The 72,089-nt window shown below is 39.1% G+C and overlaps 1 long non-coding RNA gene and 1 pseudogene across 4 annotated transcripts; one reads left to right on the top strand and one right to left on the bottom strand.

Moving 5' to 3' along the window:
- Positions 1-34,596: 34,596 nt before the first annotated feature.
- Positions 34,597-42,717, bottom strand: LOC123596359 (annotated as a pseudogene).
- Positions 42,718-55,851: 13,134 nt separating this feature from the next.
- On the top strand, positions 55,852-66,896 carry LOC123590037. 4 transcript variants are annotated; one of them, XR_006708566.1, is made up of 4 exons: positions 55,852-56,394; positions 60,970-61,116; positions 61,237-61,406; positions 66,753-66,895. It is a non-coding gene; the product is annotated as an uncharacterized LOC123590037 (long non-coding RNA). The 4 variants fall into 4 exon arrangements; XR_006708564.1 differs by lacking the exon at positions 55,852-56,394 and having other exon boundaries at positions 59,347-61,116; positions 66,753-66,896; XR_006708570.1 differs by lacking the exons at positions 55,852-56,394; positions 66,753-66,895 and adding an exon at positions 65,000-65,954 and having other exon boundaries at positions 59,347-61,116.
- The last annotated feature ends 5,193 nt before the right edge of the window (positions 66,897-72,089 follow it).

Below are 72,089 nucleotides of genomic sequence, written 5' to 3'. Positions count from 1 at the left end.
TTGAGATGTTTGGAGGAGGGGCTTCAGTGGGACATTTAAATGAAGACCTCGGGGGCCCCTGGGTGGCTCAGGCGGTTAAACGTCCGACTCTTGATTTCAGCTCAGGTCATGATCTCATGGCTCGTGAGTTTAAGCCCCACATCCGGCTTTTGGCTCTCAGTGAAGAGTCTGCTTCAGATCCTCTGTTCCACCCTCTCTCTGCCCCTCCCCAGTTTAATGTTATCAATCTAGAACTTCTGATCCTGCAGAGAAAACCCTATGAGATATTGCATATGGTTCTCAGATTCCATTCACTTGAATACCCCGAAAACCTCTCTTGGATCCCTCACAAAGGGAAGGCGGCTGAACAGCAGCAAGACTTGTGTTTTAAGCTGTCTCCCTGTTTCTTTCCCGGAGAGTATTCATTCAGGGGAATAAATAGGAACGTCTCTGTCCAAGCCACCATATATCTCACCAAGTTACTGTAATATTTTCCTAACTGGTTTTCCCCACTTCTATCCTCGACTCTCCAGTTTATTCTCAACACAGTAGCCAAAGTGATCTATTAATACATCACTCCTTGGGGGCGCCTGGGTGCCTCAGTCGGTTAAGCGTCCGACTTCTGCTCAGGTCATGATCTCATGGTCTGTGGGTTCGAACCCTGTGTTGGGCTCTGGGCTGACAGTTCGGAGCCTGGAACCTGCTTCAGGTTCTGTGTCTCCCTCCCTCTCTTCTCCTCCCCCCCCCCTTGTGTTCTCTCTATCAAAAATAAATAAACATTTAAAAAAATTAAAAAAAAAGTCACTTCTCTGTTAAACCTCTTTAAGATCGTTCACCTACTTTCCCTCCCTGCCTTCCACTACCCCCTCCTCCATCTTTCTCACTCAATTTTCTTTTCTTTTCTTTTTTTTCAACGTTTATTTATTTTTGGGACAGAGAGAGACAGAGCATGAACGGGGGAGGTGCAGAGAGAGAGGCAGACACAGAATCGGAAACAGGCTCCAGGCTCTGAGCCATCAGCCCAGAGCCTGACGCGGGGCTCGAACTCACGGACCACGAGATCGTGACCTGGCTGAAGTCGGACGCTTAACCGACTGCGCCACCCAGGCGCCCCTCCTTTGCCTATTCTTTGTCTCCCTCCACTAGAATATAAGCTCTGTGAACTTTTTTGTCTGTGTTCACATTACTGTATTCCTGGTGCCTGAATGGTACTGGCACACAGTGTGCTCTGTGTGTGTGTGTGTGTGTGTGTGTAATAAATGAATGAGTATATAAAAATAAAGGATGACAGCTACCTTATACCTATATCACTTTTCTTAGAATATTTAGTTCCAGCCTAGAATTTAGCTAGAACCACATTTAGTTTTCACTTAAGTGCAAACATTTGCTCATGGTGTTTTCTTTTTATGTACCACAATATTCAGAATTTGAATTTTGTTTTTTTCCCAGCTGAAGAGAGCAATAGATTAAGTGCAAGTTTAGTAATTTCTAACTGTTCTCACCTTTTGGAAAAGAGTTACTCGTGCTAGAAAGTGAAAAACATTTAAGTTTTCCAGAAATATTCTCTTTGAGGAAATTTATGCTTTTATCTATTTATTTATTTGACATAGCATTTATTTATGTATTTATAGATTAAGTTTTTAAAAAATGCTTATTTATTTATTTGGAGGGGGGCAGGGACAGCGAGAGAAGGAGAGAGAATCCCAAGCAGGATCCATGCTGTCAGTGAGCAGCTGTATGTGGGGCTTGAGCCCATAAGCCCTGAGATGATGACCTGAGCTGAAACCAAGGATCAGCCACTTAACTGACTGAGCCACTCAGCCGCCCTTAGAAATAGCTTTTTTTTCTTAATTTTATTTTTTATTTGTAAAAAATTTACATCCAATTTAGTTAGCATATAGTGCAACAATGATTTCAGGAGTAGATTCCTTAGTGCCCCTTACCCATTTAGCCCATCCGCCCTCCCACAACCCCTGCAGTAACCCTCAGTTTGTTCTCCATATTTATGAGTCATAAGTTTTGTTCCCCTCCCTGTTTTTATATTATTTTTGTTTCCCTTCCCTTATGTTCATCTGTTTTGTCTCTTAAAGTCCTCATATGAGTGAAGTCATAGGATTTTTGTCTTTCTCTGACTCACTAATTTCACTTAGCATACCCTCCAGTTCCATCCACGTAGTTGCAAATGGCAAGATTTTGTTCTTTTTGATTGCCGAGTAATACTCCATTGTATATATATATACACCACATCTTCTTTATCCACTCATCCATCGATGGACGTTTAGGTTCTTTCCATACTTTGTCTACTGTTGATAGTGCTGCTATAAACACTGGGGTGCATGTGTCCCTTTGAAACAGCACACCTGTATCCCGTGGACAAATGCCTAGTAGTGCAATTGCTGGGTCGTAGGGTACTCCTATTTTTAGTTTTTTGAGAAACCTCCATACTGGTTCCCAGAGCGGCTACACCAGCTTGCATTCCCAGTAAATAGCTTTTAAATAGATCTTTGTGTGATCTACACATACAGTGAAAAGAAATCTTTGAGCAGCAAGACTTACTGTTAGGTTAGGGCAACTTTGACAGTTGAGGTGGGCAATTACATTTTTAACCCGATTTTTCATCTTGAACTTTTCAGATATTTGAGAAAACATTTGGGTCAGGTGGTCAATGCGTGCATATATTCCCTTTTTTCTTCTTTAACTTATGTCAGGAGGTAAGAAGAGAGTTTTCTTTGCAGAAACAAGATGCAGGGGGGTGTCAACAAATCTATCCTGCCACTTGTTTTTATAAAGTTGTATTGGGACACAGCCACACCCATTTGGTTATGTGCTGTCTATAGGTAATATCTATGCTATCTGGCTGTGTACAAAAAAGGTCTGTGGATCCCGGGGGCTCCTAAGTGGCTCAGTCAGTTAAGCGACCTACTCTTGTTTTTGGCTCAGGTCATGATCTCACGGCTTTTGTGGGTTCGAGCCCCACATCAGGCTCTGCGTGCTGACTGCATGCACAGCCTGCATGGGATTCTCTCTCTCCCTCTCCGCCCCTCCCCTGCTCGCACTCTGTCTCAAAATACATAAATATACTTAAAAAAAAAGATCTGTGGATCCCTTATTATGTTATAACCTATCCAGGTTGAGGAGGCCAGCCAAAAGGCAGGTAATCTTACAGAGGAGGATAAAACAAAGGTGTTAGGACAATCACAGAACAGCTACTCAGTTCTTAGTTAGTAAGTAATCATACATTTCCTCAATTAATACAACGGTTCAGTCCTATTATATTAGTTATAAATATAAATCTTCTAGGTAAAACCATGTATCTTCTTGATATATTAAAATCCAGAACTGTTTAATTTTGGATTGTTTTTCTCAAGTAATAGTGACACTCGCCCCTAACTCACAGTTCTTTCACAGTTTTTTTAGATCAAATGTTCTTCTGTAAGCAACACAGCTCTTTATAACACAAATTGCAGTCTGATTTGCCTGTTTTCTATGTGTCTTTTAACATATGATTGAAATTTGTTGCAAGTTATTGCAGTGATTAGTTTTAATGAAGTTATATCTCTTTTGACATTAACTACTTCACAATGAAATGTTGGGTACAGCATTAATGCTGTAGTCAATTTGGTCACCCAGTCAGGTTTTATAAAAAAAAGACTTGCGGGGCGCCTGGGTGGCTCAGTCGGTTAAGCGTTCGACTTCGGCTCGGGTCATGATCTCACAGTCCATGAGTTCGAGCCCCGCGTCGGGCTCTGTGCTGACAGCTCAGAGCCTGGAGCCTGCTTCAGATTCTGTGTCTCCCTCTCTCTCTGCCCCTCCCCCGTTCATGCTCTGTCTCTCTCTGTCTCAAAAATAAATAAACATTAAAAAAAAAAATAAAAAAAAAAAAGACTTGATTTTCTTAAAACACAGACAGCATCTCTGCATTTAATATTGTGTCTTATTTCTGATACATCCAGAGAGATTGTATGGAAATGCCCATTGAGATGTGTGATAAATAACACAATTAAGATGTGTCTAACATTTGAGAAGATTTCAGAATGTGTGATTTGCATTTGGGAATCTCCAGGAAGGCTCTACTCGGAAGGTTTATCATCTGCTTAAATTAATAAGGTTTGTGTAGTCGAGACAAGGTGTCAAATCAAGCTTTCCAATAATGGTTGGGAAATAAAAGGACACGTGACATATTTAGCATTAAATACAATTCTAGTGGTCTGAAAAAGTTAGGTGTCTTTGGAAACGTTATAATCCGATTAATTAAGGCCCTGTCGAAAACAGTAGACTTCTGCCTACAATATAGGCTTAAATACAGAGCCATAAAATCAGAAATAGAAAATACATCTGGCACTGCATTGTTGCAGTAAATTCGATCATTAAATCAAAAAGTAATAATAAAAAAAAAACTCCCACGTATGGAGTTTATGTGAGCCAGGCATTATTCGGTGCGCTTTCCAGGCATTATGTAATTTGTTTTTCACAACAACCTTCCTATGTCTATTTTGCTGATGAAGAAACTGGGGTTGCAGCAATTTCTCAAGAACATAGAGAGGACGTGATGGGGCTTGACTGATCCAGGTAATCTGTCTGATCCCGAAGTCTGGCTCTTAACCTCTGCAGTGGAGCACTGCTCTAGAGAGGTGTAATCTAGAGCAAGACTTAAATAGATTCTCTCATCTATTTTTATGGCCTGCCACTGGTTAAAAACATCATTCTTTCCAATCCTTCATGATTTCCTGAAGCCTTGAACCCTGCCTCCCTTACATTTGCATACTTAATTGCCTTTTAGAGAAGCTCCTCATAAGTGAAGTTACAAATCATTTCTTCAAAGCATTAGAGTTATCTTTCTCTTATTTACTCTTTCCCTAGGCTCCTAAATATGATATTGTAAATCTCACCTATCATCCATGCCTCAAAAGGTGCTTTCTCGTTAAAAAAGAAAAACAGAGAAATTCCAGTGTTGTTCCAGACAGCTGTATTATGTTGAGATGACATAGGTCTGGAAGGTGTTCATTCTACTGGACATTTCTGGAAACAAATATTTTAGCTTGATTTATGGTGCTGAAATAATTATTGTTATTTTAGGGATTCCACATACTTCCATTGGAAGAACATTTGGAAAGCATCTTCTGATTGTCTAGACACCATTCCCTGCTCCGAATTAGTTCAACTTAATTAAACCATGTGGTGTTTTGTGTCAATAAATAATGCTTGTAAACAGACGTGAAGGTGAAAAGTACAATTTAGCGGGACACGTTACTGATATGATGCCATCAGCCCAGATATGTCAAGTAGTCTATAAGCACATTCTTTGTACACTTTTATGTAGAGCCAATCATTGTGGTATCTCGACACGATCTGGATCGCACCCTCTCTCTTCATGATCGTGGGACATTTTAGGACTTTTGGGGAAGAACCTAAGTTGTTTCATGCTCATTCCCTTTGTCCCTCTCTTGGCGTTTGGGTTTGTCTGCTGAATGAGCCGAAAATTATGCAGTATCCACAAGCTGAAGAGTGTAGTCACATTGCCTGCTCGACATACATTTCAACATAAAATTTCCCCTTTAGCCTTCGGAAGGAGAAGGAGAAAAGAAGGTGCAATTTTGGGCGAGCAGTTAATAGGTTCAGCAAAGCTTGCTTAATTATTTCAATAATCAGTGAAGTATTGTTGACTAATTAAAGGTTTACCTCATTCCAGAGAAGAGTTGAGGGGATATACATGAATATGCAAAATAACATTAAAAGTATGCATGAGGAGGGGCACTTGGGCAGCTCAGTTGGTTAAGCATCTGACTTCTGCTCAGGTTATGATCTCATGGCTCCTGAGTTGGAGCCCATGTCGGGCTTGGGCTCTGTGTTGACAGCTTTGAGACTGAAGCCTGCTTCAGATTCTGTATCCCTGTCTCTGCCCCTCCCCCGCTTGTGCTCTGTCTCTTTCTCGAATATAAATAAACATTAAGACATTTTAAAAACACTTAAAAAAATTTCTTTTTACATTTATTTATTTATTTTTGAGGGACAGAGAGAGACAGAGCACAAGCGGGGGAGGGGCAGAGAGAAGGAGACACAGAATCAGAAGCAGGCTCCAGGCTCGGAGCTGTCAGTACAGAGCCCGACGCGGGGTCCGAACTCACAAACCGCCAGATCATGACCTGAGCTGAAGTCGGACGCTCAACCGGCTGAGCCACCCAGGCACCCCTAAAAAAATTTTTCTTTAATGTTTATTTTTGAGTGAGAGAAAGAGAGAGAGAGAAAGCTAGAGAGGGGGGAGGGGCAGAGAGAGAGAGTGAGACACAGAATCCAGCACAGAGAATCAGCACAGAGCCGGATGCCGGGCTCAAACCCTTGAACTGTGAGATCGTGACCTAGGCTGAAGTCGGACGCTTAACCCACTGTGCCACCCAGGTGCCCCACATTAAGAAATTTTTTAAAAGTATGCATGAGGAAATATAATGTGAAGGTCAGAGCCGGGGAGAATTGGAATAGAACAATTCACACCCACGTGAGTAAAGCCAAGTTCAATTTGGCTCTGAACTTCCAGTGACTAACATGGAAAGGGAAACATAATTGATAAAGTCTAAATTTAATTCACTGAAAAGAAACTATGCCAATATTGTGATTTTTGTTCCTATTATTTTGAGCATAAAAATCACGTGGGACAGGGCTTTTCTAAGTCCCATTGTGATGTGTTGGTCAATTTTAGGGAAGTGTATTGATTCTCTCCTGCTACAGATCATAACTCGATGTATTATTACGTTACCTCAAATGTCACCTAGAAGAAAAAAATGTCTCTCCAAATATAGTCAGTTTAAGCCTGGGCTATAATTAACTCACTTGGCAGAATCTGGCTATATCATTCTTTTTAGTTTTAATTTTTCTTCTTCTTTTTTTAAATGTTTATTCAGTTTTTGAGAGAGAGAGAGACAGAGCATGAGTGGGGGAGGGGCAGAGTGAGAGGGAGACACAGAATCCGAAGCAGGCTCCAGGCTCTGAGCTGTCAGCACAGAGCCTGATGCAGGGCTCAAACTCACGAACTATGAGATCGTGACCTGAGCCGAAGTCAGACGCTTAACTGACTGAGGCACCCAGGCACCCTTAGTTTTGATTTTTCTTTATTTTAGAGAAAGAGAGAGAGAGAGAGAGTGCACATGGGAGAGTGGCAGGAGAGAATCTTAAGCAGGTTCCACACTTCGCCTGATGTGGGGCTGAATCCCATGACTCTGGGATCATGACCCAAGCCGAAATCAAGAGTCGGATGCTTGACAGACTGAGCCATCCAGGTGCCCCATGGCTTGTTCATTCTTAGCTCAGCTATAAGGACCGACTACACTTGCTGTTTATTTATTATTTTAATGTTTTAAATGTTTATTTATTCTGAGAGAGAATGAGTGGGGTAGGGGCAGAGAGGTGGCCTCCAAAGCAGACTCTATGATGTCAGCACAGAGCCCAACATGGGGCTCGATCCCACAGACCATGAGATCGTGACCTGAGCCAAAACCAAGAGTTGGATGCTTAACTGACTGAGCCACCCAGGCACCCTCCGTTTGCTGTTTAGAACTACATAGAGAAACTCCTATCTTTCTGTGTTTCCCCCTGCATATTCCTGTTAGTAGGCCTTTATTCAGTATATGGCTTCTGCCTCAAATATGCCGGTTAGAAATTGCAAAAGGTATGTTATTTTACCCTGCTTGCAAGCTAATAAGTTAGCTGCCATAGTTTCACGACTCACAGCAAATAGCAGTAGCCAGGGCTTAGCATTTATTTATTTATTTATTTATTTCAACGTTTATTTATTTTTGGGACAGAGAGAGACAGAGCATGAACGGGGGAGGGGCAGAGAGAGAGGGAGACACAGAATCGGAAACAGGCTCCAGGCTCCGAGCCATCAGCCCAGAGCCCGACGCGGGGCTCGAACTCACGGACCGTGAGATCGTGACCTGGCTGAAGTCGGACGCTTAACCGACTGCGCCACCCAGGCGCCCCAGGGCTTAGCATTTATGTTGGTGTCCCGAGCGCCACTCCTGCAGGACCCCATAAAGAGTAGGTGATGCATACAAGCATGCTGGGTTGCATTACAAGAGAGGAACGCTTCGTCTGAAGGACCTGAATCTTTTAGTCATTTTGGTGGGGGTTAACAATGCCTGCTTCTTGGCCCTGGAGAAAGACATTATCTCTCTCTTCCAAGGTGGTTAGCTACACAAACATCCCTGAAAAGATAGTTTGGAACAGTGACAGTGCCTCTACTTGTAAGAAATGCAGAAATGTGACAGACCCATGAAGAATTGTTTCTCAACACTACCCTCGCTCTATTATAGCCTTTTTAATACTACCCATCCCTGAAAATCAACATTATAAGGGCTACCTATTTCAGCCTTCTTGGTTCCTACATTTTAGTGAAATGCTATCTCTCTTGAAACTCTCTTGGAACGTCCATTGTAATTGTAAACCCTACCAGGATTAAAAAAAAATGTTACTTTACTTTTGAGAGAGAGCAAGTCCACACGGAAGTGGGGGAGAGGCAGAGAAAGAGGGGACAGAGGCTCTGAAGCGGGCCCTGTGCTGACAGAAGAGAGCCTGATGTGGGGCTCGAGTTCAAGAGCGGTGAGATCATGACCTGAGCCAAAGTTAGATGCGTAACCTATTGAGCCACCCAAGCACCCCTCTTTCGTAATTTACCTAAGTTCTTAACTTTCTTTTTTAAGTTTATTTTGAGAGAGGGGGTGGATAGGGGCAGAGAGGTGGGGAGAGAGAATCCAAAGCAGGCTCTAGGCCATCAGCACAGAGCCTGACATGGGGCTTAAAGCTACAAACTGAGATCATGACCTGAGCCAAAACCAAGGGTTGGACGGTTAACCTGGTAAGTGACTGAGCCATCCAAGTGCACCCCCCACCAGGATTTAAAAAAAAATTTTTTTTTCAACGTTTATTTATTTTTGGGACAGAGAGAGACAGAGCATGAATGGGGGAGGGGCAGAGAGAGAGGGAGACACAGAATCGGAAACAGGCTCCAGGCTCTGAGCCATCAGCCCAGAGCCTGACGCGGGGCTCGAACTCACGGACCGCGAGATCGTGACCTGGCTGAAGTCCGACGCTTAACCGACTCTGCCACCCAGGCGCCCCATCCGCACCAGGATTTTTAAACGAACCTTCTAATATATACTTTCTTGTTTCTAATGGTTTCATACGAGTTAATAGTTTTTTTTCTCAAGGAAGTTCTAAGGTCTTAGAACGCAGAAACTACTTCTGGAGCTTATTTGGTATCCACTACAGTAATGAATATTATAGATGGTATTAGAGAATATATAGGAGGATGAGAAAAGGCAACAGTTAAAAAGGTTGTCCATGGTAACAAAATGATAAATAATTGCCTGTAATGTCCCATTTGTCTGCTTTAGTGACCAAAGAAACAGAATTCCTAGCTAAGAATCTGGAAGTTTTTATGATTTCATGGTTGTAGCAGGCCAGGATTCTAGAGCCAACTCTTGGCTTGATTTTACTGGAGTTTAATCTTGGTGTGTTAGTGAATTGTGTTGATTTATCTCTGATTAAACACAAGGGATGGAAGTAACTTTCATACACAAATCTGGCTGCTTTCATCCAAAAGGTCCTTGGATGAATAGGGCCATGCAATGTGCACAAGATAGGTGGCAGGAGGTAGCAGGGAATATTCTGAGATAGCATAATCCACATAGATACTGACTCATAAGGAACAAGTCCATATTTATTGAAAGCTAACTAGGTATCTGCTCTAGTGTGGCAGCCTGGCTTCTGGTCCAGAAGCAGAGAATAAGGCCAGCACATATATTTGGAATAATTTGACAGTCCAAGTAGTTTTCTTTTCTTTTCTTAAAAAAAATTTTTTTTAATGTTTATTTTGGAGAGAAAGAGAGGGAGAGAGAGAGGGAGACAGAGTGCGAGTGTGGGGGAGGGGCAGAGAGAGAGAGAGGGAGACACAGAATCGGAAGCAGGCTCCAGGCTCCGAGCTGTCAGCGCAGAGCCCGGCAAGGGGCTCGAACTCACAAATGGTGAGATCAGACCTGAGCCGAAGTTGGACGCTTAACCGACTGAGCCACCCAGGCGCCCCAAGTAGCTTCCCTTTTTTCTGCATAACTCTCTCTTTCTCTCTCCCTCTCTCTCTCTCTCTCTCTCAAAACAACAAGAACAGCATGCGTTTTAAAATGAAGATAAAAGGCTCCTTTACAGAACGTGACTTTATAGATGTGTGAGAAGCATCACAGTTCAGTGAAAAGCATAGACTTTGAGGCTCAGTTAAAATTTGGACTCTACCACTTATTTACTAAGGGAGTCAGGTTAAATTACACGTGTCTGATGAGTTATTTTAACAGGAACTGTGGAAAATAAAACCTACTTATTGGCATCTTTGAGAATTAAATGAGATCATGTATGTCAAGCGCCCAGTGGGGGGTCTGCCATATACATTTGGGCCCTGGAGCGATACTTTTCATTATTGCTGAACGACTGACTCATAACAATGATTCAAGGCTGGAAAACTGGGGAGGTGATTAAAGAAGAATTTAAAAAGCTAGGATTAGGGGAGGGATGAGTAGGTAGAACACAGAGGATCTTTAGGGCAATGAAATATTCCGTATGGAAAAATTTTTTAATGTTTACTTTTGAGAGAGAGAGGGAGAGAGAGAAAGTGCAAATGCTCCTGTGCACACCTGCGTGAGTTGGAGAGGGGAAAAGAAGAGAGGGGGACAGAGGATCCAAAGTGGGCTCTGTCGCGACAGCAGAGAGCCCGATGCGGGGCTTGAACTCACAAACCGTGAGATTATGACCTGAGCTGAAGCTGGATGCTTAACTGACTGAGCCACCCCAGGCCCTTGTATGGTAAATTTTAGTGGATACATGTAATCACACATTTTTTCAAACCTATAGAATGTAAAACACCACGAATGAATCCTAATGTAAACCATGGATCCTTTGGGTGTGAATCCTAATGTAAACTCTGGGTGATTATGATGTGTCAGTGTGGGTTCATCAGTTGTAACAAATGCAGCACTGTGGTGGGGGACGTTCATAGTGGGGGAGGCTATGCGTGTGTGGGGGCAGAGGGTAGATGGGAGATCTCTGCACCTTCTGTTCAGTTTTGCTGTGAACCTAAAACTGCCCTCAAAATAAGATCTCTTAGAGACATCCCCAAGCAGGAAATAACCTAAGGAAGGCTTTAGCTATCAGCTAAGGTACCCACCAGATCTCGGGAATGGAAGGAAAAAAGATGACTGCTCTTTGGTGGGTTGTCCTGATGAGTGAGGCGTTAAATTGAGAATTTCAATCTCCAGAGCCATGGAGAAACATTTTTAAATTTTGTAACCTTATGGATCTTTGTAAAAACTTCCATGCTAAAATAGACAACTTACATTATTGCCTGTGATGTACTTGAGAGGCTTTGTCTGAGTTTCAACTTGGCTTACCATATTTTTTTGCTTGCCTTCAGATATTCCCATTATAAAGTATAAAATAGAAATTATAACGTAGGGAGTAATAGCTTCTTTGTCAATTTGAAATAAAGTAATTGGTAGCTTTCCAAGATAGTCTGAAGGGGGCAAGTTACATTTGTGCGATCTAAATCCATTGGTTAAATGCACAGGGATTAACATCTGTTAAAAGAATTGGGCTTGGCATGCAGGTGTTTCAATATTTGCATTTAGTATGTGTTTCAGAAACAGCCTCTGAGAAAAACATTTATGTAACAATCTGGTGGTTTTATTGTTTAAATCTGTCAGGACAGTCATTTTGTTACTCAGACTTTGTGACCCTCTTGCAAGCTGTAAACTATTTAACGAAGTGAATATATTGAGAAAGATGACAGACTTTCAAACTTCGGGGGGAAAAGAGTATTATATGAGAAGAATCAGCTTTCCCCCTTGAGACTGCGCCTAATATGTGAACAGCAAAAACAATTACATTGGTGATTTCAGGAAGTCCAATAAATTCCGTCGCACAGTTCTACTTTTGAAATATTACATCACTCAGCAAAAGCTTAGGCTCATATATTAGCTGAAATGAACTAATCACGAATTAATTACCATCCGTTCAGTTTTGTGAATGGAGTGCAGAGGTAAGGCTCTGGAGTCCCTGCAGCCAGCGCCTTGAGGCTTAACGACGCCTGCAGTTTAGTCTCCCAGCGCCCGTATGTGGGGAGGGGCACTCCAAAGCTACTTATTTCATCAGTCCTGGTGATCCCCTCTCATGGCGGTGATTGACTTAATCATTCCATAATCCACATTGTTCAAATAAGTTGTGCTCTGGCTGTTTGTTTTGTAGGTAAAGTGGGGGAAATAAATGCGGCGTTTCTCCAGGGATTTGTGGCTTAAAATTAGAAAGAAAATAGAGCAATCAATGGGTTTCACACACTGCCAGATTATACCTCAAGCAAATTAAAACTGGGTAAAAGTTGAATTGTAGGTGACTTCAGCTTTATGAAATCCACACGTGGGTATGATAGCACATGATGGCTCACTTTGGCTTAATTACTTTTTTGTTTTTAATGTTTATTTATTTTGACACAGAGAGACAGAGCCTGAGCGGGGGAGGGGCAGAGAGAGAGGGAGGCACGGAATCTGAGGCAGGCTCCAGGCTCCCAGTTGTCAGCACAGGGCTCGAACTCACAGAGGCGGGGCTCCAATTCACAGAGTGCGAGATCATGACCTGAGCCGAAGTCAGACGCTCATCCGACGGAGCCACCCAGGAGCCCCAAGCTTGGTTAGTTTTTACGTGCCTTAAACGTCTTTAGGGTGCATGGATATCCAGTCAGACACAACGTTTCGTGCATAAATAGCAACTCGTTTTGAATGTTATATCTTGGGGCGCCTGGGTGGTGCAGTCGGTTAAGCGTCCGACTTCAGCCGGGTCACGATCTCGCGGTCCGGGAGTTCGAGCCCCGCGTCGGGCTCTGGGCTGATGGCTCAGAGCCTGGAGCCTGTTTCCGATTCTGTGTCTCCCTCTCTCTCTGCCCCTCCCCCGTTCATGCTCTGTCTCTCTCTGTCCCAAAAATAAATAAACGTTGAATGTTATATCTGCCCTGTGCTTTATTCTCACGCAGTTTCTTTGCGTTTTAATCTTCTAGATCCTACTTCAGGGTTATTTCAGGCCACTTTGGAAATTCACCCAGGAAGTTTCTGTTGGTGCGGATTTCATATACATTATGGCTTCAGGTAATTGATTCCAAGAGCAGCTGGGTGGGGTGGGGATGTGTATGTGGAATTGTATTCCGAATTTTCTTTGATAGCTTCTGGAATAGTCTGCACTGCTCCAGGGCTAAAACAGCCATCTACTGTATTTTCTTCGCTTATACTTCCCCCAATTGCTGTCGCCAGTCCCATAAATTCTATCTTATTCATATCTCTCCTTTGATGCTTTCCAGATTTGGGATTGCACGGACCAGCAAAATCTCCAGAAAGCTTTTTCAGGAACGTATATTGATGGTCAAAATTTGATTTAGTCAGTTATGGACATGAAACAAATACCTTTATCATTTAATAATTGAGAGTACCTTTTAACACCCAAAATTAAGAAAGGTCTAATGTATGAATGAAGAACAGTGCTTTAAACTGAGTCAATTTAACTTATGCAGAAGTCATTTCATTTATGTCATTTTTCTCATTCGGATGACAACTTTGCTGGATTGACATGTAGCAGGAGAATATAGAGAATTATTGACACATTTAAAGATGGCTTTGGGGCTCCTGGCTGGCTCGGTCAGAAGAGCATGCAACTTTTGATCTGGGGTTGTGAGGTCAAGCCCCACACTAGGTGTAGAGGTTGCTTAAGTAAATGAATAAATTAACATGAAAAAAATGACTGGCTTGGAATCAGGAGACCTGGGTTAGGGATCAGACACCACTCCATGTTAGCTATTGGATCCTCTCTGAACTTCCCCTCTGTGAAAAGGGAATGATAACCCTGGCCTGGGCTTTGTCATGAGGTAACTGTGAAATTCATGTGGAATAATGTGTACAAAAGTGTTTTTGAACCATAAAGCACAATGAAAATGAGGTGGTTTTAATGTAAATCTATGCAAGACTATTATGAGAATTCTAGAATCTCCTGCGACTGGGCTTAGCCTTAGGAATTATCTGAGGAATCACCCCACAGCCTTTCTGAGGAGTATTTGACCTCCCTTTTCAGTGGAGGAATCTCCTAAGAAGTCTCGAATCTCCTAAGACTGGGCTTAACCTTAGTTATTATCTGAGGGATCACCTCAGCCTTTCTGAGGAGCATTTGACCTCCATTTTCAGTGGCAACACAAGCCATCCATGGTCTTCCGATGGGTAAAGTATATGGTTTTTAAATGCAACTGGTTTAGATACTTTCCTGTAGCATCTGCCTATTGGTACAGGTTCCTCGAAGAAAGAAATGCTATTCTTTCGCCTCAGTGATGGCGCTTGAGAAAAGTAGAAGGATTTTCTTTTCTTTCCAGGCCCTAATTCCTTTAATCATTTCATGTACGGAAAAATTCCGAGTCTCCTTGTCGTCCTGTCCTGCTTCTCCCATCTCTCAGGGGAACTAAAGACGGACCACGGTATTGGTATTGGAGGTATGCTGTAGTGAGCATGAAGAGAGGTAAGGTTTCACATTCCCTATTTAACACATCGCACTGCTAGCAATGCACCTTAAGGTCTTGAGAGAGATTGCCTCTGGGAGATCTTCCCTGAACTTCTGGATGTTTTCTGTGTTGTCTCCTACGCTTCCCTCAGACTCCGTATGTTTCTGCCTTTGCTTTTAGTATGTTCTATATAATTATACGTTAATATACCTATATTTTCCAGTATGTATCTTCTTCAGAACAGGATAGATCTCTTTTTCATTTTTGTGCTCTTATTATACAGTAAAATCTTTTTTTAAATGTCTATTTACTTATTTTTGTGAGAGAGGGAGGACATGCACACATGCGAGGCAGGGACAGAGAGAGAGAGGGAGACAGATGCTGGGTTCGAACTCGTGAACCGTGAGATCATGACCTGAGCTAAAGTTGGACGCTTAACTGATGAGCCACCCAGGCACCCCAACCCGTAGATTAATAAGTATTGAGTTCAACTGAACATGAGTCTTTTTCTTGGCACCTGCATGATTCTGTTTATAAATATTAAACGGACAGCCCAAAGCTTCATGTCTTTTTTTATTGGGGTCCTTGTCACATATTTCCTATTTTTTAGTTGCTTACTTTTTCTGGTGTCAAGAGGAAAACCTTATAAAAAGTTAATTTTATCTTGTTAACTTGGCCCTGTACTCCAGTCTAGTAATTGAGTGCCAAGTCTGTTTTTTAATTTCTTGAATGATTTTAAATCCAGGTAATAAAGGAAGTCTCTTTTCTGTTTGTCACAGAGCCAGCCATTTTTTCTTCGCTGGATGAAATTGTTACCTGTTTTCTTGAGCATTCCTTAGAAATAGTTTACATACACACACACACACACACACACACACACAAATATATGTATCTTATTTTACAAGGTGCTTTTATTTGTTTTTTGTCCAGCTTAACTCAGAAATTATTCACAAATGAAGTCATATGTATTTAAAGTTTATAATGTGATGATATGATATACATATACATTGTGAAATGGTTACCAACATCAAGATAATTAACATATACATTGTCTCACGTGATTAACTCTCCCTTTTCTTTCTTTCTTTCTTTCTTTCTTTCTTTCTTTCTTTCTTTCTTTCTTCCCTCTTTCTTTTCTTCCTCTCTTTTCTTTCTTTCTTTCTTTCTTTCTTTCTTTCTTTCTTTCTTTCTTTCTTTCTTTCTTTTGTGGTGAAATCCCATAAGATCTACTCTCAGCAAATTTTAAGTATACTGTACCATATTATTAACTATAATCACCATGCTGTACATTATATTCTCCAAACTTATTCATTTTACAATTAGAAGTTTGTGTCCTTTGGCTTACAGCTCCCATTTTTCCCTCACCACAGCCCCTGGCAATCACCACCCTGTTTCTACAGCTCTCCTTTTTTGAAAAAGATTCCATATATCAGTGATACCATGCAGTCTTTGTCTTTCTCTGTCTGGTTTATTTCATTTAGCATAATGCCCTCCAAGTTTATCCACGTTGTCTTAAATGGCAAGAAGTCACTTTTATGGCTGAATAATATTCCATTATATATATACATATACACTACATTTTGTTTATTCATCTACTGATGGGCACTTAGGTTATTTCCATATTTTGGCTACTGTGAATAATGTTGCAGTGAACATGGGTGTGCATATGTCTCTTCAATAAAGTGCTTCTATTTCCTTTGGGTATATTTTCGAGAGTGGGATGATATGGTAATTCTATTTTTTAAATTTTTTTGAGGAATCTCTGTAGTGTTTTCCATAAGGGGAATTTACATTTCCAGCAACAGTGTACAAGCGTTCCCTTTTCTGCCTGCTTGCCAACATGTTATCTCTTGTCTTTTTGGTAATAGGTTTTTAGCCATGTGAGATGATATCTTATTGACATTTTGATTTTCATTTCCCTGATGATTAGTGATGTAGGCTGTCTTTTTCATGTACCTTTCACCATTTATATATCTTCTTTGGGAGAATATCTATTCAGATCTTTGATTATTTTTAATTGGATTTTTTTTTTTTGCTCTTGAGTTTTATGAGTTTCTTATATATATATTGGATATTTACCTCAGATATAGGGTTTGTAAAGAAACATTTTTTTTCCCATCCCATAGGCTGCCTTTTAAATTTATTGATTGTTTTCTTTGCTATAAAGGTTTTTAGTTTGATGTAGTTCTACCTGTTTATTTTAGCTTTTGTTGCCAAGACCAATGTCAAGGAACCTTTTCTCTGTGCTTTCTTCTAGGAATTTTACAGCCTTAGATCTTACATCTAAATCTTGAATCCATTTTGTAAATTTTGCGAGTTGTACAAAATAAAGGTCCAGTTTTATTCTTTGCATGTGGGATATCCAGTTTTCTCAACACCTTTTATTGATGAGACTATTCTTTCACCATTTTGTGTTCTTGGTGCCCTTGTCAAAGATTAGTTGACTGTCTACGTGTAGCTGTATGTTTGGGCTCTCTATTCTGCACCATTGGTTTATGTATGTGGTTTTATGCCAGTACCGTGCTGTTTTGATTACCATAACTTTGTAATATAGTGTGAAATCAGGAAATGTGATACCTCCAGCTTTGTTCTTTTTTAAGATTGTTTTGGCTATTTGTGGTCTTTTGTGGTTCCATACACATTTTAGAATCGTCTTTTTTTTTTAATTTCTGAGAAATGTGACATTAGAATTTTGATAACGATTGCAGTGACTCTATAGATGGCTTTGGATAGTATGAACAATTTTAATAAAATTAATTCATCCAATTCACAAGCAGGGGATATTTTCCATGTGTTTGTGTTCTTCAATTTCTTTTTATCAATGTCTTATAAATATTTTCAGTGAACAGGCTTTTTGCCACCTTGGTCAAATGTATTCTTAAGTATGTACTGTTTCTATGCTTCTATAAATGGAATTGCTTCTTAATTTCTCTTTCAGATAATTCATTTTTAGTGTACAGAAACATAACTGATTTCTGCATGTTGATTTTGTATCCTGAAACTTTACTAGATTTGTCTATTAGCTCTGACAGTTTTTTTGGTGGTCTTTTGGGTTTCCTATATAGAAGATCACATCACCTGAAGAGATCATTTTACTTCTTCTTTTTCATTTTGGATGCCGTTCATTTCTTTTCTTGTCTAATTGCTGTATTTAGGACTTCTAGTACTATGTTGAGTGGAAGTTATGGGAGTGGGCATCCTTGTATTTTTTCTGATCTTAGAAAATGGGCTTTTAACTTTTCACTATAATGCTATTATGAATAGCCTTTACTATTTTGATGTACATCCCATCTATACCTAATTTGTTGACACTTTTTATCATGAGAGGGGGTTGAATTTTGTCAAATGCTTTTTCTGCATCTATTGAGATGATCCTATGATTTTTATCCTTCATTTTGTTAATGTGATGTATCACATTCACTGATTTACGCATTTGAAATATTCCTGCATCTCAAGGATAAATCCCACTTGCTTACAGTGTATGATCCTCTTAATATGCTGAATTCTGTTTGCTAATATTTTGCATCTACGTTCATCAGGGCTTTTGGTCCATAATTCTCTTTTCTTATAGTGTCCTTGCCTGGTTTTGGTATCAGGATGATGTTGGCCTCATAAAATGCGTTTGGAAGTATTTCTTCCTCTTCAGTTTTTTGGAAGAGTTTGAAAAAGATTGTTATTAATTCTTCTTTAATATTTGGTAGAATTCTCCAGTGACACCATCTTGTCCTGGTCTTTTATTTGTTGGGAAATTCTCTATTACCAATTCAATCTCCTTACTTGTTTTAGGTCTGTTCAGATTTTCTATTTCTTCATGATTCAATGTTGGTAAGTTGTATGTCTGTAGTAATTTATCCATTTCTTCTAGGTTGTCCAAATTACTGGTATATAATTGTTCATAGTAGTCTCTTATGATCCATTGTATTTTTGTGGTATCAGTTGTAATGTCCCTCTTTCATTTATAATTTTCCTTATATGATTCATCTTTTTTTCTTAGTATAGCTAAAGTTTTGTCAATTTTATCTTTTCACAAAGCCAACTCCTAGCTTTGTTGTTATTTTCTATTGTTTTTCTAGCCTCTATTTCATTTATTTTTGCTCTAATCTTTATTATTTTCTTCCTTCTGCTATTATTCAGCTTTCTTTGTTCTTTTTTTCCCTTACTCCCTCGATGTATAATCTTAGGTTTATCTTAGATTGCTTATTTGAGATTTTTCTTCTTAAGAAGTTTTTTAATGCTTATTTATCTTGAGAGAGAGAGAGAGAGAACAAGCAGGGGAGGGGCAGAGAGAGGGAGATGGAGATCCCAAGCAGGCTGGGCACTGTCAGTGCAGATCCTGATGCAGGGCTTGAACCCATGAACTGCAAGATCATGACCTGAGCTGAAACCAAGAGTCGGATGCTTAACCAAATGAGCCACTCAGGTGCCCCTTTTCATTTTTTGAATTGAGGTGTAACTGACATATAATATTGTATTAGTTTCAGATATTCAGTATAATGATTCAGTATTTGTATACACTGTGAAATGACCACCACAGTGGGTCTGATTTCCACATCATCATATAAAGTACATTATATGCAATACAATATTGTTAAATATAGTCAAACATACTATATGTACAATACCCATGACTTATTTTATGACCTGAAGTTTGTACCTCTTGAGCTTCTCCTATTTGCCCACCTCATGACCCCTCTCCTCTCTGATAACCACCAGTTTATTTTCTACATTTATGAATTTTGTTTTAGATTCCAGATATAACTGAAATCATATGGCATTTGTCTTTCTGTGTCTGACTGATTTCACTTGGCGTATTACTCTCAAGGTCCATCCATGTTGTTGCAAATGGCGAGATATTATTTTTTTTTTTATGGCTGAGTAGTATGTGTATATCCCACATATTTATCCATTCATTCCTTTTATGGCTGAGTAGTACTCCATGGTATATATACATCCCACATATTCTTTATCCATTCATCCCTTTTGTTGTTTCTATTTCTTGACTCTTGTAAATAATGCTGCAATGAACACAAGAATGCATATATATGTTTTTGAATTAATGTTTTATTTTCTTTGGATAAATCCCCAGAAGTAGAATTGGTGGGTCATATGGTAGTTATATTTTTAGTTTTTTTTTGAAGAAAGTTCAGGCTGTTTTCCATAGTGACTGCACCAATTTGCATTCCCACCAACAGTGCATGAGAGTTCCTGTTTCTCTTCATCCTTGCCAACAGTTGTTTCTTGTCTTTTTGATAATAGTCGTTGTAACAGGTGTGAAGTGATATCTCATTGTGGTTTTGATTTGCATTTTCCTGATGAATAGTGATATTGAGCATCTTATTAGGAGTTGGCCATTTGTATGTCTTCATGGAAAATGTCTATTCAGATGCTCTGTCCATTTTTTAATTGGATTATTTGCACTCCTCTTCAATACTTTAGAAGAATTTGAAAAGAGTAGGGATTAAATCTTCTTTAATTGTTCTGTAGAATGAATCAGTGAAGCTGACTGATCCTGGACTTTTGTTTTTTGGGAGGTTTTTGATTATTGATTCAATTCCCTTGCTAGAAATCAGTATATTCTGATTTTCTATTTCTTTATGATTCAGTCTTAGAATATTTTGTTTCTAGGAATTTATCCGTTTCTTTCAGGTTTTCCAATTTGTTGGCATATAATTGTCCATGGTAGTCACTTATGATTTTTTGTATTTCTTTGGTATTTGTGGTATCTTCCCTTCTTTCATTTTTAATTTTATTTAATTTGAGCCCTCTTTCCTTTTTTCTTAGTGGGACTAGGTGAAGACTTATCCATTTTGTTTATCTTTTCAAATATCATGTTAGTTTCATTCATCTTTTCTATTGTCTTTTTAGTATGCGTTTCATTTATTTCCACTCTGATCTTTATTGTTTCCTTTTTCTGTTACCTATGGGCTTCATTTGTTCCTTTTTTTCCAGTTTCTTTAGCTGCAAAGTTAGATTTTTTGAGATTTTTCTTGTTTGTTGAAGTGGGCCTGTATCATTAAGAACTTCTCTCTTAGACTTGTTTTTTGCTGTATCCCATAGATTTTGGTATGTTGTATTTTCATTTGTCTCAAGGTACTTATTGATTTCTCCTTTGATTTCTTAATTGACCCATTTGTTGTTCAGTGGCACATTATTTGATCTCCACATATTTGTGATTTTTCCAGTTTTCTTTTTGTGTTTCCAGTTTCATGTTGTTATGGTCTGAAAAGGTGCTGACAGATTTTATTTAAAAAAAATTTTTTTTTAAAGTAAACATTTTTTTTAATGAGAGAGAGAGAGGGAGAGACAGAGAGCATAAGCAGGAGAGGGGCAGAGAAAGAGGGTGACACAGAATCTGAAGCAGGGTTCAGGCTCTGAGCTGTCAGCACAGACCCTGATGTGGGGCTCGAACTCACGGACTGTGAGATCCCGAAGTTGGACGCTTAACTGACTGAGCCACCCAGGCATCCTGGTGCTTGATAGATTTTAATCTTAAATTTGTTGGGATTTGTTTTGTGGCTTCACATATGATCTATCCTGGAGTATGATCCATGTGCACTTGAGAAGAATGTGTATTCTGCTTTTGGGTGAAATGTTCTGTATATATCAAGTTCATCTGGTCTAATGTATCATTTAAGTCTGATGTTTCCTTATTGATTTATTGTCTGTATAGTCTATCCACTTGTGTAAGTAGGGTATTAAGGTCTTCTACTATTATTGTATTGGTGTGGATTTCTCTCTTTAGGTATGTGAATATTTGCTTTATATATTTATTTGCCTCTATGTTGGGTGCATAAATATTTATAAATGTTATATGTTCTGGCTGTATTGACCCCTGTATCCTTATGTAATGCTCATCTTTGTCCTTTATTACCATCTTTGTTTTAAAGTCTAGTTGATTTAATATAAGTATAGCTACCCCACTTTCTTTTGGTTTGCCTGAAATATCTTTTCTCATCCCTTCACTTTCAGTCTGTGTGTGTCTTTACAAAGGAGGTGAGTCTTTTGTTCTTTTTTTCCCCATATAACCACTCCATGTCTTTGATTGGAGAATTTAGTCCATGTATATTTAAAATAATTATAAATTTGTAGGCATATATTTATTGCCAGATTTAATTATTCTTTTCTTGTCTGTTGAGATCGACCTGCATTGCTATGAGTTTCCTTCTTATAACTGCTTTTGATGCATTCCACAGATTTTAATGAGGCATTGACCAAAGTTCCTTTTTGTATTTTGCAAACTGTAGTGTTTTTAAAATTTCAATTTTTAATTATTCATTGTTCGTGTGTACAAATAAAATATTGTATTCTGAAACCTTGTTAAATTCACTTATTGGCTCTAGTTGTTGTTTTGTTTTTGAAATTCCTGAAGGATTTTCTATGTAGATAATCATTTTTCTGCAAATAGAGGCAACTTTTTCTTTTCCAGTTTGGAGACCTTTTATTTCTTTTATTTGCCTTATTGAACTGACTTAAACTTCCAGTACACTGCTGAATAGATATGGTAAGGGGGGCATCACTGCCTTTTTCCATGTGATAGGGAAAAAGCTTTCAGTCTTTCTCCATTAAGTATGATATTAGCTGTAAGTTTTCTGGAAAGCTGTAAGTTTTCAAGTTGAGGAAATTCTCTTTGAGTTCTTCTTTGCTAAGAGTTTTCAGCAGATATGCTTATTTAATATTTCTCAACTGCTCTTTATGAATTTGTTGAGATGGCAATATGATTTTTATTTTTTAGTCTGTTAATATGGTGAATTACATTTATTGATTTTTGAATGTTAAACCAAACCTTGCTTTCCTTGAAGCATTTTATGCTATTTTATGTATTATTGGATTTGATTTGCTAAAAACGTATTTAGAATTTTTGCATCTATGTGCATGTAGGATATTGGTCTCCTATAGGTAGGAGGATATAGGTCTCCTCTGTTATAATGTCTTTCTGGGTTTCATACCAGAGAACTTCTGACCTCATGCAATGAGTTGGAAAGCATTGCCTCCTGTTCAATTTTGTGGAAGAGTTTGTGTAGACTTGATACATTTTTTTTTTAAGTGCTTGATTGAATTCTTCAGTGAAACCATCTGAGCCTGAAGCTTTTGTTTATTTGTTTGTGAGAAGTCTTTAATTATAAATTCAATTTATTTAATAGGCTATTTAGCCTATCTATTTATTCTCGAGTAAATTTGGTAGTTTGTATCTTTAAAGAAATATGTCCATTTTATCTGAATTGTCAAATGTTGGCATAATGTTCTTAATATTTCCTTATTTTTCTTTAGTATCTGTAGGATATATAGTGATGTCATCTCTATCATTCCTGATATTGGTAACTTGTGTATTCTCCCTTTCCTTCTTCTCATTAGTCCAGCTAGCAATTTATCAATTTTATTTATCTTTTTAAAGAAGCAGCTTTTATTTTTATTAATCTTTTCTTTGATTTTCTATATTTTATTCCATTGATTTCTAGTTTGATTTTTTAAAATATTTCCTTATTTCCTCTCTTCTACTTTGGTATGTATTTGTCTTTTTGTTTCTACTTTTTTTTTTTTTTTTTTTAATTTTTTTTTCAACGTTTATTTATTTTTGGGACAGAGAGAGACAGAGCATGAACGGGGGAGGGGCAGAGAGAGAGGGAGACACAGAATCGGAAACAGGCTCCAGGCTCTGAGCCATCAGCCCAGAGCGTGACGCGGGGCTCGAACTCACGGACCGCGAGATCGTGACCTGGCTGAAGTCGGACGCTTAACCGACTGCGCCACCCAGGCGCCCCTCTACTTTTTTTTTTTTAAGATTTTATTTTAAGTAATTTCTAAAACCAACATGGGAATCAAATTCACAACCCTGAGATCAAGAATCTCATGCTCTAGCAACTGAGCCAGTCAGGTAGCCCTCTAGTTTGTTAACATAGAAGTTGAGTCATCGATCTGAGGTCTTCTCTGTTCTAAGATAGGTATTTGGTGTTATAAATTTGCTTCTAAATATTGCTTTAGCTGCATCTCACAAATTTTAAAGTGTTGTGTTTTTGATCCAGCATAATTATTAATTCCCTTTTTTTTTGACCCATGGTTTGTTTAAAAGCATGTTGCTTAGTTTCAATATAATTGAGAATTTTCCAGATAATTGATTTCTTATCTATTTTTATTGCGCCCAGAGTAAATACTTTGTATGGTTTGGATCATGGAGACATGTTTTGTGATCTAAAATATATACCTTGGAAAATGTTTCATGTGCACTTGAAGGAAATGTGTATTCTACTGTAGTATTGAATGGGTTGTTCTAAAAGTACCAGTTGAGGTCAAATTGTTTGGTAGTGTTCTTTAACTCTTCTATATCCTTACTCATTTTCTGTTTAATGATTGTATCGATTATTGAGATTGTTGAAATCTCTGAATATAATTGTGAATTTGTCCTTTTTTATTGCAGATGTATCAGTTTTTGTTTCATGTGTTTTGATGTTTTGTTATTATGTCCTCATTATGAATTGACCTTTCTATCTAAATAATGTATATCTTTGTTCCATGCTTTGAAATCTACTTTATCCTATATAATATAGGTGTCCCATCTTTTGATTTATTTTTTAAATGTTTATTTATTTTTGAGAGAGAGTGAGAGATCATGAGCAGGGGAAGGGCAGAGAGAGAAGGAGACAGAGAATCCCAAACAAGCTCTGTACTGTCAGTGCAGACCCCGACGGCGGGACTCGATCTCATGAATCGTGGGATCATGACCTGAGTCAAAATCAAGAACCAATCATTTAACTGACTGAGCTACCCAGGCACCCCCATCTTTTTTTTTTTTTTTTTTTTCATTTTTTTTTCCAACATTTTTATTTATTTTTTGGGACAGAGAGAGACAGAGCATGAATGGGGGAGGGGCAGAGAGAGAGGGAGACACAGAATCGGAAACAGGCTCCAGGCTCTGAGCCATCAGCCCAGAGCCCGACGCGGGGCTCGAACTCACGGACCGCGAGATCGTGACCTGGCTGAAGTCGGACGCTTAACCGACTGCGCCACCCAGGCGCCCACCCCCATCTTTTGATTTCTGTTCACATAGTACATCTTTTTTCATTCTTTTAATTTTAATCAATTTTTATTTATATATTTTTTTTGATAGGCAATATACAGAATTGAGTAGTTTGTTTTTTTAATCTGATCTAATCTGAGTATTTTGTTTCTTTTTTTTTTAATCTAATCAATCACTGTCTCTGACTCATGTGTGTAGAACGCTAACATTTAAAATTTTTTTTTTTAACGTTTATTTATTTTTGAGACAGAGAGAGACAGAGCATGAACGGGGGAGGGTCAGAGAGAGAGGGAGACACAGAATCGGAAACAGGCTCCAGGCTCTGAGCAGTCAGCACAGAGCCTGACGCGGGGCTTGAACTCACATACCGCGAGATCGTGACCTGAGCTGAAGTCGGACGCCCAACCGACTGAGCCACCCAGGTACCCCTAGAAACCTAACATTTTAATGAGACTATTAATATAGTGGAGTTTAAATCCTGGTATTTGCTTTCTATTTGTTCTATCTGTTCATTAGTCTCCTTTGTCATCTTTTTTTAAATGTTTTCTTCTGGATTTATTGAATATTTTATTGCTCCCTTTAATTCTTGTTGTTGATTTATTAGGTAGAACTCTTTGTTGTGTGATTTTAGTGGTTGCTTTGGTGTTTATAGTAAACATCTTTAAATTTATCATATTCTAACTTCTAGTGATGATATTATACTGCTTTACATACTATATAAAATCTTTATCACATTTTCTTCTCCCAGCCTTTCTGTCATTATTGTCATATATTTTTGATTTCAGCTTGGATCATGATCTCATGGCTCATGGCTTCAAGTTCAAGTGTGGAGTCCACATGGTATTCTCTCTCTCCCTCTCTCTCTGCCCACCCCCCACTTGTGGTTGCTCTTTCTCTCTCTCTCAAAATAAATAAACTTTAAAAAATATAAAGATACTTAACTAATAAGAAAAAAGTAATTAAAAAACACGTCATTGCCATTTTTGGTGCTCTTCGTTACTTTGTGTAGCTTATGATTTCCATCTGATATTTTTCTTTTGGCTGACAGACTTTCTGTATCAATTCCTGAATTTCAGCTGTGTTAGTGATGAATTCTTTCAGCTTTTGTATATTTGAAAAGTGTGTTTAGTTTACTGTTGTTTTGCTGAATAAAGGATTTGAGGTTGACAGTTTTTTTTTTCCCTTTCAGAACTTTAAATTTTTTTTTTTCCAACGTTTATTTATTTTTGCGACAGAGAGAGACAGAGCATGAATGGGGGAGGTGCAGAGAGAGAGGGAGACACAGAATCGGAAACAGGCTCCAGGCTCTGAGCCATCAGCCCAGAGCCCCGACGCGGGGCTCGAACTCACGGACCGCGAGATCGTGACCTGGCTGAAGTCGGACGCTTAACCGACTGTGCCACCCAGGCGCCCCCCCTTTCAGAACTTTAAAGATGTTTTTCCACTATCTTCTGGGTTGTCTTTTTCTGATGAGAAATCTGATGGCATCTTTATCTTAGTTTCTTTTTGTGTAATATATTTTTTCTCTGGCTACTTTCAAGACCTTCCTATCACAAAGATTTTAAGTTATTTGATCATGACATGTCTTGGATATGTGGGTTTATGTATTTCATTAAATATGAATTATATTATATTTTAATATATTTTGGCTTTTATGTCTTCAAATATTTGAATGTTCTAGTGATGGTATGGGATTTATATAAGTTGTATAAGATGAAAACTGATAAAATGGAAAAATCTTTCTAAAATTTGTTTCATACTTCTTGACTTTTATATTTCCATGAATAACATGATTATTTTTAGCCATCTATCTAGGCTCAAAGCCTTGGAATAATGTTTTATTCATTTCCCTCTATACTGTAATCGATCACCTATGTTTATTCATTTCCCTGTATACTGTAATCAATCACATATAGTTGTTACACCTATGTAATCAATCACCCTTTACTGAGCATCTAGTATTTGCCAAAAAAAACACTGTTATCATCTAAGTCTCACAATATCTTCTAAAGTAGGTATAAATGTTTCTATTTTCCCAGTGAGAACAAAGAAACTTAAAGAAGTTAAGCTGGTGACTCTGTCATTGAGTTTGTAAAGAGAAGAGCCAGAATTCGGGGCCAGGGTTATTTGTATCCTGAGGCCCTCCCCCCCCCCCCCCCTTTTATTTCTGGTGGAGTAAGCCATTTCTCTCAAGGGACAGTATTATTCTTCAGGGCGTTTCCCTCCTGAAGAAATTTTGTTACTATTTTTTAAGTTTCAGGAACACAGATTAGTTATAATCCTTGGTTCACAACATTTTCATCATCGGTCCATTCATGGCCACATTTTATTTTATTTTTTTTAAATATTTTTTAAGTAGGCTCCATGCCCAGGGTGGAACCAAATATGGGGCTTAAACTCACAACCCTTAGATCAAGACCTGAGCTGAGATCAAGAGTCAGAGGCTTAACTGACTGAGACACCCAGGTGCCCCCCACACTTTATTTATTTATTTGTTTGCTCTTCTGTTTTAAAATCATAATAATGACAATAATGAAGTGAACTACCACCCAACATGAAAGATAGGACCTTGCCAATAGCCTACATCTACTCACTGGCTCTTTTATTAATCTCCTTTCAATTCCTACTGATGCTACATGACTTACAAGTCTAGATAGCTCAGCTTTGAACTATTTAAATTGTGTCATAATTGACTCATATCCAGTTTTCCCCCTCAATCCATTCTAAACATCTCTTGATATTTGATTGATCTTAACATACAACTCTTTTCACATCATTATCTTACTCAAATTTTTCATTCTTTCCCCAGGATTTCTTAGATGGCCTTTCGAGACCTCTAAGATTTATTTGACTTCAATCTATACTAGTTATGTCTCACAGTGTTTTTGTACTCTGCATGCTTTAGATGAGTCAGAGTGTTCATGATTCTCAGACAATCCCCCCATATTTTTATCCTTGACACCTTAAGCTGTTCTCTTTGCTTGTAAGGCAGTCTCTGATTATTTAGTCATCTTTTTCATGAAGTTCTCCTTGATTCTCCCAACCAGAAGTAAACACCAAACTAACAAATCATTCATAGACTACGGTCTATCACGTGGTTCTTATTGCCTACTAATTCATGCTACAACAATTTGTATTCTTTTTTTTTTTTTTTATTTCCGTTGATGGATTGTAAGCTCCTAAGGAATGGGGATTATTTTAAATTTATTTTTGTATTTCTCATCAGCTCAGTCACTTACTGTGGTTTTTCCTTACTTGTGGGAAGGATGGATGTCCATTAACCTCAGGAGTTCAGCACCAACCAATTATTTCTGCCTTCCACTCTCAAAGCCTTTTTTCTTTTGCTTTTCCTGACTCACCACTTCTCCTGTCTGTGCATTGAATATACACTGTGGTGGTGGTGGAGGGTTAGTGGGGGTGGGAGGAGTAGAGATAAGGGAAGGAGGGAAGGAAATACCTGATACATAGAGCTATGTCATAGTCTCCAAGAGATGGATCTACAAGGAAGTGATGTAAGCTCATTGACAGGTGAGAATATGACAGTATCGCTTATTTCAAGGGTAAGGAGTGGCTGGAATGGAAATTAGATCAAGAGAAAGAAGGTGGGTGGGGGCTCCAATTTCATATCATGCCTCACGTGCTGTTTCTAGTGCATCCTAGGTGACTAGTCATTCTTACTACATTAAATAATAATACCTTGCCCTCGAATAGCACATGAGAATGTAATTCACATTATCCCTATTTTATAGATGAGGAAAATGGATTGATGCAATTTCTTTAACTATCATATTTACTGTTTAGGAAGTTAGTTGTACTCTTCTCCTAGCCTAAAAGAATGTAGGGACTTTTGAGAGGCAGAAGAGGGATGCTCTGAACTAAATCTCTAAATAGGTCTGAACTAGAGCATCGATGGAGAGAACTCCCCCCCTGCTTGATGTGGTGCTGCCCTAATCATACACTTTCCTGTGCTGAAATGCAGTTCCTAAGGTTCTTTAGCATTTTTTTTACAATATGCTTTCTTGCTTCTTTCAGGGCTCCGATGCCTTTTGGTGCTCTTGACTTCCTGGACTGGGGTTTGGGTCAGGGTCCTCCTCCTGCTGGTCTCAGTGTTCAGACCATCCAAGCAGTGACAAGGCAAATTAGGCCTATTTAATGGCGTGAATTCCAGTTTTCTTAGATCCATTTCAGTTAAGTTGCTAAGAAGGAACAGTCCTTTCACACACACATTTATTTCTGAGAAACACTGTAGAGTCATAATTCCACTTGCTCTCCAATCATTTGTACATTGTGTGCCCCACCACATGCTGCTTTTGCAGATTTACACCTTCAGTGGAAACTTGCCGAAAAAAGCCGCTAGGAAGGAAAGGGGGAAAGAGAGAGGGGAGGAGGAATGGAGGGAGCAAAGGAGGATGGGAAGGAGGAAGAGAGCAAGGGTGGGGAGAGAGAGAGAGAGAGAATGAGAGAGAGAGAGAGACTTTATTTTTAGCTTGACTCCTAAATCAGGGCAGACAGGAAACCATTACAGATGTACATGACGTTGATGATTAGGTGATGAGGCTTGTCAATGTTACTAAGTTGGTTTCAGTGGCATTTCTTTAAAAATATTTTGTTCAGGGGCGCCTGGGTGGCGCAGTCGGTTAAGCGTCCGACTTCAGCCAGGTCACGATCTCGCGGTACGTGAGTTCGAGCCCCGCATCGGGCTCTGGGCTGATGGCTCAGAGCCTGGAGCCTGTTTCCGATTCTGTGTCTCCCTCTCTCTCTGCCCCTCCCCCGTTCATGCTCTGTCTCTCTCTGTCCCAAAAATAAATAAACGTTGAAAAAAAAAATTAAAAAAAAATATTTTCTTCAAACCTACAGATTGAAGGTACTTACGAAAAATTCCAGAAAAAAAGTTATTTCCAGTGAGTTCCTTGTGGTGGTGGTGATGAGGGGTGTGTGTTATTGATCTTATAATCAAAATAATGACTTTAAACCAGGTTTTCTAAAGAAAATTAATGACTGCCTCAAGTTAATGGCCTTCAGCCAATCTCCCAGTCAGCCATTAATCCCCAGGAAATGCCCTGGGCCTTGATCATTGTTGTGTAAATAATACAAAAGTGGGAATAGTTCTCTTGTCAGATGGGAAGCCTACGTTGCCCTTGTCTCCTGGACTCCCTTTATGGTAAAAAGAATAACCCATTAGGAGGGAAAACTGTAACAATTTCGTTACCATTGTTTAACTAAAATTATTAAATAAGATATTAAGCAACTTGAACTCTGTATGTTTGAGTAAGAAATAATGGAGGACTCCAAGCTCAGAATTCTTAGAGCTGTGAGTGACGTAAACTATAGAGGCCAATATTGAATTGAGAAGAATGCAATTACTGTCCTACTAGATATTTCAAGTTAAAATCAGGGTTAAAGGAACACATAATTGACTACTTTACTGGTTGCAAACAAAAGATGGTACTGAAATTTACTTTTTTTTTTTTTATAGAATTTTTTTTTAAATTTTTTTTTTCAACGTTTATTTATTTTTGGGACAGAGAGAGACAGAGCACGAACGGGGGAGAGGCAGAGAGAGAGGGAGACACAGAATCGGAAACAGGCTCCAGGCTCTGAGCCATCAGCCCAGAGCCCGACGCGGGGCTCGAACTCACGGACCGCGAGATCGTGACCTGGCTGAAGTCGGACGCTTAACCGACTGCGCCACCCAGGCGCCCCTGAAATTTACTTTTAAAATTAGGACCTTATATTCTAATAAAAATATCCCGAGGAACTGCGTTTTACAAGTTTTCAAATTAATATCATGATGACGAGGGATGTTTTTCTTATCTTAAAATATCAAAGGATATTTATAGTCCTTTTCGTGGCTTATTCTGCATTCCACGATCCTCAAGAAGGCAAATCGTGAAATGAAAAACATGTGTCAGAAATTAGTGGAGCAGTTGCTCCTGACTGCCAAAGGAGATGCTACTGAGGTGGAAAGGCCTTCGACGGGATTTTCCTGCTTTGAACGGAGATGTCCACGCGCGTTGTTATCCCGCGTCCCAAATTCAGGCGGTAAACTTTACATGAAGTAGGTTCTCAATAAACATTTGCAGAATGAATCCACATATTTTAATAAAATAGGAACAAACATTTTAAATGTAATTATTTCAATTTAAATAATTTAACATTTTGTCAATTACACCCCAGTAAAGCTGGAAGAAAAAAAAAAAAAATGACTCGTCCTTGCCCAGAGTTTTTTGTATATTTGGAAGATTAGCTTTTTCTTCTTCTTCTTTTTTTTTTTTTTAAATTAGTTAGTGTATTTATTTATTTATTTAAGTAACCTCTACACCCAATATGGGGCTCAGACATGACCCCAAGAACTGAGCCAGCCAGGCACCCCAGATTAGTTCTTTATCTTTGATATACATTTTGTGTGTTTTCTCCTAGATTGGCGTTTATCTTTTTTCTCTTACATATTTTCTTTTTCCAAACGACTATCCATTTGTCACAACACTGTTTATTAAAGAGTTCATCTTGTCCTCACAGGTGGGAAATGCCGTCTCAATTATATTCTAAATTTCCCTATGTAGTTGTGTTTATTTTTAAACTTTCCTTTCTGTTGTATTTGGTTGGCTGTTTGCTCATATGCCATGTTTTGATACATAGGAGAGCCAATTAGTTTCCTCTTGGCTTTTTTTTTTTATGTGGCTTATATAATTTTAAATGCATTTAAATACATACATGGATTTTAGAGCCAACTTATCTAATTCTAGAAAAAAAATCTCATTTATATATTTTTTTAGAAAATTACATTACATTCATATTAACTAGGAGGAGACCTGATACCTGTTTTCAGTTCAGTGATTCTAATGAAGAGTCCATTCATTCAGTTTCCTTTTTTCTTATAGGGTGTTTGCCATGTCACCCATAGAGGGTTTGTACATAACTGTTAATTTACAAAATGTTTATTTTTATTTTTGTTGATGTCTTTATTCTGTCATTATATCTTCTGATTGGTTATTACTTATATATATTATGGCTGCAAAATTTTGTATAATCTTGTATCTTACTAAGTTACTGAATTATTTTATTTTTATTAATTTTATCATTGATTCAGATATTCCAAGTAAAGTATTATACCAGGTGAAAGTAGAGATGATTTTATTTCTTTTCCGATTCTTTTACCTCAAATTCTTTTTTCTTGTTTCATTGCACTAGCTAGTAAGTCTGATTCTGTGTTAAATAGTTAAAAAGAATAGCAGGCATTTTGCCTTATTCTGGATCTTAGTGCAAATGCTTCTAGTGTCTACATAATAAATAATATGCTGGCTTTAGGATTGAGGGAAATTTATTTTATTAATTTAAAGAAACATCTATGGCTTTCTATTTTATGAAGTCTTTTATCAGAAACGACTTTTGAATTTAGTTGCATTTTTTTCAGTGTCTATGTCGTAGTCAAGTAATTTTAAAAAATCTTTTCAGATGGTGATCATCGTAATGGCTTTCTTTTTTTTTTTTTTTAAGTTTCATTTATTTGTTTTAAGAGAGAGTGTGCACCCACGTGCATGAGTGGGGGAGGGGCTCAGAGAGAGGGAGAGCGAGGATCCCAAGCAGGCTCCACGCTGACAGTGCAGAGCCCAATGCAAAGATCAATCTCACAAATCGTGAGATCATGACCTGAGCTGAAATCAAGAGTCAGGCACTTAACTGTCTGAGCCACTGTCTTTTTTTTTAATTTTTTTTTTATTTTTTTCAACGTTTATTTATTTTTGGGACAGAGAGAGACAGAGCATGAACGGGGGAGGGGCAGAGAGAGAGGGAGACACAGAATCGGAAACAGGCTCCAGGCTCTGAGCCATCAGCCCAGAGCCTGACGCGGGGCTCGAACTCACGTACCGCGAGATCGTGACCTGGCTGAAGTCGGACGCTTAACCGACTGCGCCACCCAGGCGCCCCGAGCCACTGTCTTAATATCAAATCACTCTTGCATTCATGTAATAAACTGGTCATGGTATATTAATTTTTTTAATGTTTATTTATTTTTGAGAGACAGAGAGAGACAGCATGAACGGGGGAGGGGCAGAGAGAGAGGGAGACATAGAACATGAAGGAGGCTCCAGGCTCTGAGCTGTCAGCACAGAGCCCGGCGTGGGGCTCGCACTCACAAGCTGTGAGATCATGACCTGAGCCGAAGTTGGAAGCTTAACCAACTGAGCCACCTGGGCACCCCCGTGATATATTAATTTTTAAATGAGCGGTTGGATTCTATTTCCTAATATTTTGCTTAAGATTTTTTGCCTCAATATTCCAAGGTAAGATTGGTTTCTGTTTTTCTTTACTATGCTATTTTATTAGGTTTATGTATTGATACTTCTTTTTTTGTAAAAGCATTTTTGGAAACGTCTATGTTTAGAAAAACTTGTATAGCATTGGATTATCTCCACTTTGAAGGTTTGACTGAGCTCCCCTGTGAAACTATCTGCACATGGTCATTTTTGAGGGCCAGTTCTCCATTTCTCTTTTGAAATTTAATCCGAAATTTTTATATATATATAAGAAATGCATATTTGAATCTGTGATAGGAGAACAATGGCCCCCAAAATATCCATGCCCTAACCCCCAGAACCTATGACTAGGTTATTTTTGCAGATGTGATTAAGGGTAGGGACCTCCAGATGAGGAGATTATCCTGAACTGCCTAATTTTTTGAGCATTTAAAAGTAAATAACTTTTTCTTGCTGGGTCAGAGAGATACAATGTTTTACTATCGCTGACTTTGAAGATGGAGTAAGGGACCATGAGCCAAAGAATATGGGTGGCTTCTAGAAGCAGGGAATAGCCTTTAACTGACAGCCAGTAAGAAAACAAGGACCTTGTTCATACACCCACAAGAAAATAATTTCTACCAACACGTGAATGAGCCAGCAACAAATTCTTTTCTAGAACCTCCATAAAAGGAACCACCCTGCTGACATGTTGATTTTAGTTCAATGAGACCCATAGTGGATTTCTGTCTTAAGAACTATAAGATAATAAATACGTGGTGTTTTCTGCCACAAGTTTGTGGGGACTTTTTATGGCAGCAATGGAAAACTAATACCTGGACAGAGAAGGTCAAATTTGATAAATGTATTTTGTATGAACCTGACTGTTTTACCTGGGTTTTCACATTTATTTTCATAGAATTACACAGCATGGACTCATGGTTTTCGAAATTTTGTCAATTTATTTCTCCTTTGTTATTTATTATTTTGTGTCTTTATACTTTTTTTGTGTGAAGTTTGGAAGAGCCATCTGAGGCTTTATTTGGGAAAAGGCACTTGAATTCCTTTTGGCTTTTATTATTTTTCTTATATTTTTAGTTTTTAAATGTGTATTTTGAGAGACAGAGAGCACACACAGGGGATGGGCAGAGAGAGAGAGAGAGAGAGAGAAAATCTTAAGTGGGCTTCATGCCCAGCCCTGAGCCCCATGTGGAGTTCGATCTCACTGCCCTGAGATCATGCCTGGGCTCAAATCAAGAATTGGATGCTTAATGATTGAGTCACCCAGGCTCCTTGACTTGGCTTTTAGGTGGGGACATGAGCAAGATGGGGCATCCAGGGCACTAGACTGGAGCCTCAGGTGGGTCTTTCTGTTTCTGACAGTCCCCAGCACAGCTCCTTCCCCCAAAGGCTCTATGGCCGCCATGAGAGGGGTGGCTGGGAGAGACCTCAGTGGCTGTTCAGGTGGACAGGATACCAGACAACTTGGATGCCAGCTTCACGTGGCGGATCTCTATCTTCCTCACAACCACCGCCTTGGAGGAGCTGACACGGCTGAAGAAATTGGAGCCCCCGCCAGACTAGAAGATGCTCAGGCCATAGTTGAGATCAGGGCTCACGAGGACCCTGTAGGCCGAGCTCAGCCCACCTGAGTAGCCACTGGTGGTCTTAGTATAGATAACTCATGTTCTCATCCCAGACTCCAGCTAGCTTTCCTCGCCCTCCAGGGGCTTGCAGTAGGTGGAAATCTCCAATGTCCAGGGCCAGCTTGATGTTCATGAGCTCCTTGTACTCGCATAGCTACCATGCTATGTCCTACTCGGCTCACTGCAGGGTGCCTCCAGCCGTGCCAGCTTGGCATTGGTGAACTTCACGGACAGCTCCCCGTGCTGCTCTGCATCAGCGACAGCGTGCTCTTTGATCTCCTGGTACTGCTTTTTGAAGTCCTCCACCAGCCCCTGCCCGCTGCCAAGCTTTAACCCCAGCTTTCGCTTCTCCTGGTCCAATATGTCCAGCTGCTGCTGAAGGTTCCTGATGTATCTCTAGAACACGTCCCTGTGGCTCCGAGTTGTGTTCTGCTGCCGGAGGCTCCGTTCGGTCTCCGGAATGTTGTTCTTCTGCCCCAGGTGCCAGCCCTATCGATGGAGGCAAACTTGTTGCTGAGGGTCTTGATCTGCTCCTTCTCCTGGGTGCACACGGCCTTGATACTGGGGTCTGCCTCCAGCTTAAGGGGACTCTGCAGGCTCTGGTTCACTGATGCAACCGTGATCCTGCCCACTTCCCTGGCCCCACTCATGCTGGCGCCCAGGCCACCCTGGAAGCTGCTGCCTCTGCCCACCCGGCACAAGGCTGGTCATCTGAAAGGGGAGTCTTGGATGAAAAGGCAAAAGGCCTTATCTTTGCCTCTAGACCGTCCCCATTCTCAGTGACGTTTTGAAGAGGGCTGGGCCAGTCTTATCTCCCGCAAAATCTGCCTCGACAGAAATATCTTCTAATTCTCTTGAACTGATCTCTCCTGCAGGACTGCCAAACTTGGCAAGACAGAGCCAATTCTTACCCGTATTTTGATAGTTTTTTCCCAGGTGGTCGCACTCATAAGCTCTATCTGCATGTGACCTGTATTCGTAAGATATTATAGTCCACAGCTAATCTGAGAGTCCAGTTTATCACGTCATCTACCATGACAAGAAGGATCACCAACTTTCCAGCCCACTGTATCTGTTTTCTTGCCGATCGCCAACTGACCACTGAATTAGTATTTGCTATTTTAAGTTTTGTTAAGGTAGCTCATGCCTAGGTACCAACCTCTGTTGTTGTAGAGTGTATTAACTGTTCACAACGTAAAGAATAAAGTGACGGCGACTTTGAAACAATAAAAGTGTATTTGTGCCAATTCAAGCATACGCAGTCCGGGGTTATGATATGATAACCTTGCCTTTTCTTGCTGTATGTAGTCCCTTGGGCTTGCTCTGGTCTGCGTGGCTCCATGTTCCAGGCCTGAGGATTGCATACTTCACTTCTGCTTATAATCAGCTGGCAGAACTTAGGCCCCTTCCTGCATTCCTACCTGTAAGGAGAATGCAAAATACAGTGTTTAGTCTCAGTGCCAGTTTGTCGGGATGAAACACAAAGACAATCTCATAATGGCAAACAAAAGGGGAGAATGGATAGTGAGACCTATTGGTAGCATATACCACATCCTTTTCCTCATGACTTTTTCCCGTTTTTTTTCCTTTGAAAAGGAAGATTTTTTTTTTTTTTTTTTTGCATTTCAAGCCTTAAAAATTTCTCCCATAGTGAGTATTTTTATTTAGAGAAATTTAAGCTAGTATATTTTTTCTATAGTTCTTAGTTTTTTCTCTCCAATGCAAATAGCACTGTCATCATATATAATAATAATCCTTGTTTAAAAACATCAGCCAACAGGGGCGCCGAGGTGGCTCAGTCGGTTGAGCGTCTGACTTCGGCTCAGGTCATGATCTCAAGGTCCGTGAGTTAAAGACCAGCGTCGGGCTCTGTGCTGACAGCTCAGAGCCTGGAGCCTGCTTCAGATTCTGTGTCTCCCTCTCTCTCTGACCCTCCCCCTGTTCATGCTCTCTCTCTGTCTCAAAATAAATAAACGTTAAAAAAAAAATCAGCCAACAAAAGAGAAAGGAAATATCCAAAATCTCTGCACATTGAGGAAAAATACCATCAATGTTTTGATGATTATTGTTTCATGTACCTTTTTTAGAAACATACACATACACTCCTTTCCCCAAAGATTTTAGCAAAAGATGATCATATAATAATTTTGTTTTTATTTTATAAACTTAAAAAAAAACGCCATTTTCTTTTTATTCATTCTCTCTTCTCCCGCCAGCTGAATAGCCCTAGATATCAATGTTACCAGCCTCGTATGTATCCTGGCTTACTTTAATTTGTGGTCATATGATTATATTCACATACATGTTTACATATATTCACACACATTTAGAGTTATATATGTATTTAAATATTTTGGTATTGTTTGGTTTAGAAAGGTAGGATAATATATATTTTTCTCTGTCTCTTGCCTTTCTCATTTAACAGCATGTTGTAGAAATTGTTTTTTGTTTGTGTGTATTTTATTTTATTTTATTTTATTTTTTCCAGATCTTAAGAATGTATTTACTTCCTCTACTTTATGGTGAATCTAACATTTCCTTTTCTTAAGTCTATTTATTTTTATTTTTGAAAGAGGGAGAGAGCGAGAGAGAGACAGAGGGGCAGAGAGAGAGGGAGAAAGAGAATCCCAAGCAGGCTCTGTACTGTCAGCACAATGCCCGGTGTGGGGTTCTGTCTCATGACTGTGGGATCATGACCCGAGCTGAAATCAAGAGTCAGACACTTAATTGACTGAGCCACCCAGGCACCCCAGAAGCTAACATTTATTTTAGGAACTAATTATGAAATGTTTCAATAGCTACAAAATAAAAATGTCTTTTATTAATACTGTAGGGGCCAAGGTCAGGCAGTCCCAAAGTGTGTTGTGGGAATCTTTTTAATCATTGACTATAGATTCATAAAATTCCTTGTAATTGCTGTATGTTATTTCATGGAATGTTTTTAACCACAACTTATTAAAACTTTTACCCATTAATAGACATTCACTCCCCCTCACCCCCATTTTTTGTCCCTGCCCTAAAAAAACTGCATTAACTATCCGTATATACTAGTATTTTATTTCTCTGGTACAGATTACCAGTAACAGAGATGTTGATTTGGAAAGTGTATGTGATTTGTGGCGCCTGCGTGGCTCATTCAGTTAAGCGTCCGACTTCCGCTGGGGTCACGATCTCACGGTCCGTGAGTTTGAGCCCCGCATCGGGCTCTGTGCTGACAGCTCAGAGCCTGGAGCCTGTTTCTGATTCAGTGCCTCCCTCTCTCTCTCTGTACCTCCCTGGCTCGCACTCTCTCCCAATAATAAATAAACTTTTAAAAAAATTAAAAAAAAAAGAAAAGAAAAGTGTATGTGATTTATATTTTAGCAGATATTGCCAGACTATTTTTCCAAAAGGCTGCAACAATCCATACTTCCTCCAGCATACTCTCCTATTATCTCCCTCATCGATAGGTGTACCGCTGTTTTAAATCTTACCAATATCATATGGGTTACGTATTGCTGCCTTAAAATTTCATTTTATAATAGCGAGATTCTGTGCATATGTATATTTCATTATTGTGTATATTGTATACGTATATTTAATTAAAAAAGAGACACAAATATATTTAGAAACACAAAGTGCAAGGGGTGTCTGGATGGCTCAGTCAGTTGAGTGCCTGACTTTGGCTCAGGTCATGATCGCACAGTTCGTGGGTTCAAGCCCCGCATCAGGCTCTGTACTGAGAGCTCAGAGACTGGATCCTGCTTCTGATTGTGTCTCCCTCTCTCTCTGCCCCTCCCTCTCATGCTCTGTCTCTCTCTGTCTCTCAAAATCAATAAATATTGAAAAAATTAAAAAAAAAAAGAAATTCAAAGTGCATGATTGCTGTAGCTGTATGTAGTGACATACATATTATGAATGTCAAAATCAAATACATGTATTTGATTGTAGCAGATAATTTTCCCCTAGCGGTATTGTGTTTCTCTTAAATCTTTGGGAGTCTGTAGGCTGCTATATAAATGGTCTGAGTGCTAGGTGAATTTTTTTAATGTAAAGATATACAAAATTGTAGCTCCTTGCTTCTCTGCGATAGAGACAGAAACTGAAATAAATTTGGTTGTGCTCGTGGTATTTTAAACAAGCAAAAAAAAAAGTTCAACGGTCTATAAAGAAACTGCATTTATAAGTTTTATTATTAAATCCACCACTGCTTTGCTGACTAATAAAATGGAAAATGTGTGCTTTTATAGGTTTATAAAAAGGCAAGCTATAGTTTCATGAAAAATATCTTGCACCGATTGAATACAGGTGGCTACTTGTTTAGACTTGGAAGATGTAAAGGCTTAGTATAGATGTCTGAAAAAGGTAATATGGCACAATAAAAAAAAATCTTCCTTTCTTTGCTCATCAATCCTTTGGGTATTCCATGTCAAATAAACGCTACAACAATTTATAGTAAAAGTACACAGTGGAAGTGCCAACGTTAACACTCCTTAGGACTGGATACCTGCCAGACTTTTCACACCAATATTTAATGTGAACTAAAATGTCTTTTCCATTGGAAGTGTGAGAAGGAGCTTACTTTCCTATATTTGGCAACACGCTTACGTGAAGTATAAAGTCAAATGCCCGTGATGTTCTCTTTATTTCAACCATGATAAATTGTGTTCATTTGTTTAAGTGCATGTGGCAGCTTTAGTGTTCCAACTATAAATTTTGGTTAACTTCTATTGACGTGCTGTATTAAACTTAAGAAAAACAAATTACACTTCACCCGTTTTAATTGACCAAATGTGTCAAAAACACAGTAAGTATAACCCAAAAGGTCAGAGCCTTAGTCTACACTGTAATGGGTGTCATGGCAGGGATCCAACTTTTCTTGTACATTTCATTTTTCATGAAGTTTTAGGACAAGGCATACGTTTAACATTCACTTCCACTTCTCATTTGTACTTCAAAGTTTCTCATAGGCTGTATGACTACCAGGAACACTTTTCTCTTGTGCTATTTAAAGTTCTCTTTGTATTGACGTGTGTGCCCAGAGAATACTGATGTTCTCCTGTAAACAAGGCCTTGAGAATGGACTTTGGCATCCTGAGGGACGCAATGCTGATTTATAGCATACCCATAGATCACTGTAACACTCCCTGGAAAAGACCTGGTTTACATATCTAGTCCCTGTTTCCATGACGGAACAAGGAACCATGTGGTTAGGTACCAGATTAAACTTGGCATATTGGATTCCCTTGGGATCTGATGAAAGTTACCAGTTTTAATTCTTTCGCTCTATGTCCAATCGTTTATCTAAATCTTTATTCCTTTGATAATGTATTAGCTTGGTGCCTGATGATTAAATGATATTTATTAAACTCTCTCTCACCTGCTGTTGTGTCCTCTCTCTCTCGCTCTCTCTCTAGTTACCCTGTGGGGTGGTATCTTTTCATCTCCTGTTTCAAAATTAGCTTCTTTTCAAGGGTTCAAACATTGGTTTCCAGTGTGAATTTATGTCTGGAGAAACTCAAAATGGAGCAGGTGTTTGCAAAGTGTTATGTTTCATATTGGAGGAAAAAAGCGATTCTAAATCTTAAAGTTTATTCTATTTCTATTACAACTTGTAAGAATCTCATTCTAAGGAACATGCTTTACCCCCGAGAAACCTTAAGTTTTATGTTGGTAGTAATGGGAGACTGTTTGTTCTGCTCTGATCAATTTAGGGGTGGAAAAGATAACAGTCATCCTTGTCCAAGAAGCCAGAGACTGACGGATGGAGCCTAATCAGGGGTTTTAATTCTCCTTAAAAAAAAAAAGGAAGGGACTGTTCCTTCCCTCCACCCCAGGGAATCACTATTATCATGAAGATTACCTGAGACTGAGTCAGGTTCTAAATTACAGTTGGCAAACTTTCTGTGAAGGGCCAGAGAAGAAAACTTGTGCTTTTTAAGCCCGTATGGTCTCTGTCGCAACTACTCAATCCTGCCACGGACAGCATAGCCATTGATATTGCATAACTGAATGACCGTGGCTGTGTTCCAATACATGTTTATGGACATTGCTATTTGCATATCATAGAAAATATCTTGCGGGTCATGAAAGTGTCTTCTTCTTACCTTTTCCCAACCATTTAAGAATATAAACAACCCTTGCTTTGGAGCTGTATGAAAACAGTTGGCAGTTGTAGTTGGCATGAGGGTCTTAGAATGCCAACCCTTGTTCTAACCTAATATTAGTTTCTAAAAGGCCCAAGAAATTTAGAGTAAGGAAGTTTTCTTTTAAATTAATGCTCTAGTCTTCTTTTACCTGCAGCATTTTCTTTCATACAAAGATAGTTTACTTCTCTTCCCTCATTTTTTGGATCAGATGATAAATATATTGGTATTTTGGAGTCCAATCTAATGGGAATTAGGGGTAGCAAATGCTGTTGATGCCTTGTTCTATCTGCTCAGTACCCATCATTTACCTGCCCAGCTATTCTGCTTTGGGCAGCAAGTATGTGCGATTCTGTGTAAGATCTTCTCCGGCTACTGGAGTGTATTTGGCCTGTGGGTAGGACGTGCAGGGAGTGCTGAGGCATTCAGACCCCTTGGGGGTAGCTCTTGGGCAATGTGTGATAGAACTGGAGGGCAAACATCCCTAGCTTGGGCTATCTCTGAGGCATATTGCTCATTGTCTCCTTGGATTCTTCAGTGGGACTGAAACTCTAGCCACTAATAACTGTAGCCTGCTTGAAAACATACCCTTGATTGGCCTCCTTCCTTTCTCTATTTTCAATTCCCCACTCCTTTCCTGGTACTTTTCAGGATTACTTCCCAAAGAAAGTAATTGCTTTCTTGATTGTTCGATTCTTGATTGCTAGATTCTGAAGAGATTGCACATACTTAAATTCAAAACCAACCTTTTGTAATGAAGGCCACTGGCCTAGGTTGTACATTTTAAGTCCTTGCTTTCTTCTTTTGTATTTAGGCAGAGCTTGTCATCTTTGTGTATGGCAAGGATTTTCCCTTCTCCTCTTTTGTCTTCAGTCAAAGGGAAGATACCACGACTGTCGGCCATCTGCATGACTGCTGCATCCCAAGAAGAGGTATGCTATCTCCACCCTGGTCATACTGATTGTCATGCCCTGTACAGTATGACACACGACACAAGAAAATAGGTCAGAGGGGACATTGTGCATCCTCCACTTCCTCTTCATACCCATCCTGTAAATATATCAAACAAAGGCGATCTTTATTGACAGCTCACTTTCTCTTCATTGTGAAGAGCAGAACTGGGATGAATTGGAACAATATGGTCTCTTCAAAACCCAAATCTTGGATAAATTTCACTCTGCATCTAATTGACCATAGATTTCCTCACTGCCCCCTGCACTCTGACCTATTCTGCGCATTTTTCCCCCAAAGTGCCTATGTGTTATGGTGCTAGGACTATTATTCCCAGGTATTCCTGCTATTATTCCTGGTTATTCCAAAAAACAAATTTTAACTTTTATTCAAATTCTTAAAAGTAGTAATTTCCCTCTTGATAACACTCTGTCTCTATATCTTTCTTTCATTAGCAGTAAGCATGGATATGCTTTACTAACTTTCCTCCTAGTAGCTCCTGTTTTTGAGAGGTACAACCATTTCACTACTTGCAGTGTAAGTGAAGAAGGAGTAGGAACGACCACAAGACTTTTCAGGGTAAAATTTTCATAAGGAAAGAGACGCAAAGTGGATACATGCAAAGGAGAGATACTAGGAGCAAAGGGTGGTGGTGGTAAAAGCACCTGAATGTTAAATACAGAGTTGATAATATGGCAAGGCTATTTCAGACAGGCTGAAATAGAAGCAAATTTACACATTAATCAAAAGTTTATACATATATATGCAGTTTATTTATTTTGAGAGAGAGAGAGAGAGAGAGAGAGAGTGAGCACGAGCGGGGAAGGGGCAGAGAGAGGAGAGAAAGAATCCCAAGCAAGCTCTGCTCCATCAGCACAGAGTCCCATGTGGGACTCACACTTACGAACCATGAGATCATGACCTGAGCCCAAACCAAGAGTCAGATGCTCAACAGACTGAACCACCCAGGCCACCCAAAAGTTTATATTTTAATAGAAGACTTTACTATTATTTCAATGTCAGATTTTTAAAAATGCGTGTTTCAATAATTATTGTCAGATTAACTCCCAATCCCTATTACTATGAAACCAATGTCTACTTGGACCAAAAATATCTTAGGTAGTTTGGCATGAAGGATGATGTTAAAGGCTAAGATGAGAATAAGGAAGACCAGAGGTAGACCAGGAATTACACCTTTATAGGCCATATTTACACATTTCAAAACGAAATAGATGCATTCATATAGTAAGCTATGCTGAGTTAAGATACCCAGTTTGGTTCAGAAGTTCATTAAAATAGTTGAGGAAAGAACAAGACAGTTAAAAATAGTCCTCGGTTTATGAAGAGCAATGTTATTAGATGAAATCTTCTCATTTAACATTGTTACAAATATGAATTTGTGTGGATCAACAACTTTTCTTAATTTATCCTGCATATAACCCTAGAGCTGGGTGCTGATGATACCACAGATGCAATCTCTGGCTTAAGCAGCCTGTAATCTAATGACTTGATGAGTGGCACCAACAATGGTACAGGAAAACCCATCAGGTGCCTTATGTTCTTTGACCTATTTTGGTCTACCACACTGTAATGTGGAAAACCTATGGTGTGGTTTTAACTTTGTTTGGTTGCAGATTTATCTTGACTTCATCCTTCCGTCCATCCATCCATCCATCCACTCACCCATCTATCCATCCATCCATCCATCCATCCGTCCATCCATCCACTCACCCAGTCAATACTTTTTGATCATATACAATATGCCAGATACTGTAGAAGTGTTTCAGATGTCTTCATGGAGCTTACTATCTTGTCTTTAAAGCAAATCAGCACTGAGATTTAGAAATACATTAGTAATCCTTGGGATTCAGGATTTATTAAAAGTAAATTATGACGTTATTGAGTTTCAAAACAATCCACATATGGAGGTTAAATTATGGCAGATTATAGTCTTTGAGGACTGCTTACTGAAAATGTATCACTGCAGTCACATGAAGACAGGAGATAATTTGAAGACAGGACATCTATATTGTGTTTAAAGATTTAGTTGTTGAGTGTTGCTCTTAATATTCTCTATATTATCCATTTATCAAAATTCAGCCCCACCAGTTGTCCAGCTTCCTTCTGATCATTTTAATAATCTCTCAGATAAAATTTTTTACTTTACAGATGGACGTCCACCACCCCAAGATCACTGCCCTCTCACTTCATCCTTCCTTGGGATTTTCAGCTACACTTCATACATCATCACCTTTTAGCCTGCGCTGGCTACCCCATCTCACACTTCGTCACTTCTTGCATTCTTTGTGAGTTCTTTGCTCTGTTACAGAATCTGTCTCCATTGTCCACTAATTTATTATTTATAAACCAAATATAAATTAGTCACGCTTTATTGGTATCTAGATCAGTTCTTTAAGACTATTACACATTATAAAAAAGAAATAATTTCTAGGATAAACTGGGGTCAAGAAAGTATTATATGATACTGTATATTATATTCCTTTTATATTGACTCTAGAAACTTGAGCAGGCAACTTATCAGTAGGCAGCTTTGTTACATTAAACTGAAAGTAATAAAGATATTTGCCACTGCTGTGTTGAGGTGTTAGCATTATAAGTCGGACATGTTGCTTTTGGTGATGTTCACTTGAGCAGATTTTTACTTTGAATACATTTTGCAGTAGTGAGTGTCATTCTGGGGGTCATTTTCTTAACTTAAACTATTAAGTAATTTCCTTCATTTTATTGACCAATCCAGGATGAGTGTTTGTGAGCTACTGTGGATCATCTGAAAGAAAATCTTTATACAAAAATAAAAGTACTGTTGTTATATGGTTTCCTATTGATTTAAGTAGACTTTCCTGAGTGAATTACTCCTTCAAGTTTTCTTCTTTTTTTTTTTTTTTGTTGTTTATTTATTTATCTTTGAGAGAGAGAGAGAGAAAGAGAGAGAACAAGCTGGGAGGGGCAGAGAGAGAGGGATACACAGAATCCGAAGTGGGTTCCAGGCTCTGAGCTGTCAGCACAGAGCCTGACATGGGGCTTGAACTCACAAACCATGAGATCATGACCTGAGCTGAAGTCAGACGCTCAACTGACTGAGCCACCCAGGCTCCCTTTTCCAGTTTTCTAATGCAAAGTTGCCAACAATATATTTCATTATATAATGGAATTGGTCATAGGAAATGTAATATTTTTATTCATAGTTATTACATTTTATCCATTTAGATTCTCATGTATTCTATATGTAATTTCCAGCTCTTTGCTAATATAATGATCTCAAATTACCCAAGTAGATTTTTCCATCATTGTATGTGTCTTAGTCTGTTCTGGCTGCTGTAGCAAAACACTGTAGACAGTGTAGCTTACAAACAACAGAAATTCATCTCTCAAAGTTCTGGAGGCTGGAAACTTCAAGGTCAAGTTGCCAGCATGGTTGTATTCTGGGGAGGGCTCTATTCCTGGTTCATAGCTGGCAGTTTTATCCCTGTGTTCCTCACATGGTAGAAAGGCTAGGGAGTTCTCTGGAGCCTCTTCTAGAGGGGCATTAGACCCATTCACGAGGGTTTCACCATCATGAGTTGGTCATTTCCCAAAGGCCCTACCTTCTAATAACGTTATGTTTGGGGGTTAGGATTTCAACATAGGAATTTGGGGGAAACACAAACATTCAGACCATAGCACCATATCCACTGGAATCAAAGGTTGTACATTCAGAAGTTCACCATCCATCCCCACAAGGGGATGCGACTTTTAGCTTGCCATTGAGTTTTAATGTGGGTTAGTAGAGTCTAGGGGAGGCCAGCCAACAATTTCAAGATATAATGTGAATGGATCGTGATTTCTGATGGCATCATCTTAATAATTCTAGAAGTGGCATTTATAGCTGTATGGTGTATCTCATTGATGTTACTAGCTTGTCATTCAGTTAGCCCTGGAGAATCTTGGATTTATACTATTGAAGTGGAAAAAACATGCCTATGTAAGGCATTTTAATTATTATATAGGAAAATATTTACTATTTAGAACAATTTTTTTTAGGTTAAAAATCAAACTGCTGCGAATTTAGCATTAATTACCTTTACCAAGTCCTCTTTGGGCACCTCATTATTGCGTGGGTACTAAATTGTGACATTAATCACATCTGTTACAGCTAAGCAGGCAGGTGTGTGTGGCCAATTTTTAATTTTGTTTTTATTTTACTCTTTGGTCTGTAGAATTTACGGTTTTGTTTATTCAGAGGATGATGAGAAAACCCTGCCTTTGGAGTACTCCATAAAAATTTACAGAGACAATGCTTTTTTTCTTTAGTCAAAATAATGCACTGCATTTAATTTAATGACTGCTCAAAGTCGTAATTGGTTTGCACTTTGAAGCACTTTGGAATTTGTTGGTGGTTTTTAACTTAGGGTCAAAATGCAAATGGATTGATAAATCTGACTTTAGAATCTGAACTCTTAAAATCAATTTTAGTAATCCAAGAAAACAAATGTTGAAGTTTGTAGAATAAGAGGCTATGACATTATATAATCAAGTATATACAGAAACATTTTTAGATTCATCTGGTGTGATTCAGAACTGTGTGAATTTTTCAAATTCAGACGGGCAGTGTGGCATTGATATTTTTAAGTAATCAACTGAGGGAGCATGCTAGAAGAATTCTCTGTAATCTCTGCATGCAGACACAAGACTAACTTTATGATTGGATTCAGATGGAAAAGATCAGATGACTTAACTGATGAATTTTAGAGGCTCACAGCCAGTCTACAAAGGCCCAGTTGTGACCAAGAGGAGTCCAAAATATTACCTGTACTATTTTTTGAGCAAATATTTTCTTGAGTTCCTTGAATATGTTAGGCCAAGGTGATGGAGATATAAACGTAAATAAGACACTGTCCCTCCTCAAGGGCTATATGGAAACAATAAAAGCAGTAGTAGTAAAAATAATAAGTTACATTTACTGAGCACCTAAAGTTATGTCCACTACTTAAATGCAGTTATCTCTAACATAACAACTCTGCAAAGTATCATTTGCTCCAGCTTGCGAGCAAAGAAACAGCCCCAAAGTGGTTAATTAACTTGTCTGAGTCACCAGAGAGCAAATCGAGAATTTGGATTTGAACCTTGCTCTGATCCTAAGGTCTAAGGTCACCATTTTGAAAATACATGGGTCAGATCATGTAGATCATTTAGGACATTCCAAGTAGTTGAGATTTTATTCTGAAGGCTACTGAAAGCTACTGATTTTAAACAGCATATGGCATGCCAGGATTTGGGTTCTAGAGACAAACTTCCGACAATAGTATGGAGTATGAAATGGAAGGGTCTGAGACTAGAGGCAAAAAGCCACTGCAAGAGCTGAGGTTGGAGAGAATGAAGTCCTTACTTAGAACAGAGCAGTGGGACTGAAAAGGAAGCGAATGGATTGAAGACACGTTCAAGAGGAGGTGGGTGCAAGAAAAAAAATCAAGGACTACATCCAAATTAGAAGATGGTACCATTTGGTGTTATTTTGTTAACAGGAAATACAGAGAGAGATGGAGATGAGATTAGTTTAAAAAACTATTGAAAAATTGTACAAACTCACTATAAAACTTAAAGAGGTACAAGAAGACATAAAGTGAAAGTTAAATGTCACCCCAAGTCCTTGGACTCAGAAATATTCATTATTAACTTTTGGAACATTTATTTCTGGACATATTTCTATGGGAAAAAATATATAGAAAAAGATAAGTTACAAGATTCACTCGACTTTAGATGCATGATTTTTTACCGTAAGGGATATTAATTCCTAAAAGCTCCCTCTAAAGTTAAGACAAAAAAATGACAATGCAGTTGAACAACATGGGTCTGAACTGTGTGAGTCTATTTTTACACGGACTTTTTTTGGATACAATATGGCACTGTAAAGGTATTTTCTTTTCCTTATGGTTTTTAAAATAACATTTTCTTTTTTTCTGGTTTACTTCATTGTAAAAACACAATATATAATACATACACAATATATGTGTATTGGTAAGGCTCCTGGTCAACAGTAGGCTATTAGTAGTTAAGTTTTGGGGAAGTCAAAAATTATATGTGGATTTTTTTTTAATTTTTTTTTTCAACGTTTATTTATTTTTGGGACAGAGAGAGACAGAGCATGAACGGGGGAGGGGCAGAGAGAGAGGGAGACACAGAATCGGAAACAGGCTCCAGGCTCTGAGCCATCAGCCCAGAGCCCGACGCGGGGCTCGAACTCACGGACCGCGAGATCGTGACCTGGCTGAAGTCGGACGCTTAACCGACTGCGCCACCCAGGCACCCCTATGTGGATTTTTTTATTGCATGGGAGTTGCACCCCTAACCTCTGTATTGTTTGAGGGCCAACTGCATATATGTCAAGAGCGATTCTGGTTTTATAATTACATGTTACATCTCTAAACAGTGTCCTGTGGATTCAAGTTAAAAACGTTTTTTAAAGTTTATTTATTTTCGAGAGAGATAGAAAGGGGGGAATGAGTGGGGGAGGGGCAGAGCTCTGTGCTGACAGCACAGAGCCTGATGTAGGGCTCTAACTCATGAACTGCGAGACCATGACCTGAGCTGAAATCAGATGTTCAATGGACTGAGTCACCCAGGAGCCCCCAAGTTCAATTTTTAATGTGCTGAATTTAAGGTGTTCACACACCTTACAGACATCCATACAGAATTGTCCTTTATTCAGATGCATTTGTGGCCTTGGATTCACAGTGAGATCAGGTCTAGACATGTTGAGTCAGGAGATGTTATTGTATAGGTGAACGTTGAAACCCTAAGAGGTAACACTGAGTTAGCATGTAGAATTGATGAGGCCTGAGGATAAAGCCTTTGAGGGTACTCTAATATTTAAGGAGTGGAGAAATAAGAGATGAGTCTCCAAAAGTATCTATTTAGGTAGAAGAAAAACAAAGAGATATGATGTTATAAAAGCCAGGAGAGAAAAGAGTTTGAAAAAGTTGACCATAGTGTCAAATGTTACAGAACAATCAAGAAAGATAGAGTGGCTAAATATCCACTGGCTATAGCAATTTGGGAACAGCATGAACAGCAATTTGGTCTCATCAGAACAGTTTTTGTAGATAGGAGAAAGAAACCAAATTACAGTGAGTGAAGAAGTAAGCAGGAGGCAAAGATCACTCTTAAGTAACTTGGTTGTGAGGGTCAAGGGAAGCTAGAGAGATTGCTTAAGAAAGACACAGGGTTGAGAGAGGGCTTGCTTTCTCACGAGGAGAGGCTTGACTATATCATATGCAGAGGGTAAAACCCCCAAAGTACAGGGGAAAACAGAGCTGATAGGCAGAGCAGGGACCTGAATGGGTGAAAGATGTGGATTGTAGGACTAGCTTTGGGCAGGAAGTGAGATATCTCATTCTCTGTGATAGAAGGGGTATATATATATGTAGATATATAGGAAAACAGGGCTATAAGAAAGTTCTTTTTAAATGATTTGTGTTTTCTATGTTAAGAAAAGGACAATATAAGGGGTGCCTGGGTGCCTCAGTCTGCCTCCTGATTTCCTCTCAGGTCATGATCTCACAGTTGGTGAGTTTGAGCCCCACACTGACAGTGCAGAGCCTTCTTGGGATTCTCTCTCTCTCTCTCTCCCTCTGCCCCTCCCCTGCTCATGTTCTCTCTCTCTCTCTCTCTCTCTCTCTCTCAAAATAAATAAATAAAACTCAAAAAAAAAAAAAAAAAAGAGAAGAGGACAAGATAATCTCCTGCAAATGAGAATGACAAGGTTTGAAAAAGGAGTTTGAAAAATAATAAATGTAATTAGTGAAGTTGTTTGTGGGTCATGGGAAAACGGGCCAACTAGGGGCATGTAAAGGACTGCTGATTGGCCCCAAAGGCTCCATCAGGGCTGTAAACTACATTTCTTCCTGGCGCCAGATTTAGTGGAACAGACCAGTGGTTAGAATGATCCACGGGGTTTCGGTCCTTATGAATTGGAAGGGAGATCGACAAGGTCAAAGCCAATGGATGTTAACAACAGAATATCTGAAGGGATGGACCCCAAAGGCCTAGACCAGAAAGAGGAGAGAAAGGGAAGAAGATAAGGCAGGTTCTCTGAGGTTGACGGTAGGTATCAATGAAAGTAAGAGAGTGCAGAATATGTGAAGAGAAAAAGTTGTGACTGGGATGTGATGTTTTAGATTTAAGAGGTGGAAGGTTTTCAGTGGGAATGGGAAAGTTCAAATAGCTCAAAGCAGTTGCATATTTTCTCATGAAGGGAACACAGAACCTGGGAATTCCATTGTTGTGGACTTGAGATTGCAAACACACTAGCTGTGGAAGGCACACACCCAGAACAAGTCTGTAGGGTGAAAGAATGACCTCTTTCTTTCCAGCTACCCATTCTACAGAGAACAGTCCTCTGAGGGTTAGAGAGATTGAGTTCCACGTGGGGTGATGGAGACAAAATGGAGCTATCGCTCCACATCTACTGCAGCTACTGTTAAAGTATGCTCAGTTTTATTTTCAAACCGAATCGATTATGTGAAATGGTTGTGTTAGTATCTTGTCCATCATTGTCATGCTGTTACAGAGCTTAGCACGTTAGATGCTAAGAACTGTAGTCTCTCCCCCCTTAGACTGTGATTTCATCTGTGGCAGGGACTGTATCTTATTTATTTTTATATTCCCAGCACTTAACAGTGTCTGGCACATCAAAGGGGTTCAGCTATGTTTATTTCCTCATGTAGACAGAGATAATCAGGAAGAATTCACCAACTAAGCATGCTTGGAGCAACTGTCTTTTTTATCACTGTTTTCTATATTTGACTTACCCCCCAAAAGGACCAATATGACGTCCAGTAGGTGTGGAATAAATATTTGTAATCAGTTGGTTATAAAACAGCATCCTTTCTGGATTGCAGAATTTTGGGCTTTGCTTTGTTGTTATTTACGTAACTCTTCCCTGTGGAGGTATATTTATACAGATTCATTTACTTTCCTCAGTAATAATTTATTCCCTGAAAATGCACCTTTGCAATTGCCTCTGCACCTGGTTGAGGTGATGGAATGACATGAATGATTCTGATGATGATAAAATGATTTTAATAGTGATGGAATATCTCTGTACATTGTGTAGCTGCTATTAGAGATCTACGATGTTTACTGAGAACTCTTCTGAAAATGTCATACTTCTTGATTCAAAGGCTATGTCTCCCTAACAAAAGTGGAAGGTTGAACTCTTCGCTAATTTTTACCTTTTTTTTTCTTCTTGACTGGCTGTCTATCAGTCAAAATCATGGGCTGATTACTCAAACAGCTCAAGTGTGGTTTGGGCAAATCAACAAGTACAGGGATCATTTGACTGACATAGAATGGAAAAAAAATTGCCATTTAAAAAAAGGGAAAAAGTCATTTCAATTACAGGGCTATTCATATACGGGAAACTGGAATGACTAGTTCTCAGGCACACAAGCAAATGTCAGAGCTCGTTAGAATGTTTGGCTGGAACCTGTGCCCCAGTCTTCAAGATTTTCTGTCCCATTTTCACTCTCAATTTTAGGCGACATTGCTCTTCTTGTCTTTGACCAAAGGGTGGCCTTACTTATTTTTATTATCTACTGAGAGCTCATTATCTATCTATCTCTATTCTGTCATCTATCTGTCATCGTCTCTGTCTCTCTCCCTCTCTATCATCTATCATCTATCATCTCTCTGTCTGTATCTCCCAGAGAAGTTTGAGCTCTCTGGTCTCTAGATGTCTCTTATAAATAGTCATTCAACTCCACTTAACACATAAAGGGGACATGAGGATGTAAGCATTAACTGATTAAGTTGTGAACCCAAGTGAAAGTATTTCTATATTCAATGACCGTCACAAATAGCCACATCCTCATCTACATTTTGACCACAGATTAAAAAAACCCTAGTGGGATCAGAGGCCAGATATATTATTATCCTACAGCAACTTCAAGATTTCTGGCTCAGGCTTCGTGATGAGACAATGACAAGTGTGACAAACCAATACAAATTGTTTGGGTCACAACACAATTACTGGTTTTGTTCCTGAGGGACAAAATTTGAGGGGCACCTGGGTGGCTCAGTCAGTTAAGCGTCTGATTTTGGCTCAGGTCATGATCTCACAGCTTCTGAGTTCAAGCCCTGCGTCAGGCTCTGGGCTGACAGCTCAGAGCCTGGAGCCTGCTTCGGATTCTGTGTCTTCCTCTCTCTCTCTGCCCCTCCCCTGCTCATGCTCTGTCTAGAAAGAATAAATGTTAAAAAAATTAAAAAAAGGAAAATTTTATCAAATGTAGTTTAGATTAAACTTATAAGCAGTATACAGAAAGAATAGTCTCATGGAAAAGAAATACAAAGCTAGAGCACTTCCGTGGGCTGTTTTCACCATTGACATAAGGATCAACATTTACTTGGTGGGATATATTTTCATAAAATGACAGAAAATTAAAAAAAAAACCCACGTGTAATTAATGTTCTCAACTTCTGAAGCAACTGAGTGCTTCCTTTTTAAAGTTAGAGGTTTTTCAAGAAAGATTCAAGTAAGTATGCAATCCCAACCAGATGTTACGGTAATCCTTCTGAAAGACTAGTCAGGAACAATTTTTTCACTCCAGATTGCTTGTCTTGTTGTCAAGATTTTTCAAATTCTTCTTGGATTCTAAGGAACCCAAATGGGCATGCATGGGGGGCATAACACCTGTTATTTCCTACAATTAAGTGAGACAATTTGCTCTTACTTTTTCAGATTTGGTTCACACATATTTCCCCAATACGTCAGGAAAGCTGGACTCACCGTATGGCTCTTGTTTCACCTCTGAGTGTAGTATTTTTGGGTCAGTTTCCCCCGGATTTGTTCCTGGATTCCTTTTTGGGTGGAAACTGAACTCAGAATTCCCTTTTGATATTGCCAACCACACGCTTCTAATACTCTACTGCTTCTCTAATCCCTTTTCTTTTTCTTACACCCAAGACATCTACTGATGGGGTTCATGAAACTGGTTTTCTGTGCTCTCTTCTTCTCTTATAATGTATTTTTGGTGCCATTTTCAAAGACCTCTTTTGAAGACATAACCTTTTTTGGTTACTTTTCTTTAATTGCAACTCCAGCTTGTGTTAATGGGTACAGGCCCCTTAGCCACAAACCAAACACAGTGTCTAGATACAGAGTTCCTAAAGAAAGCTGGTGAAAAGGCTTGTCATCTCTTGTCTACCTGGGTGTTAGGTGGTGAAGTAGAGAATGATGGAGAAAACTAGTTGTTCAAATTTGTTGGAGCAGGAAGTTCATTAAATCATGGCATTTCATCCTCATCCTCATCGTACAGTTAGGAGGATCCTTATTTTTCTTCTACCGCGGATGAAGAAACTGAGATTCAAGAGGCTGAACAACCTTCTTTGAATCATATAGTTAGACACTAGCAGAGCAGGGATTTGATCTCAAGTCTGTGTCATTTTGAGGACTTTGTTAACTATCATACCACATCAACTCCACCAGCTGTTCAGAAACATTTGCAATAGATCATAAAGAGCTTTGTTAGGGTAACTGAAAACTCAGCTGATATGAATGTTGGGTCCGTAGTCTTGCCCTGCACCGACTGTACAATGATGCTCCGAATGCCTCCGCTGTGTCTGGAGAGAAAAGTATTACCTTCCGGGGAGGGTTAAACTCTGGGAGACCGATTTGTATTAAAAAGACCCACAAGAGGTTGATTTAGAAAGTAGAGGTCCAAAGTATTTCTGTAAAGAGAAATGCGTGTCTGTGGGATTACAAATATTGATCACTTGGAGTGAGTTTTCCCTTTAGCTAGGTAGATTCACTTAGGAGATCCGTAATATATTAGAAACTTTCTATAATCAGGAACAACCCCCCCCCCCAAATATTCCTAGTGGGTTTCCTTTAAATGATTATAGTTGAGTATTGTGGGCTGAATTGTATCTTTGCCAAATTTTCATGTTGAAGTTCTAACCCTCAATGCCTCAGAATATGAGTGTATTTGGAGATTGAACCTTTAAAGAGGTAAATAAAGTAAAATGAGGTCATAAAGGTTCAGTCTTAATCCGATATGACAGGTGTCCTTTTAAGCAAAGATTAGGACACATACCTGTGATCACACAGAGGAAGACCAAGTGAATACACAATGAGAAGGTGGTCATGGGTCAATCAAAGAAAGAGGTCTCATAGGGAAGCAAACCTGTGCCCACCTTGTTGTTGGACTTCCAGGGCTGTGAAAAAATAAAATTCTGTTGTTTAAGCCACTCGGCCTGCAGTATGTTTTTGTTATGACAGCCCCAGCAATAATTAATTTTTTTGTAAATAAATAATTAATGCAATAATTAATTTTTTTGTAGAATTATTTCCATTTCACTAAATAATATTGTTCATTAAAAGTCAGAGTTTACTCTCTCTAAACAGTCCCGAAGATATACTGAATGATTTCTCTCTAAACAGTCCCGAAGATATACTGAATGATTTTTAATCTGTTTCCTAGATTCTGCACTTACCTGTCTTTTCTGTTTTCTTCACTAATAAATTATATTATTTTTAAATTGCCTTGATTAGATTTGGTAAACACTCCAGGACAGCACTGAACAATTAAAATAAAATGTGAACCAGTAAAGTTCACATTATTAAAGTTTATAATGGGCACATTAAAACATAAAAAGAAACATGTGAGATTAATTTCCATGATGTATGAATAGAGATTAGTGTATGTTATGTCTCATATATGTTAATATTACATGTGATACATCCAAAATAGAATCATGTCTTTCTTTTTTGTTTTTTTTTTTTAAGGTTTTGAGTAATCTGTACACCAAATGTGGGGCTTGAACTCATAACTCTGAGATCAACAGTTGCACACTCCACCGACTGAGCTAGCCAGGCGCCCCCCAAAATAGAATTATTTCAACATGTAGTCAATACGAAATTATTAGTGAGAAATACTACATTTTTCCCCCATACTAAGTCTTCAAAATCTAATGTTTACTTTACTCTTAGAGTAGATTTCATTTTGGACCAAACATATATACATATACATATACATATACATATACATATACATATACACACATATATATACATATATATACACACATATATATACATATATATACACATTTATGTATATGTAAATTTTTAAAAAGTTTTATTATTTATTTTGAGAGAGAGAGTGCGTGGGGGAAGATCAGAGAAAGAGGGAGAGAGGGAATCCCAAACACGTCTTGTGCTGTCAGTGTAGAGCTGATGTGGGGCTCGAACTCATGAACTGTAAGATCATGACCTGAGCTGAAACCAAGAGTGCAATGCTTAACTGACTGAGCCACCCAGGCATCCTTGAACCAATCACATTTTAAATGCTCAGTAGTCAATGTGGCCAGTGGGTGGGACAGCTCTAGACCTATGGTTGAATCTTGTTCTATCAGCAATATATTTGCACATCTTTTTAAAGTGATGCTTCTGTAGATGTCTGAGGTCACCTGTTGTGTGTTGGTGACTTGAAGTTTCAGTGTCAGAATATGATATGCTCTTACATGAGAGCATAAACTTTATCTGAGTTTACTGCCATTTTATATAACAAATTCTTGAGTGGCCAAGTGTGATAGGAGGAAGTCATTGCTAGAGTTCCAATCAGATAATATTTTCCTGCTCAGGCTTTCTGGAAACACTCAGTTTTGCCCAATAGATAGTCATGAAATGACCTGCTACATGCCAGGTAGGCACGAAAGAGGGAAAATATGTGTAAGGTCATTTATTTTTGAATTGAGTTATCTTAACTATTGAAAATCTCTAAATGGATTAACGGGGAGAATGCTTCCATTTATTGGTCTTTTACTATGTACTGACGCATGTGATCTTACTTACCTTTTAATAATCTTGTAAGCTTCATACACATGAGAAAACGGAACCTTAGTGAATTTGAGTAAATTTCCCAAGACCGTGCTGTTCACAACTGGTGGTGTTTCTCACTCATATTTGTTTGATTTTAAAGGATTTGTGATATGGTTAAATCTTATTCCAGGGCATGCTCTGTATCTGAGAAATTTCAAAGCAACGTGGAGTGTGTATGAACTTTGCAGAAACTGTTAAATCTAGCTTTTAATGGCCATGGGTTTTGTAGTAGATTAAGCTCAAGCTCAAGGTTCCAGCCCTTCCACTTACTAGGCTTTTTGTTTTTGTTTACCTTATTTAAACTCCAGAAGCTTGTTTCCTCATTTAGAAAATGGCCATCATAATAGTTTCTATCTCTTAGGGTTGTGTAAGGACTGAGTGAGCTAATTCAGGGAAAGTACATTGTGTGAGGCATATATTAATGACTCCCCATCTATTAGCGGCTTGTTCTTTTTTATCACAAGCAGTGACAAGCCTGGTATATATTAACTCTTTCAATTTACAAGAATTTTCTTGACCACTCAATATAGCAGCATACATTTTTTATACTTTAAATGTGATTAAGCAGAGAAGGCTGAAGTACTTTTCTATAATTAACTGCTCAACTGTGTTAGAGAATGAAAACAGCTTTCTGAAGTAGATCTGACATTCACCAACAGCCGGGAGAGGACAGAGCTGATGTCTTCTCTACCTATGAACTAACAGTTTTGTCCTTCAGAGGTGGTGACCTTGATTTCTTTCTGAAAGATACCTGAACTCTAGCCAATGCTGCTTTAGGATTTGATGTACCACCTGACCCATCTCAAAGGAGAAAGAAGAATAAAGTTTTTCAAAGGTCACATCTCAGCCATTTATAATTTTTTGTTATGTTTCTGTCGTGGCTGCAGATTGTATTCCGACAATTGCCACAAAAACAGCCAAAGTCAAAATGAACCAATGAACACAACAGAAATGGAGAAAGAAGGGAACAAAAAAGAGCTTCTGTCTAGGGTTCAAGTGCTTCCACTCGTAAGTCTTAACCTTTTTGATAATTATATTATGTGCAGCGACAAAGAAACAAAAGGGGATAAAGGTCTTAAGAGTTATATTGATAAACTATGTGTGGTGCTCAAAAATGGCATGGAATATCTTGTTTAAGCTGTAAAAATATATTAGCATGTCATGTTATCTTCATAAATTCTTCTCACACATAGGGTGGGTGGAGTTCCTAAATCCCAAGGCACATTACCAATTCAGTCGGTCACTGCCATTCATCAATTGTTTTGTCACATATTTGCAGCCCCTCAGTTGGGACTGAGGTATTATGATTCTAGAGGGTTTGATAATAGGTGAATTATTAGCTGTTGGGGACAGATTTGTTTCTGAGCCTTTCTGTGGCAGTCTCTTATATAGGAAGGCAATCATTCTCACGGAATTTGCTCCCTCAGACATAAAGAGATTTTGAATATGGCTTGTAATTTTTTTCCTAGTAAAATTTCATTAGTGGTTAATTATGATTGGTAGAGCTTACCGGAAGTTCGCCAAGTGTGTTGAGAGTTCAAACATGTCAAATTTTGAACTGCGTCATGATGGGATGGACGGCTCTTGGTATTCTCTGTCACCATGTTTATACCCACGGTGTATCAATCTTCTATGCATTATCGCATGTTGAACTTGTGATTTTAACCTTGTTGGAAAACAAAAGGGGCTTTTAGAATTCACTTTTCTCAGTCTGGGCAACGGTACTTTCTGGGTTTTGAGCCTTTGCCTTATACTGTATGATTTGGGGTAAGAAATAATTCAAGGGCTATTTCAACAGCGTCTGACTTTGATAGGATGCGAGAAGTTAAGTTAAATGCTTTTTGTAGATGTTGCAGATTGGGCCAGATGAACCCACAGTGTGGCTAAGTCTGGTCAGTCTCATCTACAGTTTTCTCAAAGAAGCCAGATCAGATCTAAGGCAGATTAAGCAGAATCCATTTCTCTTCCAAAAGGGCCCATTTGTAAGAACCAGGAAGAAGATAAAACACAAAGGAATATAATAAATTTCTCAATATATCCTTCTGAAAGTTTCAAGTTGCTATTTTAAAAGGGTGTATCCTCATTAAAGGCAGGCACTTTAGCTCATACAATTGTCATGAGCTCCGAAATCAGCTTGACTATTGCAAAAATTTATTGGTTTCTTAAATTTTTTTTTCCCCGTAAGGGTAGGAGAAAATAACAAACGAAGGAGGCTTCCTCAAAAGTCAATACAAAACACAGTTATATTGAAATAACTAGGTAATTAGACACATGATTTAAATTACGCTGAATCAAAAGTTGTTGCCTGGCAGGTAATGCTGTCAGGGTTTTGTGCTGTCTTTCCTCTCTGTTTTACCAGAGACTGGATTGATCTGAAAATTGCATCTATAAGTTCCTCACTGGAGAATATAGACAAAGAAATGATCCCCTTGGCAGTAGAAGTCCAGTGGTGGCAGATGCACGTACAGCAAAAATTCTGGCATGCTGGAGTAGGTTTAAAACAGTGCTAAGGAGTTTTTAATGTGTTTCTTTTTTTCTGTGTTGGGATATAAACATTTTTTGATCATTTTTTGATGTTTCTGTTTCGGCAAAGAAGTACGTGGCTGAATGATGCAGAATGGGAGTCAGGGCCTGAAAGATATTTGATTATGCGCTACAGAGGCCTCGTAATTGAAATGAGGTCTGAGTCTTAGATCTTCTCTATCCATCCCGCAGTTCTGTAAAATATTTCCGATAGGTTATTTTGAGCCCCTTTTGTCAGCCGTATGGCTCTGGTGCCATTGTGGAGAACCCTTGGCCTAGGGCGGACTCAGTCCTAGATTTTCTTTTCTTTTTTTTTTTTAATATGAAATTTATTGTCAAATTGGTTTCCATACAATAGATTTTCCTATTTAAAGTGCTTGATAGGGGATACAAAATAAATCTAAGTCATAGATTCTATATTCTAGATGCTTACAGTCTATTTTAGGGAAGCAACACTCACGTACAGGAGTAGAGAGAGGAAGAAGACCAATGAGGGCTTTAAGGTGCTATGGAATGCTTGTATTTGGGCAGGCAAGGAACAAGGAGGATGATAACCGTGACCTGTATGGGGGGGTGGGGCAAGCTCCATAGGTGTTGAGGTTGAAATGTGTCTGGCATGAGGAATTAGATGGCTCTTCTCCCCCTTAACTATTTTAACTCAATCACCTACTCAGCACATGTTTATTGCACATCAATCATGGTCCAGGGTGCCTTGGTGAGGAACACAGTGCTGAAGACAAGGAGCATAGCTGCTGCCTTCATGAAGTTTAAGATCTGGTGGGCAATAGGCATTGAACACGAAAACAAACAAACGTATATAACAAGAAACTGTGCTAGGCAATAGTAAAGAAAAGCAAGATGCTACAAAAGAGGTCGTGGTTTGGGGAATACAGGTTGGAAGAAGAGACATTTAAGGTGAGATTCGAAGGATGTACTTTTTTTTTTTTTACTTAAAAAATTTTAACGTTTATTTATTTTTGAGAGACAGAGAGAGAGCACGAACAGGAGATGGGCAGAGGGAGAGGGAGACCCAGAATCCGCAGCAGGCATCAGATCCTGAGCTGTCAGGCTCCAGACAGAACCTGATGTGGGGCTGAGCCCCGCGCGGGGCTCAAACCCACGAACCGTGAGATCAGAACTGGAGCTGAAGTCGGACGCTTAACTCACTGATCCACCCAGGCACCCCTCGAAGGATATAGTTACTAAAATATAAAGACGCTTCTTATATAGGATGTGCTAAAATTAGATAGAATTTCCACCGAGGGGCTCTTTTATGTCATGTGTCTGACAAACGAGGTAAAGAAATATTTAGGACATGCTCGTTCAATTGGCAACTGTATCAGGCAGGGGCTCACCAAGAAACAGATGCTACCTGCAAAATGGAGAACTTGAGGAGGGTTGAATAAATTTATAAAGCAGCGGTGATGGTGTACGGAGCGGTCACAATCCCTAGACCCAAAGGGACAAGCTGGAGGGCATGGAGACCTGAGTACAGGAGGAGGGGCAGTAATGCTTTGAGATGAACAGTGACCTTGGTTGAGGGACACAGCGGCCCGAGGTGCCCCCAGAGTGAGAATGCAGGTTTGGGGGGCACGACACAACCTGAGATCTCGCTCTCCATTTCCTTCTGCTCTCCCGGTAATGGTCCCCTTTGGCTGGACCCAACTAGACATCATCAGATGATGAATTTCACACAGGCTGGCCTCCCCGTTGGAGATCAAGGCCCAGAAGGTAGAACATGGACTTTGGAGAGAGACAGGAGACGCCTCATACGGCAAGGCTACATGAAGCTCTTACCGTAGACACAGCTCAGAGGTGTGAACGAACGCAGGCCTTGTAAAACGACTTACGAAGATCTGCTCTGGTTTGAGTTCATCTGTGGTGGATGTGGTGTGGTCCATCGGAATCCAAACTATGGCTTCTAGAGACTGTGATACTCGCTCTTTCTTCTAAGGTTTTTCCTACTTGGTTTTCAGGCTTCTCTTCTAGTGGCTGTATTTTTTTCTGTAGCCTCTGTCACGCTACCCGAATCACGCTGGGAAGGCACACCACAGGTGATGGCAATGCCACGGAAAGTGCAACGGGCCAGAAACCTCTCACGGCTGAGCACATTGCTACCAGAATTACTCACGCAGGCACCTACAGCACATTCCTACAATGCCACTTCTCCTTGGGACCATTGCTCTGCTCTTTCCTGGGGTTGTTCTGTCATTTTCTTTTTCCTCAGCAAGGCTGGGGATGTGGAAATGAAGAAAGGCAGAAGTTGAAATTTGTTGTAATACTAGCTGACATCTGAACGCTGGGATCGCTGTGTTAGAGGAAGGAATGGATGTATTTACCAAATAGCGCCAATCCCCCTTTCCGCCTTCGTTTCAAATTCTGCAGGAAAAAAGACAGCTCTGAAAATTTACGAGCCATAACGTGCTCTTCATTACTTGGTCACAGGGTAAGCAACCAGCACCCAAGCCTAAGGGTCACCTGCAGGTCTGGAAATCTTTGTAACTTTATAGGGAGGTTCATTGGCTCCAGGAGGAGTGATGAGGTGCTGAGAAGCCACTCATTCACCAGGGAACTGCTAAGCAGTTTCGTGATAAATAAGGATATACATATGCACAGAGCTCTTTCGTTAGAACATTTCCCCCAAACATGAGAATCTCAGTTAATTGTTACAGTGGCCCCCTGAATGGGGCAGGGCAGGCCTCGCAAACTTCCATTTCAGATGAGAAATTGAGCCTCACAGGCCATAGGGCCTGCCAGGGTCCTGTGGCTGGGAAATAGCAGAGGTGCTGGAAATGAATTCCAATTTCCAATTTTTTTTTTTTTTTTAAATCACAACAGTTTCCAATGGAAGCTTTCAAAGCAGAGACTTGTCTAGCCCTTTTACTGTTCGCAGAAAATTCGAGGGTGTTGAGATAATCGGGAACTTTTCCTTTACCGAGTTTGTTTATGAATTTGTCCAATGAAAAGAGAAGTGTGGCTGGAGGTAAAATCAGACTCTGTTGGAACTTCTGTTCAAATACCTCTTTCCTTGTTTTTTCCTCTTCGGGATCCTGGTCACAGGACGGGAAGCCTGTTTCTCTCTTTGCTGTCATACTCGCTCTTAGTAAAACGAGGACTCGTGGCAGCATTGTGAACAGTGGAGTTCTACGATCTGACTTCTAGTTTTACAAAGACTCCCCTGGCCACTGTGCTGAGAGCAGACATTGGGTAAGGGGGAAGCAGGAGAGTCCGGCTAAAAGGCCGGTGCCGTCACTGCGGGAGAGGCGATGGTGGGGTTTTGGACAAAAGCAGCAGAGGAGGTACTAACAAGTATTGTGACCTGGATAGATTTTGACAGCAGAGCCTACAGGATTTCCTGACAATGTAGATGTGGCTTATGAAAGAAAGAGAGGAGTCAAGGATCAATACAAGTGTTTGGCCCAAGCCACTGAAGGAAGGAGGTGCCATCAATGAAGATGGGGAAGAATGAGGTGAAGCCTCTGAAGGAAGATCAACAGGTCAGTTTCGGAAATGATGAGCTGGGGGTGCCTGTTACACATTTGTATTTTCTTAGTTACTCCTTCCTCCCTCCCTCCCTCCCTCCCTCCCTCCCTCCCTTCCTTCCTTCCTTCCTTCCTCTGTTTCTCTCCTTCTCTCTCTCCCTCCCTCCCCTCTTCTCTCTCTTCCTCTCCCTCTTTTTCTTTCTTTTGCCCTGGCCTTTCCCTGTGTAACAAATTACCAGAAGTGGAGTGGATTCAAATAACACCCACTTAGAGTTCTGTAGGTCAGAAGTCAGGCTGTGCATGGCTGGATTCTCGGTTCAGGGTTTCATAAGGCTACAATCAAGGTGTCGGGAAGGCTGAATTCTTGTCTGAAAGCTCTGGGGAAAAATCCACTTCTAGGCCCATTTAAGTTGTTGGCAGAACTCGGTTTCTTGTGGTGCTAGGACTCAGGTCCCTGTTCTCCTGCTGTCTGTCAGGTGGGAGCTGCTCTCAGCAACTAGAGGCCACCCTGAGGTCTTTGCTCTATGGCCTTCGCCTCCCTCAGCAAAGGAAAATTTCCCTCCTGTTGAATTCCTCTCATGCTTCAATTTTCTCACTTCCTTTTCTGAGACCAGCTGGAGAAAGCTCTCTGCTTTTTTTTTTTTTTTTTTTAAAGCTCTCTGCTTTTATTTATTTATTTATTATTATTTTTCACATTTTCTTACTGGGCTTGACATTCGCCTCTTGCAATTTTCTTGAAGTATAGTTAACATAATATTTTTAAATATTTGAGGTAAATCATTTGACATTTTGATATACTTCTGTATTGTGTAAAGCTCTCTGCTTTTATTTATTTATTTATTTATTTATTTATTTTTAAGCTCTCTGCTTTTTTTAAAATTTTTTTTTTTCAACGTTTATTTATTTTTGGGACAGAGAGAGATCATGAACGGGGGAGGGGCAGAGAGAGAGGGAGACACAGAATCGGAAACAGGCTCCAGGCTCTGAGCCATCAGCCCAGAGCCTGACGCGGGGCTCGAACTCACGGACCGTGAGATCGTGACCTGGCTGAAGTCGGACGCTTAACCGACTGCGCCACCCAGGCGCCCCAAAGCTCTCTGCTTTTAAAGGGCTCATGTGATTAGGTCAGACCCACCTGGATATCTCCCACCCCCATCTTTAAAAAAAAAAATTATTCATAATTTGCCTGAACTTTAAGTATCAAGCAACCGGAAAAGGAGCTATGTATAGCAAACTATTACTAGAAAACATAAGTAACTGTTTAAAAAAGAGTAGATGATTAGATTAAAGTATAGGTAACAGCAAATGCTTAACCATCCTATATTATTTCTGCCTTTTCCTGGAAATATTATTTTATTTAATATAACATATAATATCATATTAGTTTAAGATATTCAACATAATGATTTGATATTTGTATACACTGAGAATGATTAAGGCAGTAAATCTGGTTAGTTTTTTTTTTTTTTAATTTAGGATGAGGATTTTCAAGATCTACTCTCTTGAAATCATATTGATTTCAAATATGCAATACAATGTTACTGACTGTAGTCAGCATGTTGTACATTATACCCCCCCCCACTGTGATTTATTTATTTTACAACTGGGAGTTTGTAACTCTTGTTCCCCTTCACCCATTTCACCCACCTCCTTTTTCTCCTCCCCTCTGGCAACCACCAGTCTGCTGTCTGTTATCTATGAGTGCTTGTTTTGTTTTGTTTTGTTTTGTTTTTTTAGATTCTGCATATAAGTGAAATCGTATGGTATTTGTCTTTCCCTGCCTTACTAATTTCACTCAGCATAATACCCTCAATGTCCATCCATGTCATTGCAAATGACACAATTTCATTCTTTTTTACGGCCAAGTAGTATTCCATTGTATATATATACCACATCCTGTTTATCCATTCACCCATCAGTGAACACTTAGGTTGTTTCCATATCTTGGTTATTGTAAATAATGATGCAATAAACATAGTGGTGACCTATCTTTTCAAATTGGTGTTTTGGTTTTTTTTTTCAGGTAAATACCCAGAAGTGGAAATGCTGGATCATATGATCGTTCTATTTTTAATTTTTTTTTTTTTTCTAAAAGGGGAATTTAACATTTATTTATTTTTGGGACAGAGAGAGTCAGAGCATGAACGGGGGAGGGGCAGAGAGAGAGGGAGACACAGAATCGGAAACAGGCTCCAGGCTCTGAGCCATCAGCCCAGAGCCTGACGCGGGGCTCGAACTCCCGGACCGCGAGATCGTGACCTGGCTGAAGTCGGACGCTTAACCGACTGCGCCACCCAGGCGCCCCTCTATTTTTAATTTTTTGAGGAAACTCTGTACTGTTTCCCATAGTGGTTGCACCAATTTGCATTTCCACCAACAGTAAATGAAGGTTCTCTTTTCTCCACATTTTGGCCAATAGTTACCATTTCTAGTTGTTTTGATAATAGCCATTCTAACAGGTGTAAGGTAATAATGTCTCATTGTGGTTTTGATTTGCGTTTTCTTGATTAGTGATGATTAGTAATGTTGAGCATTTTTTCGTGTGCCTGTTGCTCATCTGTACATCTTCTTTGGAAAAATGTCTATTCAAATCCTCTCCCCATATTTTAATTGAAAAAATATTTTTTTTTGCTATAGAGTTGTAGGAGTTCTGTAATTTATATGTATTTTGGATATTAATCCCCTATCAGATATATGGTTTGCAAATATCTTCTCCCATTCAGTAGGATGCCTTTTCACTTTGTAGGTGGTTTCCTTCACTGTGCAAAGCTTTTTAGGGTGATGTAGTCCCATGTTTATTTTTGCTTTTGGAGTCAGGTTCAAAAAATTATTTCCAAGAATAATGTCGATGCGTAGGTTTTTTTCCTAGGAGTTTTGTGGTTTCAGGTATCATAGTCAAGTCTTTAAGTTAATTAAACTCAAGTCTTTGAGTTACTTTTTGTGTATAGTGTGAGAGAGTGATCCAGTTTCATTCTTTTGCATGTAGCTGACTAGTTTTCCCATCTTTATTAAAGAGGCTGTCTTTCCCCTCGTATATTCTTGCCTTCTTTGCTGTAAATTAATTGACCATATATATGGAGATTTATTCCTTGGCTTTCTGTTCTGTTCCATCGATCTATGTGTCTGTTTTTGTGCCAATGCTATACTATTTTAATTCCTGTGTTTGTAATATTAGTTTGAAACCAGGGAGGGTGATCTCTTGGCTTGTTCTTCTTTCTCAAGATTTCTTTGGCTATGTGGGATATTTTGTGGTTCCATATAAATGTTAGGATTATTTGTTCTATTTCTGTGAAGAATGCCTTTGGAATTTTGATAGGGATTTCACTGAATCTGTAGATTGCTTTGTACATTTTAACAATCTTCATTCTTCCAATCCATGAGCATGGAATACCTTACCATTTATTTGTGTTGTCTTCAACTGATTCCATCAGTGTCTTATTGTTTTCAGTATGTAGGTTTTTTCACCTCGTTGGTTAAATTTATTCTTAGGTATTTTATTCCTTTGGTGTAATTGTAAAAGGGATTGTTTTTAAAATTTCTCTTAATTTTATCACCCCCACCCTGCCTTTTAAAATTTAACTGCGCCATGTAACATAACATCACCACAGGAGGAAGATTCATCATGTTTACAATCCCAGGGATTTTTCAGGGCATGTATACCAGGGGCCAGGAATCTTGAGGGACCACCTTAGAACTCTGCCTATCGCAATATCCAAGAGAAAATGTTGAATAGAAGTTTGGATATTCACATTTAGAGTTCAGGAGAGAAAATTTGGGAATCATTGTGGTACAGATAGTACTTAAAGCTGGGAGGCTGAGCTCACTACAAGTGACTCTGGATATTGAAGAGAAGAGGCTCAAAGACTGGGCTCCGGGCAATGTTCATCTTGAAAGATCTGGCAAAAGAGAAGAAACTATGAAAAGGAAACTGAGAAGCGGTGATCAGCCAGGTGGCAAGAAATCCAAGAACGTGGTATTCCGGAAGATGAGTTTTAAAAAAGGATATCAAATACCAATATCAATTGTATCAATTGTATCAAATGCTGCTGCTCGATCAAGTAACATGAACAAAAAGAATTGATCTTTAGATTTAGCAACATGGGGGTCTTCAGTGACTTTGATGAGAATGTTTTTTTTTCTAGAGAGGAGAGACAGCAAGTCTGTCAAAAGTGACATAAGACAGAATGTGAGGAGACGAATATGAAATAGTCACTCTAGACTATGCTTTGAGATTTGCCTTAAAGGGAGTTGTGAAACGATGGTAGCTTGTGCAAACAAAAGTGGAGTCAAAGATGGGAATAAAAGTGTGGTTAAAGATGGGGTAAATGACAGCATGTTTGTAGGTTGAAGGAAATGGTTAGTTTGAAAGGAAAAACATTAATAATGCGGCATAGAGAGGTGAGAAATGCCGGTGTGGCCTTGAATAGGCAGAAGACTGAAAATCAAATACATAAATGGATGGGTCAGCTTTAGATAAGAGCATAGAATGTCCTTCTATAGTAATTAAAAATGATGATTAATCTCATTTTGTGTCCTTTTGCACAAATAAAAAAATCAAATGTATTTATAATTACCATGTGTTTAGCACTTTACAATTTATGAAATATTTTCACACCCATACTTTGTCTCAATACACATTTGAAATATCTTATTTGATTCTCACAGTGATTCTGGGAGGTAGAACTTTTACCCTCATTTTCCAGTAAGGACAGGTATCGAGGAAGATTAAATAAATGTCACATTGCTCATGGGTAGTACTATTAGAATTTGGAGCGTCAGCCTAAACTTCACGTGTAGCAATGTTTTCCAAATCGTTGAGTTGAAATCCTGAGTCAATACTCAGTCACTGTATTTGGATGTTGTTAGATGTGTCTTGCTATCATTGTGTACATTGCCTTTATCTTTCAAGCAAATTCAGTGAATTCTTTTAACATTCGTCTGTATAATATCTGCTTATATGTTTGAAAATGAAAAGAAACTGATTGATGTAATTGGAATTTAGCTGTTCAGATAGTGAAAGAATATAGTTTTTAGTTCTGACTCAATCCTTAGCCGTTATTGGTTCCACTCTCTTACTATCTACTAAGATCAGGGAATACAGGTAGCTTCAAAAATGCAGACACTCTTTCCCATGCCACATGCTTGATAACAGACTGACTGGAAAACAGTTAACATGCATGGTGATGTAAATTAAAAGTTTCTCTCCAGGAAAATGAGGGTAGAGGGACCTTAAGATGACCATTTCATTAAGAAAGGTCTCCTCACAAATATCTTTCATATGCCCCCCGTGTTCTTTTATAATGTCAAATGAAGGCAGACCCATTGGATTTCTATTTAATATAGTTTATTTCACTTTTCTAGCTTCAACATATTCACTGGAAAGAGGAAGAAGGAAATTGGAAACAGGTATTCTTTACTATTTTTTGAATGAGGGCATTATTTTACTAACTTATTCTTGCAGTTCAGTAAGACACCAATTTTTCAGCTGCTTTAATTTTTCAGGTTTTTTTGTTTAAAATTTTTTTAATGTTTATTAATTTTTGAGAGAGAGAGAGAGAGAGAGACAACAGGGGAGGAGCAGAGAGATAGGGAGACAGAAGCAGAAGCAGGCTCCAGGCTCTGAGATGTCCGCACAGAGCCCGATGCGGGGCTCGAACTCACAAGCCGTGAGATCTTGACCTGAGCTGAAGCTGGACGCTTAACCGCCTGAGCCACCCAGGTGCCCCGAATTTTTCAGTTTTTTAAGAAATATGGTGCACTTCAAACCTATTTCTTTTGAGTTTTTTTTTTTTTTTTGAACCAGTGGAGAGTCATATACCTCGGTTGCAGCGGTATCTCTGCTCAGAATTTGACTCACTCCCCTGGGACGCAGTGGTGCATTCTACTAACAGGATGTTGGCTTTGACTTGGTGACTAATGTCAAATAGCATCAGAAGTTCAACATGAGGATATAGCAATGAAGCATGAATTCTTACAAATTATATACTGTCCTGATCCTTCACTAAAGTGTAACCTATTGAAATTTTGGAGCCCACGCTAATTTTTTCAGGACGTGGAGGTATCATACTTTGATAAGCAGCTTTACCACATTGAGTTACAAGCAACTGAGAATACCTTTTAAGCTACTTATTAGTCAACTACAGGCTAAGACAGTGAGCACGTCGGAGATAATGAGTATTTCTAAAAATATCTTCAATAACTTATTTCGTAATCATAAAAAGCATGAGGTTTATGGATATGGCCATGTGATGATATTCCAGTTCCCTTCCCATATCTTCAATATATTAAAAACCTTTCTTCTACAAGCATTTTAGTTTTCTAAATAGGCAGAATTTACTAATACTGATACTAAATTACTTCTACTTAAATTACTTTAGGCAAAAATAGTTGGGCATATTAGCACATGAAGAAAGATGCGGGTGATTATAATTAACTTCTAATTTTTATTTCCTAATTCTAAACTTCATATCATGAGAATCTCAACATTGCCCAAGAGATACAATCTGTTATATTATGTACAGTTGACTCTTGAACAGCACAAGGGTCAGGGGCACCTCCTCCCTACTCCCCCCACCCCACCCCGGGTGAAAATCTGCATATAACTTTGGACTCCCTCAGAACTTAACCCCTAATAGCCTACGGTTGGTTGGAAGCCTTACCAATGTCAACACAGTTGACTAACCCATATTTTGTATATGAATTATATACTGTATTCTTACAATAAAGTAAGCTAAAGAAAATGTTATTAAGAAAATTAAAGGAAGAGAAAATACATTTACAGTATTGTGTTATTTAAAAAAATCTGTGTGTAGGAGGCGCCTGGGTGGTTCAGTCGGTTAAGCGTCCGACTTTGGCTCAGGTCATGATCTCACAGTCCGTGAGTTCGAGCCCCGCATCAGGCTCTGTGCTGACAGCTCAGAGCCTGGAGCCTGCTTCCGATTCTGTGTCTCCCTCTGTCTCTGCCCTCTCCCCTGCTCATGCTCTGTCTCTCTGTGTCTCAAAAATAAATAAAAACATTAAAAATAAAATCTGTGTGTAATTGCACTTGTGCAGTTCAAACCCTTATTGTTCAAGAGTCAACTGTACTTCCAACAGAAAACTTTTACTTGAAAAAATATTAAGAAAATACAGTTCCCAAAACCCAAAGCCCAAACCCAAAACCAAAACAAAACAAAAAAAGAAAATACAATTCCATCACGACTGGCTTTTTTTCTTCCTACTTGTGATATTCTCCCCCTCAACAACTCCTCTTTATCTATCCAAATTTGATAAGTCCTTTAAGATTTATCTCAAATGGTTACCCAGTGAATTCTGACTTGAGAATTCCGGCCTTTATCAGACTCTGCTTCGTGAGCAGTCATGAACTTATTAGCTATATCATTGATTGAGACACAATTACTGTAGAACTGATTGCATACAGCTTAGTGCAGTATTATGTATCATTTAAAAATTTTTAGTGCAGCAATTATTCTGTCTCCGGTAAGTTTCTAAGACGTCTGAAGACACGTGGGTCACGCCTTTTGTTCCGGGTGCAATATTTTTTGATTGAACAAAACATTTTATTCATTGATTCAGCCATCACTTACCCAGTGCTCACGATGAGCCGGGGACTTTGCTAAGTACCGGCACACCAAGGATTCATTTGCTATTTATCAATTCAACACATTTTTGAGTGCCTAATATTTGCCAAGTTCTTGAGATACAGGTGTAAAGTAAATTAAATCTCTAACTTTTTGTAACTCCCATCTTAGTAGGGGGGGACAAAAAAATAAAGAAATACGTGACCTCTATATATTATGAAGTAGTGGTAAGGGCTATGAAGATAATGAGACAAGATAAAGTGATACAGAGTGATAGAGTGTGAGAGTGGGGATCTTTGAACAAAGATGGCGAGGAACGGTCTGAGAGACAGCATTTGAGCGAAGTGAGGGGGTGAGCTAAGCCAATGTCTGACAGGAGACAGTTCTTGGCAAAGGGAAGAGCAACTTCAAATGTCTAAGATGGAGATACTCTTGGCATGTCCTGGCACAGCGAGGAGGTAAACTGGCTGGAAGGCCCTGAATGACAGGGAGGGTTCCCCGAAGGTGAAGTCAGAGAGGAGGCAGGGCCAGATCATAAAGGGCTCTAGAGGATTTGATTCTACATGGGGTGAGAAGACGTCGGAGGTTTTAAGCAGGGAATTGATATGGTCTGATTTATGATGAATGACACAATTGAAAAAGATCTTGGAACTTCTCTAAAGAAACTCAAAAATCTATTATTCAAAGTTCTACTGTACAAACATTCATAGACATTCTTATTAGACTACGAAATTAAAAAAAAATAAATTTACTAACAAGTAAAATATTCCCCCTATGTGTATGGTCTATACGGAGTGTGTGTATGTGTGTGTGTCTATGTATATGTGATTGTGGGGAGGGCCAAATAGTAAATTTAAGAGGAAAATATAACCTCAAATTATAAAGATGAGGAATGAAGCATTTTTAAACTGAAAACTCAAATCTAAGAAATGTGGGTTCTTCATGTGAGAAACGAACACTGCGTGGCTGGTTTTTTTTTTTTTTTTACTTCCATATTTTTGTATCTCAAAATATCGAGATACAACTTAATTTGTTTAAGAGAGAGAGTCAGCACATGCACACAAATGGGGAAAAGGCAGAGGGTGTGTGAGAGAGATAATCTCAAGCAGCCTCCATGCCTAACCCAGAGCCCGACGCAAGGATCAGTCTCAGGACTGTGAGATCATGACCTGAGGTGAAATCAAGAGTCAGACGCTTAACCAACTGCGCCACTCAGGCACCCCTGACTTAAATATTTTATGCAAGAATATAAATAACTGTTATTTGAATTGTAGGTCCCAAAGAATATTTGGTCAATATTTATAGCATATGTTTGCTTCAAATAAGGGCACAGGGTTTGATTGTTAGGTGGATCTGAAGAACTGTGAAATCGAAACGTTATTATATGACCCTACGGTATTAAATAATCAAAGGTCCTTTTTTTCTGTTCATAGATCAGCTCTTAGCACTGTAATTAAGGGATCTGGTTTGTAATGTTAATTTTGGTGTTGAAGCAACGGGTGACTTAGAGCAAGATACAATAATGACGGTAACAGCTAATGCTACTTGAGTGCTCATTCTGTGTGAAGCACTCTGTGAACGACGCACTTTATGTTGGTGTTTTCTTGCCAGAGTTCTGAACCAAATGAGAGAGAGAACAACTGGTCAGATGGAGAACCAAATATCACCTTTAAATGAAGCTATTATCAGACAGCCTGGCAACAAACGACAGGCTCCCAAATGCTGAGCCCTGGGATACGATAGATTTCTACGTTCAGTCTTGGGCTTTGCTGGTTGACTGATAGGTTTTCCACTGAAGGGCATCCTAAGGGCATCCCGTATTGAAGAGAACAAAAGTTGAGTCTTCTGTGGGTAGCTAATCCCAGGATAAAGGGAGGGCAAGGATCTGGGCTCCCCCATTCTACCCCTTCTTCCAAGGTCATACTAAGGGGTACTTAAGGAAATTCCCTCTTCACTGAAGTTATGGGCATGGAGAAGAACTGTTTTTCCTGGTAATGAATCTGTTAGCTCATGTAAATTCTTACATAAACCCTATGTAACAGATATTATTGTCAAAATTTTGCAGACACAGAAATGAAGGCACAGAAAAGTGAAGTGAGTTGGCAACGTCCCACCACAAGGCTGTGGTGGAGACATCCTTGAACCCAGGCAGTCTGGCCCCAGAATTCACATTCTCACCCACATGCACTCCTGCTTCTCTAATCTTTTGGAGCTGAACTTTCTTATCTGAAAAATGACGGGGTTAGGCTAGAAAAATCTCTAAAAATTCCTGTCGACTTGAAAATGCTTTAATCTGTCTTTGGGTTCATTGTAGAAAAATCTGGGTGTGTGAAATCTTTGAAACTCCCCAGGCAAGGGATAACATGGAACAATATTACATACAACTTAAAACGTTATTTTGATGAAAAGCCACAGTAGGTAATTGTAACCCAATTCTCTTTTCAATGTGGAAAACTCAGCAGTTTAAAAAGGAACAGACAGATGGAATTTTGCTAACACGTCCAAGAAGGAAATATGATTTCACATGCATATTATATGCAAGTTTATGAATGCAGTCATAGTGTCTGGAACCTAGGTAGGAAACTATGATGAAAATCAGTGAAGTAAAATATCAAAATAAAACACTGCATGACAACTCCTAATGGGTAGCAATGCTGGCGCCTTTCATAAAACCTCTTGGGAGTATTAACGTGAGACATAAGTGGCTGAACGGGTCTGAATTTCCCTGGTGATAGTCATATATCAAAATGAACGTTAGCTGGCAACAGTTCAGGAAGCGACATGCCTCGCATGCCACTGTCGAGATGCCAAAGTTGTGATCATGGACGGCAAATTGTGACATTTTACCGTGGGTCAAAATCAAGTAGGCGACCTGGTGTATAATTCCCTAAGAACTTGTTTGGGGCAAAGACTGACGATTATAATCTCAATTAAGGACAGAATGTGTGATTTCAGTAACAAAATCACCTTTGTATATTTGAAAGGACAGAGGCATTATCAGCGTGTTTTCAACGAAACTGCTTGCAGGGTCTTCTGGGCAGTAGACAGCTTACTCCACATTTAAATACACTCCGGGAGTTTTGGAATAGTGTTCTTAATGGAAGAGTTTTAGAAATCA

This window comes from Leopardus geoffroyi, chromosome B1 (genome assembly GCF_018350155.1).
Source record: "Leopardus geoffroyi isolate Oge1 chromosome B1, O.geoffroyi_Oge1_pat1.0, whole genome shotgun sequence".
NCBI lineage: Eukaryota > Metazoa > Chordata > Mammalia > Carnivora > Felidae > Leopardus > Leopardus geoffroyi.
This window is presented reverse-complemented; position numbering and strand designations above follow the sequence as displayed.